This window comes from Amblyomma maculatum, chromosome 11 (assembly GCF_055883805.1).
Source record: "Amblyomma maculatum isolate TAMU_Amacu chromosome 11, ASM5588380v1, whole genome shotgun sequence".
In the NCBI taxonomy this organism is placed as follows: domain Eukaryota; kingdom Metazoa; phylum Arthropoda; class Arachnida; order Ixodida; family Ixodidae; genus Amblyomma; species Amblyomma maculatum.
In genome coordinates, this window is record NC_139354.1 from 11,496,949 (window position 1) to 11,557,896 (window position 60,948).

At 46.8% G+C, this 60,948-nt stretch overlaps 2 protein-coding genes, 1 long non-coding RNA gene and 2 other non-coding genes across 13 annotated transcripts in view; 3 read left to right on the forward strand and 2 right to left on the reverse strand.

The window, feature by feature from the left end:
- The window catches only part of LOC146172859 (ral GTPase-activating protein subunit beta), a 62,912-nt gene extending 45,468 nt beyond the window's left edge, over nucleotides 1-17,444 (forward strand). For 3 of the 9 annotated variants that reach the window (XM_084583146.1, XM_084583140.1, XM_084583145.1), the window contains 10 exons: nucleotides 339-463; nucleotides 871-1,041; nucleotides 1,233-1,305; nucleotides 1,418-1,585; nucleotides 2,949-3,087; nucleotides 5,660-5,815; nucleotides 8,654-8,902; nucleotides 9,728-9,854; nucleotides 13,603-13,719; nucleotides 15,274-17,444. In XM_084583146.1, coding sequence (XP_084439272.1) covers nucleotides 339-463; nucleotides 871-1,041; nucleotides 1,233-1,305; nucleotides 1,418-1,585; nucleotides 2,949-3,087; nucleotides 5,660-5,815; nucleotides 8,654-8,902; nucleotides 9,728-9,854; nucleotides 13,603-13,719; nucleotides 15,274-15,388 — 1,440 coding nt within the window. In that variant the 3' untranslated portion in view covers nucleotides 15,389-17,444. The remainder of the gene's footprint in view (nucleotides 1-338; nucleotides 464-870; nucleotides 1,042-1,232; nucleotides 1,306-1,417; nucleotides 1,586-2,948; nucleotides 3,088-5,659; nucleotides 5,816-8,653; nucleotides 8,903-9,727; nucleotides 9,855-13,602; nucleotides 13,720-15,273) is intronic. The other 6 variants (XM_084583137.1, XM_084583143.1, XM_084583141.1 and 3 more) reach the window with 5 other exon arrangements.
- A 751-nt stretch (nucleotides 17,445-18,195) lies between these two features.
- LOC146172860 (uncharacterized) lies at nucleotides 18,196-21,937 on the reverse strand. Its single transcript, XR_014701654.1, has 2 exons — nucleotides 21,688-21,937; nucleotides 18,196-20,612 (listed from the first exon to the last, which is right to left on the reverse strand). It is a non-coding gene; the product is annotated as an uncharacterized LOC146172860 (long non-coding RNA).
- Nucleotides 21,938-28,444: 6,507 nt separating this feature from the next.
- On the forward strand, nucleotides 28,445-54,949 carry LOC146172861 (polycystin-1-like protein 1). The gene is made up of 13 exons (XM_084583221.1): nucleotides 28,445-28,665; nucleotides 33,995-34,162; nucleotides 34,497-34,713; nucleotides 35,186-35,396; nucleotides 36,015-36,197; nucleotides 36,940-37,207; nucleotides 37,784-38,149; nucleotides 41,043-41,264; nucleotides 42,464-42,607; nucleotides 43,246-43,445; nucleotides 50,495-50,726; nucleotides 52,428-52,610; nucleotides 54,338-54,949. Exons 1-13 carry the CDS (start codon nucleotides 28,471-28,473, stop codon nucleotides 54,659-54,661), a joined length of 2,913 nt encoding a protein of 970 aa, XP_084439347.1. The 5' UTR covers nucleotides 28,445-28,470; the 3' UTR covers nucleotides 54,662-54,949.
- Nucleotides 45,262-45,476, reverse strand: LOC146172862 (small nucleolar RNA U3). The gene has a single exon (XR_014702413.1). It is a non-coding gene; the product is annotated as a small nucleolar RNA U3 (small nucleolar RNA).
- Nucleotides 45,782-45,855, forward strand: TRNAN-GUU (transfer RNA asparagine (anticodon GUU)). The gene has a single exon. It is a non-coding gene; the product is annotated as a tRNA-Asn (tRNA).
- Nucleotides 54,950-60,948: the final 5,999 nt, after the last annotated feature.

The window sequence follows — 60,948 nt, forward strand, 5'->3', positions numbered from 1 at the left end:
GACATAGGCTGATTATGAAAGCACAAGAAAAATGGCCACATATTGCCATTGGGATCCAACGACATGTGGCTGTCTTTCTTCCAATCTCTGATGATGGTGAAAGTAGATAGCTGTTATCAAATGTTGGCATGTTGAGATATTGACACTGTGCTAGCACACTGAGTTAACGTCTTGGAAAGCTGCTCAACGCAGCAATATGACGTACCCTGATGGATAGTTAACAAATGGCTGACCATTTGCTGTTCATTGTTTTGTTAGTTAAGTGTTGCACTTCTTGCCTAGCCTATCACTGCATTTGCTCGTTACCCCGAATGCTGGCTGCCATTATTTGAATGCAGTCCGGGTCTCGAAGTGCAGCCGTGAATCCAGGAAGGCCAATGCCCTGCTACGAGCCAGCAGTTCGGACACACCCGCCACCATCTTTTTTTCCTGAAAGCATAGCGGACATCCCCACTTGTGAGATGTGAGTCAGCTTCACAGTTGCTGGAGCTTTGCTGTCACTTCGCTCGTATTACTTTTTCATGTTCATCAGCAAACAAATGCAGGGGAAATGGGGCTTTGTTATGACATACATAAGACAAAGTGGCCTTCACTAAATTCTACTGTTCCAAGAGATTAAGATCTTTCGTGAATTTACGACTAGTGTCTCTAGTAGGACTGGCTACTCCTATTAGGAATACCCCTAAATCTTATTATCATTATTTTTTGTCAGTGCATTTAGCCAGCGCTCCAGGTCAGATGTCTCAAGGCAGCATCCTTGCGCAGACAGCATCTTTAGTGCACATAGTCAGGGCTTCTAATTAGCGTTCCAATCACTGCACCAGGGTCAAGGGCTTATCCTTGATGTCTTTCTCCCCGTCCTTGTATCAGAGACAAGAGCATTCCAGATCCGACATCACAGATGCTGACCCGTGATGAAGCCCAGATGCTGGGCTTCCTCGACCAGCAGGCCAAGGTAGAGAAAAGCATCTGCCGCCGTTGGGAAGAGGCCATGCAGGAACAGGATTTTCCAGACCCTGCCACTGACTGCAATACACCCAGGTTGGTTGTTAATAATAATAATAATAATAATAATAATAATAATAATAATAATAATAATAATAATAATAATAATAATAATAATAACGGGGTCAGCTTTCAGGGCACTGTAGTTGCAGCAATAGTTAGTGACGTTATCATTCTGTGTTCTGTTTTAGTTTCTTTTGGGAAAACCTTGTTTTCTCGCATTTCAGTGTTTGTCAAGAGTTCCAGACTGCCCGCCTGTTCTTGTCTCATCTAGGATTCCTCTGGGATGATGTCGGAAAGGTATTTCAGCCTTCCTCGCATTGGTGTTTCTTTGTCAAATGCTGCTACTCATGTGAACTGTTTATTTGGGCCTTAGAGTTAAAGCATTGGTGTTTTTTGTGCTACTGGCCAGGTGGTGACGGGAAACGGTCAACCTCTGATGGCACTGAACCAGAACCAGCCAGGTTTCTACAGTGCGCTCGAGAGCCTGGATCGCATCTCCTCGCGCACTAACGACACTGTGTTTGTTTTCTACGTCAAAGAGGGCCAGGTGACCCCACTCGAAATCCTGGGTAATGTGGTAAGTTTTCTCTGGTATCCGCAAGAGATTGGCCTTCTTAATGGACTCTATGCGCCTTATTCTGGTTTCGCGGTTTCTTCTTTCAAATGATGCCCTTGACGTTAGAGTGCATGGATCACTTCATGTTATTCACTTACGACAGCTGAGCGTGGATTTCTTTGCTGATACTGTTTCTGTTTCATCAGTCAGATGGTGGCTGTCCATAATCTTGGGGTTTAGATCACATGAGGAGTAAAAAAACAAAGAACAAGCGCAATAGGATCATTAATACATATATTTATTTCACTGCTGCAGTGACAGAAAAAGAGATATCAGCAGTTATTTTGCTGTTTTTTCTCATGCTTAATATATCTAAACACCAACTGCATGTTACAGCAATCATTGGTTGTTGGAATTGAAACGGTATCAAAAAGAAATTCACTTATAAAATTGTTCAGATCTATGCATACTACTATTGTCTTATGCATGATTTTAAAGAAGGAAACATGCAAGTCCTTTAAGAGATCAGCGTGGCTAGTTCTGTGCACTGCTCTTTCTCTCTGAGAGAGAAGAAAGAATTCAAGCTTTAATTTCAAAGTTTCAGCTGTGATGAGCAAGAAAGTCATGGAAGTCTTGTATTCAGTATTCATGGAAATGAAAGGGCTGATATATGCGCTGCACAAGCTCAACATATAGAAATTAAGAAAGGGCACGTTCCCTACAAAGAAGCAGTCAAATTAATGCAGTCTAAGCTGAGAGAGTGATGGCAGTCTAAATGGAATAGTGAAGAAAATAAAAAGTTACACCTAGTAAAGCCTGTCATACCTGAATGGAAGTCATGCACACACCAAGAACGATTCACTGAAGTCATTTTATGTCGCTTCCGTATTGGACATACTTACCTTACACATGGTTATATTCTTAGAAAAGAGGAAATACCAACAAGCGAGCTTTGCAGACAAGCAATCACAATTAATCATATTTTATGTTCGTGCACAAAGCTAGAAGAACTAAGAAAGAAGCATTTTCCAATATTTCATTCAGAATATATTCCTCTTCATTCTAGCTTACTCATAGGAGAAAATGCTCTTGTTAATATATCATGCGTTTTTATGTTCTTAAAAGGTGCCAACCTTCTTAACAAAGTATGAGATATTTAATCATATTTAATAGATCTGCTGCATAGACAGCAGATCTCACCATGTGCTTGGCGCCCTTAGATGCTTATGCGCCACAAAACACAACACCTAACAGGCTTAGATATATCACGCAACCTATGAAGTGAGCATTGTGACCAAGGGGTCACATGGGCCATTGGCCACATTCAGTGGGCTTTGAAGTTCTTCTGAGTTTGCGCAGCTTAGTGATATCACTTTTTCTGCAGACAAGCAGCCGACACGTGCATCCGCAGTTTCTCGAGTTCCTGCGATCACTGGGTTGGCCAGTCGACGTGGGAATGCATACCGGCTGGACTGGGAACGTGGCCACTTCATGGCGAGTTACCAGTGGCGACTTCAACATTGGTAAGAACATGCCATCATCATCTTCGTCAACTGGAGAAGCCCGGCTGATCCACTGAAGGATAGAAATCTGTTCTTTTGCAACTAACCCTCCCAGCTTGTTTCTGCAGAACCTCTACTCTCATCTCTCCAACTCATTCTCTTCTGCCCTCTGCTATGCTTGCATTTCCCAAGAATCCACTTTGTTAGCCTGAAGGGCCTTTGGACTCTATATTTCTATGTATAAGTCTGCTCCAGATATAACAGATGTGGTGGCCACTTTTCTATTTATGCAAAAAACAAGGCATTCATGTGCTGTGTGATGTCAGTGCACGTTTCCCCACGTGGTCAAAATACGGTGTCTGTCATAGCCTGAGTCGCTTTAAGATGTTAAACCCTACGAACTAAACTAAAATAACTAAGTCTACTCAAAATATGAATTGACACCCTGTCCCTCAAGCATGCAGTGCTGACCAAGAAAAAAGTGGACTCGAAATATAAGTTGACATGTACATCACCACCACACTGGTGGGTGGGAGAAAGGGATTTAGGGCAGGAGGTGTTCCCCTGCAAGGTTTGAGAAATTTTACATTAAAAAACTATGGTGAGTCACACTTTATAATAATGTGAAAAAAATCAAGCACATGGTTCAAATGGGGTTGCTTCCTTCAAGGATGATCCATAAATCCGTCCCTGCTGCTTCGCTTCTGTTTGCAGGATGGTAGATCAAAGCAAAAATGTGTAACGATGCAGCGACAAGGCCAGCATCTTGTGGCAAATAGAGGTCGAATGCAAGGATATGGTGTCCCATTTGCCTCCTCCCACTCGTGCATGTGGCCGGTTGACAAGCCGTACTGCCAATGGCCCTGTAGTTCCAGAACAACCGAGTGCAGTGTTATACTATCTAAACTGTCACCCAACCGTTCTTCATGCAGCGTTCTGGATGGTGTGCTATTTCACTTTACGTTTAGCATCCATCTGCTAATCAAGCTGGCGGACTAGTTTGCATATGGGCCTCCAATTGTATGCAATGTAGGTGTGCACTGACAAGTGAGACAGATACTGCATCTTCCTTGTCTCAAAAACCAAACCAACTAAGGACGTTTAATGCTTTGCCAAACTCCGTCTCTGAATGCCAGAAATTTGTGGAATGAAAAGGCAATGGTAAAGAAGTTTAAGCGTCCGCCTAATCTTTTTATATACACGGAGCTTTTGCATCCTGCCAGGAATGGCTCGGCCATAACTGTACCTCAGATACTGCAGATAGGTTAGCTCAGCATACTAAAAGCTGGCTTTGCACATACGTCGGTTCCACAAATAGGTCGACCATGCTGTTTCAGGTGGTCATTCTTGGAGAAAATTGTCGGCTTGTGCACAACAATTTCCAGTATCTTGTTTTTGCACAATGTTCTCTGCTAATGAGCATTTCTTTTTCATTATTTCAGCTAGGAGATCATAAACTTGATGTTGTTCCCTGACCCATTGTGCTCTCTTCCAGTCTCTTGACATCACCCTTATCATATTTCTTCTGATAGCTTAATGCATTGTCCTCATCTTCGTTTCAAGCCTTTACATTAGCTTCCAAATTTTTGCCCTGTATGTGAGTTCTTGCAAGATACAGCTGTTATATATTCCTCTTGCTTGGCTGGTATACTGATGCCAGGATTGTTTTGCCCTGATGTGCACAATTTGCAGACAGTCGTATCAGTTTTGGAGACTGGCATGATTGCTTCGCTTGGTTGATTGGTTGGTTGGATCACACTCAAATTTCACATAACTGTTGCATAGGATACTGTGCATCATTTTGTGCCGTGCTTATTTGTAGTGTTAGTTTTCTTGCGAAAGAAAAAAATTTGGCTTCGCACTGCATACAACAATGGAGTTTTTTTTTTCTTTTTTTCATCTCAAAGAAGGCAGCTGCTTTCTGCTGTTTGTGGGCACTTCATGATAATGCCTTGTAGCATCGTGCGCAAAAGTGGGGAGACCACGACTTCGGCGGCCGGAGCGGCTGCGGGGACGCACCGCGTCGCTGCTATCTCGCTCGACTCGCTCGCTTCGAGAGTGCCCGGCGTAACGCAAGACTTTCCCTCGCTCTCGGGCTGGCGCTTATCATGCCGCTCTAGAAGTTTGATAAGCATGATAAGCATGATGCAGTCATGATAAGCACCAGACCGAGAGCGAGGGGAAACTCTTGCATCACGACGGGTACTCTTGCAGCGAGCGAGCAGCACGAGATAGCAGCGACGCGATGCGTCCCTGTAGCCGCTCCGGCCGCTGAAGCCACGGTCTCCCCACTTTTGCACACGATAGTAAATAGCAGTTTGTTGTTAAGCATATTGTTTAGTTATAAGTAATGATCATGGAAGTAGGTTTGCAGCATCTTCTTGCTGTATGTGAACTATAAAACAATCACATTAGACATATTACGTAGTGACATGCCTTGTTGAGCATTGTGTGTTAGTAGGGCCAGTCTTCAGGTTATTAGCCTGTTACTATGTGGACTATCACAGACATGAAGGTGCTACTCGAGGTTAGGCTTTCAACTGTTAAGCTTCTTACAACTCCAGACTGCAATATAAGAGACTCCCTTCCACAGCGGACCTTCCAGCGGATCATGGAGGCAGCCTGTACAGTGGTCATCATCAGGTGCTCTACTGGTCTGACGTGATGTCCGAGCTGGTCTTTGTCGTTCCTTCACCAAAGAGCCTCCCTCGAGATGTTGCCTCTGGTGAAGTCACGTTAAGACCTAAAGGTGCGTCATTTGATTCAGGGAGCTTTAAACACTCGGGGCTCTGCACGCATTCAAGGGCATCATTATACTATTCATTGTGTGTTTATCAGCCGTTTTTGCTAGTTTATATAATTTTAGGGTTTTCATGATTAGGAGCAGTAAAAAAGTGCCCAGTTTGTTGATCACTTCTAATTAGAGCGTGAGTGACAGTGAGTATTGTGTCTCTCGAAAACCATTGCTAATGTTCATTGTTTCGTTGAAGCTTTCCAAACGTGCAGGTTGACTCAATGTGAAAAGTTGCACTTTTAGAGATTGATGTGACATTCCCATTTATCATTCGAGGTGATGTGGGCCATTGTTTTATTTATAAAGAGCACAGCACTAACTTTGTTTCCCGAATTTTTCTCGGAAAGAAGCTGTGGAGAGATGAACTCATGAGAAACCCCGCCGGGGTGGCGCAGTGGTTACAGCGTTCGACTACTGTTCCCAAGGATGCGGGATCATATCCCGGCCTCGGCGGTCGCTTTTCGAGGGAGGCGAAAAGCAAGGCGTCCGTGTGCTGTGCAATGTCAGTGCACGTTAAATAACCCCAGGTGGTCGAAATTTCTGGAGTCCTCCACTACGGCGTCTGTCTGATTCGCTTTGGGACGTTAATCCCCATAAACCATAAACCAATCATGAGGATACCATGAAATTTTCAGTTTGTTCTGCTGATGTGTAGTTTTCTATTTATGTGCCACCTTTTGTTATACCTCCAGCACTGTAAAATCTATGCAGTTGGATTTAACTGATTAACCAGAGAGAGCGAAAGAGATTGAAAACTTCTTTTGATGCTTGACTCATTCCTTTCGCTTTCTTGATTAGCTAGGTTAGCCTAACACAAACTACATTCATGGTTCTCATAGCTAGCAGTAGCAGTCAAGTTTCATTTCAGTGTGATATGCCAGCCCTTTGGAGAAGAATGTTTGGCTCCTGTGAGAGCCTTTATTGCAGGGGTGGAAGTGCTGCTCCAATTGCTTCATTTTGCTCCAAACTGCTTTCCTTGCTCCATCCTGCTCCAAAATGCAATATTGCTCCAAAACTACTCCAGACTGGCTGTTTTGATATCCTGCCATCAAATTTAGCAGAACACGGGAACAATGCCATTGCACCAGTAGCAAAGATATAACGAATCTTGCACTGGGCTTAATACAAATGAAATTTTTGTAAGAGAAGAAAGCATGGACCATAAAAAATATTTGTTCGCAAGTAAATTTAGTATGAGCCACTGGCGATTGCAGATAATTGAGAAAAAAAAAATGCACTGTGCATGTGACGTAGCAGTCCTCTCAGCCTATTGAATTGCTAGCGGAGAGAGAAGCGAGATCAGCAAGCGAAGCAGGTAGCGCAAACTACTGTGAGCCATTGGGAAGGAAACTTCTCCGACTGCAAAAACTGCATGAGTTATTCTAATAGTTCTGCAGGAAAACAAGCAGGTACTTCACCATCAAGCCTCTTTGTCAGTGACAAGCTTGCCAGGCCTATGGCAAACAAAACCATACTTGAAGCGTTATGGGTTGGTACGCCAAAGCTGTCAGTCACTAGGAAGCTTCTCAAGAGTGTTGGAAAGGCATACGGGGTCTATCGCCAAAATATTAAAAATGGGCCCCTGCATTGCTCAAGCAAAGAATGATGATGGCAGCAGGCAGTGAAGTATAAATTGCTGTAGGATGGAAAGGCTACTCTTCAATACCATCTGTCTATACCCCAAAATTGTTCCAAAATGCTCGAGCCTGCTTCCACTCCTGTAGACCTCTGCCATAATTTACAAATGGACAAGACGATTGAGGTCATGCTGCAGTAGTCTTTGATCCCACGATAGGCAAAAGGCATGGAAGTGGCATTAGCGCCAAGCTTGTCAAGGCGCATTATTGCGGTCTGAAGGCACCTTCTTGGCAGATGAAATATCCATGTTCTCAGGAATTTAGCAGCCCAGGCATAGGATCAAAAAGGATCATGTAATACCCCATATCTGGTGGCTTTGAGGTGTATTCTCAATAAATAAAATAAAATAGATATGTACAATATAGGGAGTGGAAATGTCATTCCCATTAATCTTAACTCCAAATTAATATCACTGCTGGAGCGCATTGAAGTGGTAGATTCGACATTTGAATCTATCAAGTCAAAATAGGTAAACGCGTTAGGTCAGACTAGATGCTCAGTTATGAAGCACACCAGCAAGTGTTACATTTGCTCCCAGTCTGTTCCACGTTTTTGCTAAGGTCGGCCTGTGTTATATTGTATATCTTTACATGCTTTGGCCATTTGTCATGTCAGAGATGAGTGCGAAGTTGGAAAGGCATTTAACTTGCATAAAAAAGAATCAGATTGGAGATTTTATATTTCAGAAAGAAAACTACAATTATCAAAGACGTTTGACCTTAGAAACATGCTCCAAAACGTAATTCTAATGCTCCAAAACTCGTTTCGTTGATCCAATTCTGCTCCAAAATGGCTTTACTACTGCTCCTAAAGCTTCTCCAAAACCCCTGTTGTTGTAAATGTTACTTTTTAGCACAGTAATGAAGGCATGATGAGTAAAGGTACAGGATGCAATATTTTCAGCTGCAGTTTGCAGTGACAGCTATTAAGCGCTGTACTTGCAGAAACTGATGTATTGCATTCATGGGTTCGACTACACTGCAAGCAAGCTAGTTATACAGTGTGGTAGAGCTATGGGTCTTGTTCAAAGTTAGAAGTATCGGAAGGTGAAACTCGGTAAACATGCTTGTATGTTTTATTCTTACACATAATGTCAACAATGAGGTAAATGGGTTGTTTCTCATTCTTTCCCCTCCCCCCCCCCCCCCCCCTCAGCAGCGGACAGCTTCCCTGAACGAACGACTACCATGTTAGGCCCGCCAACATACGACAGCACGGCTGGTGGTTCTGACGGCGCACCGGAGAAAGTGCAGCGTGCCATGTCCCTCAACATCGATGCCACTGACACGGTGACCAGGCCCGCCCGGTCGAGACCCGCACGTCTGCCCAACGTGACGCTGGCCGAACTTAAAGTCCTGGTTGTGTGGCTCGAGAGCTTCGAAGACCACGTTTGTTTTCCCTTGAGTGAGTGCTTTTTCAGGGTGCCCCATGTAGCAGTAGTTCACACTATGCTGCTGATAATGATTGTGATGATAGTTTATCATAAGATTTATCATTGCATCTTTTTCAAGGAAGAAAGTCGGAATCCTGGGATTTTTTCTCCTAGGGATCCTCAGGGACTAATGGAACTACATGGGAACTTTGCTCGCAAGTGCATGACTGTGTAGGGCAAGGATCTCGAGCCCATCTTGTCACGTGGGCCTCAGCGACCGGCTTTCCTTTCCTATGGGCCAGTGGTTGGATGGGGAGAGAGAAAAGGAGGAGGGGACTGACAAGAAGCAAAAGATGAAAAAAAAGCAACAAGCAATCATAAACAGCTGTACATTCAAATACACATAAGAAATAAAGTTAAGAAGTCAAAGGAACTGAAAAAATTGCTCTACTTTAATTGCTTGATTCACTTCCTCATCGAGAATCCCCCTCCCTCTCTCCATATGTTTTTTTTTTTTTTTTTTTGGCATATTTATAATTTTGAGGCCCTTATCATAAGAAGCTAGCTGTTGATCTAGGCAGGGATGAGAGGTTGTGAATGGTAATAACAGCGAGTTGGCGGGCTAGGTGGTTTTGCATGGTGAAGTGACACGTCCCGTGCGCTATTCCTTCACCTTGTAGATGATTTATTTGCAGTTATACTAGATCACTAGGACAAAAGGGAAACCCCGAGATGCATGCAACCTGTAGTTTAGATGGGCCTGCAGGCCAGATGTATTTTCAGTTTTCAGAGTCTCTGGAGTAACGTGTGTGCCATGGAGCTGAGAGCCAATCCCTGTTCTGTATCCCACTTTGCAGGCGAGCTGCTACCAGCTACCAACACTGGGCAGGAGACTCCGGCCGGGCGTGGAGATGTGTTTGTGATATTTGTCCATGCCTTGCAGAGTGGCCTGTTTCGCATCAAAGTGCAGAGTCGAGGAACGAAGTGAGTGCCCGTATTACGCTTCTCTTAATTCACTTTGAATGACTTCTAGGGCCCCTGGAAGGTGTGGTAAAGGAGGGCAGGCTACATGGGTGAATTAAAGAAAAAAAAAAAAAAGAAATCGTTTTGTAAATTTACTTTGGATCATACTTAGGAGAGCAGAAAGTTGGGCTAGTTAGCTGAAATGCATACTGAAAAAGTTTGCGCGTAGACACAAGGACAAGCCAGGAAAAACAAGGATGAGCACTAACTCACAACTAAAGTTTATTCTAGACGTATGCTTAGTTAAATAGGAAAAACCAACCGAGACAAAACAAGGCTGACTCTGTGAACATTACGTGTTACCCTGGATATCCCAGTGAGTTGGCCAAGAACCGAAATTCCCTATCAGAGAAGCGGACGGATGTCCGACTGACGCGCTTAACTCCACTGACACACATACGAAAGGCTTCCATAAGCTTGCGCGCGAGTTGATCCCTTGCCTGAATATAATTGTTGTCTTGTCGAATAGTAGTTTGCATTGGATCTTCGTTTTCTTATCGTTCATGCTACACGTGCGGCAGTTTTTAGTGAGGTTATCAAGGGAATCTCCCCCGAGTGATCTTCACTGTTCAACCAATCTTTCACTGACACATCGTCCGGTTTGGCTGATGTACAATGTGCCACAGGATAACGGCAGCTTGTAGGAAACTCCCCTGGCACAAGGAACAAATGGGGCTGTGTGCTTGATACTACACTCATTTTTGTAGCGTAAAGCTACACTACGCGGATCAGAGCCGAGTTTCGCATGAGTATGTGCTGCCAGTTATGCTCATGCGCGAGAGCCGCGTGACGTCATGAGAGGCGCAGGTGCATCGCCTCCTCTCCACAGCCGGTGCATGCTCCTCGCTGCCACCGCTGCCAGTGTGCACTCCTCTCTGACACATCACCTTTAGCCGGAGCCGTGTTTACGACAGTTGCGCCGCGTGCTACTGCGCATGCTTTATGCTACGTATATCTAGGCATAACAGAGCTAAGCCACTGCCAATTTTTTTCTTCCTTTTCTTTTGCCGCCTTGTTCCTTCTGGCTCTGCGCCTGCGAACAAATTGCTGCCAACTTTTGAGGGGTGGGAAACACCACCGTAATGTTGTAACGCCCTGCTACATTCTTTAGTCCATGTGCTAATCTATGCACGTATGGGATAACGCCAACACTTCGACGGTCTGGCCCCGCTAGGGTGGTGCAGTGGTTACGGCGCTCGACTACTGTTCCCAGGGATGCGGGATCAAATACCGGCCTCGGCGGCCGCTTTTCGATGGGGGCGAAAAGCAAGGCACTTGTGCGCTATGTGATGTCAGTGCACGTTAAAGAACACCAGGTGATCGAAATTTCCGGAGCCCTCCACTATGGCGTCTTTCAAGCTTGAGTCGCTTTGGGACGTTAAACCCCACAAACGAAACACAAACTTCTGCAGTCTGTTTCCCGGTGCTTAGGTCGCAGCCTTGCCTTGATTCGTCTCACCAGCCCTCCTACAAGCTTCCACGATTACATGCTGAGGCCTTTCTCTTTGTCTTGTTATATTTGTTTATAGTTTGTTATTAGCTTTCATAACTGCATGTCTAAAATGATGCCTAGAATTACAGTTGGCTATTGAGGTGCATTGTAACCAGGTTATTTGAAGTTGATACATGTAGTGCATGATGACTGAAATCAAGAAATAATAGACATACTATGTAGGCAGTGTGCTGCAGAGAACAGGTAACCTTACTTTTCACCTCCATCAAAAAGCAGCCTCTGTAACCACTGGGTCACCGCTGCAGGGTCGACAACCAGCAGCATTTTGCGACAGAGTGCACTGTTTGCTTGATTTTAACACGCACTAGTTATATTGGTCAGAAAAAGTAAAAGTGTATTGCCTTTGATTTCAACGGGCACCAGATTTCCGCACTTCATTAACGAAAGCAATATTCAGTGCTAACTGCAGTTGTCAATAATTCATGGCAACACACCGCGTAACGAGCTGAGGGCTGTCAAACCACTGTCACTCACATTCTCAGTTTGCAGAAAATTTCGCCCATTGTTCAGAAAAGGCTCTGGACACTAGGTAAAAGCAGAAGGCATTGGGGGCACACACTGTGAAATCCGCGTAGGGGAGTAGAGCAGAAAGGGGTGTTGTAGGGCGTCTGTTTTTTTTAAGATGTGTAAAGTCTTGAATATGGATCCAGCACACGCCTACTGTCTGCTAGTCAAACTGGCCGAACACTCGAACAGCCCCAATGGAGCTAAGGCTCATCACTTCACACAGGTGCACCTGTGACAGCTATTGCCATCGTAAGTCGCGTTGTGAAGAGCATCAATTAATTAATTACTGCTTTGCAATTAGAGCAGCCAACCTTTACAGCAACCACTTTAATTCGCAGCAAGTAAAATGATGCTACCGCCTTAGGTGCCCTTTCTGGCAGATGCCTATTCACCTTTGAAGCAGAAATCCACTCCTCTTCACAAGGTCTGTACATCGCCCGCTGGCTGTGAACTAATGTGCGTGGCATTTTAGATTATTTTTCAAAAACAAAAATTAATTAGTGATCAGTGAGAGTCATGCCGCACATAAGCGAGAGCATTACCTTTCTACAGCATGCTACATGATTATGCTATCGCCATTGTAAAGAAATTAAAAACATTAATGCTAGTTTTTTAATCATTTGCCATTAGCAAAAGGCACGCTCGCAATTTTTCGAAGCCATGAGACTTCAAGCGGGGGCTGCCAGAGTCCGGGTGTCTTATCACCTGCCAACTACCACCTGGCAGAGACATTCTTGGGATTTTTCGGTGCCGTGATGCTTCATACGGTTGATGGCGATGTCATTGGACAACTTGTGCTAACATGAGGTGGTACTAACACTCTCACGTTAAAAGCTGCATGTTGTTAGGATTGAGTAAATGCAGTAAATATAGTGAGAAAAATTATGAGGGCACTTCAGCTCTGGTTTTGAGGGTATGACGCAGTATTGTTTAACGCTTCCATCCGTGACTCCCCTTACAGTTCCTCTTTCCCGTACATGTAGTCATTGCTCGCTTAATTAACAGTGGCTTAATTTGTGTCCCTAATATCTCCCACATTCTTATTAGCATGCAGTCCTAAGCTGCCCTGTTATCCAGCTACTGGTTGTAAGCGACCACCCGACATAGATATTAATCCTAGCTTTAACCAAGCCATATGAAAATGCTTGCGTGACCTAGGAGTAGCATGCCTGACTCGCCATCCAAGAGCACTGTAAGGTTGATTCCTATTCCACCCTGCCACTTTAAACGAGCAACCCCAACCCGAATTGGCAACTCTTTCCAACTTTGTGATATCGTGTGATCTCGTTAAGCAATTCTCAATCGATTGAAGAATCAGTACTCAACCATGAAGCCTGCCAGCTACCGCATGCCAGAGCGTGATATTTCGCTCACAATGCAGAATTTTCTTCGGAACGGGGCCTTTAATGTTGTTGTGTTAAAAGGCAAGCGTAGCAGGTGGCAGCAGAGAGCCAGAAAGGTGGCTGAAATCAGATAGTTTGTGGAGGGTGGGTGGTCTCAGATAGCACAGCATCGAGCTGATTGGAGAATTGCGCTTGGGGGAAGCCCTTGCCTTGCGGCGGGCGTGATATATTCAACGTTAATGATACTAGCGTGCGAGGCAACAACACGAGACGCTGCTTTGGTGCATATAAGTTCTTATGTACCACAGTTGTGTGTACGGACATGCTGAGCGCTTCTTTCATGCAGGTCTCTGCAGGCATTGCCTCTTGTGGATGGTATGGTGGTCAGTCGCCGCGTCCTGGGTGTGCTCATACGGCAGACTGCACTCAACATCTGTCGGAGACGGCGACTCGAGGCAGAAATGTGAGGCTTCCTTCCTCTGAGAGTACCTTCTGAATAGCAGTCTATTTGTGGCCACTTGCGTTTCACTGTTAAAGAACGACTCATATTCGTCGTTGACCAAATTTGATACGTCCTTTTGAGATCCCACGCTTATTGTATGCACATCCGTCTTTAAGTATTTTTTATTTTAGTGCATAACTCCTGCGGCCGAAGTGCTATTGAAAGTTGGAGAGTATTCGCAAAAGCGTGTACCAATCTAGGCACTGTGAGCAGCCTTGCAAGCTGGTTGTTCTGTGTTTGCCAGCTTCTTGCCTTGAGTGGCTTAATAGAGGCCAAATAAATTCCAAGTTCCCTGTGCTTCATTATAAGATTATTTCTCATTTTGGTTTAAGTACGTATTTAAAGAAAATTGTTGCAGCTAGAGCTGTGAATTTTTTAAGTACAGGTGCCCACAAACTTTTGCAAAACACAAAAAGTCACCATAATGTCAAATTGCCACACAGTTTAGGCATGCGGCCACAGGAAAGGATGCTCCTCATAGTATTACTACGCTGTGCGGTCAACACTGTGTAGCGTTCTATACCTGTATCTGCTATGAGGAGGCAAGGCAATTTACATTTTTCATGAGAGAGAGAGAGAGAGAGGCAAGCTCCAATTTTAAGGGAATGAAGCAACAGCACCAGTGACTGCCATTTGGTTGCTTCTTTTGGAGATCCAAGTTGCATCTCATTTTTCTGCTAGTCTAATGAATAGTCTTTTACATATTTGAGCTTCCGTTATCCCACACATTCTCATTAGCATAGTTATAGCACATTATGTGAAAGACTAGCCGACATAGGTATAAATCCCTGCTTTTACCCAAGATGTGCGAATGTGTCTGTATGGCCTATGAGCAGCGTGTGTAAGTCAGATACTCACTGTACTTCTTCTAGGTAAAAGCATTTTGCTGGCCTAGTTCTTGGCTTTTCTGGGGTGAAATGCATTGGAAAAGGGCCTTATATAAAACAGTGTATATACGTTGTAGCAGCCCTAAAGAACTTGAAGAGAATAGTGGAAGAGGACAAAGACGTAAAAAGCTCTCGTGCCGGACGCACAGCCGTTGGCCAGCTGAGCGCTCTGCCTTCTCAATCTGCTCGCTCCGACAACAAACCCCCGCCGTAACAACATGTATATTACAGGTTGCAAGAACATGACATGCTTGACTGCTTAAAAGTGTGTATAGCGAAGTTTACGCTGTGTTAACAGTAACATCTTTAGTTGACAATAATAATGACAAAAACGAAGTGTGAATTTCACTATGTATACATGCTTCTGCTGCTGTTGCTTGGAACTTATTTTGCTCTTGCTTTGCTTGCTTTTGATAAAATGTGTCTTGGATTCTGTTTGAAGACATATGAGAATGTTGCAAATCTTAAAGGACAGCCTGTGTGAAGGAGCTTAATCAGTCATGCCTGTGATGGCTCAAGGATCGTAGTATAGGGCTCCCAGTTTAACCATATCGCGGCTGCAGTTTTTAGCGCGGGCTGCTGGACCAAATGCCATCATTGGTGCTTTGACCATCTTGTTCTGTGGCAGGTGCCCTCCACCCCATGTGAGGCGTCGCATGAAGATTCAGGAGATTGGCACCAAGTTCCAGAAGCCCCAGGGGCAGCCTGAACTCTACGAGCAGCTCTTCAAGAGCACCAACTGAGTGTCTGACTGGTCAGCTTGAGATCCATAGCCGACCTCGTTTGGTTATGGCACAGCTTTCTGAGAGTTTCAGTATTTCGATTATGTACAGTGTCTCCTGTGTTGTACGTCTGTGTAATGTAACGCATGGGTATAGTTTCATCATCTTGAAATGGTGCCGTGGCCTTTGACGCTGGAACGCATTTTCCGATTGTTAATTAGTACCACATGCTTTTACGCTGTTTTGAGCACCTGTGACGTGCGTGTAAATGGCGGCACACAATCAGTTTGGGTCTACAGCGGCGACATTGTAATTACGACAAAAGACGGTGGCTATTTGCAACAAACGATGCTGCTGTCAAACTGCACAGGAGCAGTCGTCACGTCATGCACCATTACCTAATGATGCTCCGTGACAGTTTTCTGCACGCTCACACGTACAATTATTTTATGCATCCATTCCTATTTGTAAAATAATGTTATGACATAAGGTGAAGGTGGTGCAGTGTATGGGTGTACGTGCTTATTTGTATCGTTTTTATTGGTGGTATGTCAGTAGTACATGAAACGTAGGAATGTTTGCTTTGTATGATACCACCACACGCAGTCTTGTGTGTTATGCACTTGGGATGGCGAGAACTCACTTTTGGTCAACCTCAGTGGAAGCTCCCCAAGTCTTGCAACAAGTTTTGAAACAGTCCAAGTTGGGAAATTTTGAACGGTAGTTATGCAAGCAGCAATGCTGCTAACTATATGTTTATAGAAACTTCTAAACTTTGTGTTGTTATGGCCTCTGCAGTGAAACTTTTTTCATTTGACAGCAGTTGGCATGTTACTGGTATACTACAGTAGACTCCCATGAAGACCAACTTTGTTGAGATATCTTAGATAAGATAAACAATGTGAGACTTATTTGATTGCATTCCCACAGGGCTCAAGGTAAAAATGATTTGATGAACAGTTCTGCATGTGCTTCAGTTCAGATGAACTTTGGCTCATGTCATGTATTGTGTCATAAGTTTTCTGTATGCAATCATCACCTTTTTGGAAGTAATTTGTTGATTATTTTCGCATAATAAATATTTGGGCACACCCAGCATGCTCGTATAGCTTTTTTTATGGTCACTTCTGTCGAGACGAACAGTTTCTTCAGTTTGTCTTAAAGAAAGTCTACTAACATTTATGTTTACTAACAAACTTTTGAAATCTTATTTATTTCAGGCTGTCAATGGGCTTAAAATCAAAATTTTGTTCCAGAAAAGAATCAGATAGCATTAACGACTCCATGTGATTATTAGCCTAATGAAGAACACCGAGGGGAGATTGCTTGATTGCGTAGTTCCAATTACGAATTGATGATCTTAGAACCTTTTGGCCTAAAATGTCAAACTAATGCCTTGTATAACTTGTTACTAAAGGTTATGTATAGGTGCTGCTTCTACAAGTGGCTGACGGTAACAGTAAGAACAGGAGCCTTCTCCAGTTCCTGCAAGACACTTCTTTGCACGAATTCATATAACATGCCTTATGGCAAATTTGCAAAATAAGAAAAAGTGCTTGACTGGATGTTTGTATGTGAAATCGTGTACAAACAGTGTATAGTACATGTAAGAATGAGTTCAGGAAATTGTTTTGGCATACTTGATGGTGTGATGTTGTCAGCAATTTAGTCTTTGAGTATGCCATCACGAACAAATGAAAATAAAGGTGGCAATAAAATAAGAATAAAGAACATGAAATGGGGGTTTGGTCTGAAAGGAGCTCAAGAGCAGTCATCACATTTGAATAAACATGTACAAATTTCATCGTTATTTCTCATCCATCAACAAAATACTGCACACATCTACATTCTTTATCATGTTACTACATTAGTGTTACATTTGTTGAATATGGTATTGTACATGTTCCAAATAATCATTTTGAGACCATACATACAGCACTATTTTTTGGAATTGTGTCGCCTTCGGGATGTTTTCTGTAACCTTTAATGTAAGTTGCCTAAATTTACAGTTCTGGATGCATCTTGTAGCAAATGCTGCATGAAATTAATATTACATAAAGGAGCATACGGAGATTTGAAAAGTGACTGAGTTTATTTTACAGTCTTGGAAATGTTTTTTGGCATCCAGTGCTCATGGATGACGTTTAAAGGGCATTTACTGCAAATAGGCACCATTAAGGTCGATGCTTTTGTTACAGTTACAAAAATGTTCTATGAAAAAAAAAAAAGCAACAACCATTTTTGTAATTCGCTTATTCCAAATAGTGTTGGTCCAATGTTTGGTTTGGTTTAGGGTGTTTAATATTCCAAACTGTGGTGGGTCTGTTGGTTCAAGGGAACCCCCCTAAGGCGTAGATTTTTAATAACAACATTTAACCTTTACCATCTGGTTAGTGCAGCTGTATGGCTATGAAGAGAAGCTCTGTCATAGCAACTTTGTAACTGAAGAAACCTTCGACCCTGGACCACGACAAATTTTTTTAGAAACTTTAAAATTTTTGAGGAAGACGAATAGCTTTCTTTTAAAGCCTTTCAACTGCTTGAGCAGATGCTAATCACTCCTTAATTACTCCAAATGGTGTAATATATGAATCAGTAATGTGGTTTACCCTTTCGAGACATTTTTCTTTCATTTTTATCACAGTTTCACAAATATTGAATAAGACAGACTTTTTGAGGAAAGGAATGATGTGTTTATAGTTCTGGATTACCGTATGCAGTTGCAGCTTGGCCACTACAAAGTTTTTTTTGGATTAACAGACCACTTCTCAAGATTACGAGCAATAGGCTAACAAGCAGTTTTCACAAACCAATTATCTTCCGTAAAATGACAGTTTTATAAAATAGCCTTTATTTGGTCGTTCTTCATGACAAGCATCATTATCACAAATGCTTTGGTTGCACAAAAAAAGTTTTGTATACAACTGACAAAACTACGACAAAGCTGCAGAAGTATGCACATAAAAATAGAATTTGAGAGCCAATGAAATATTGGCACAGAAAATATGTAAATTCATATATTTTTGTGGTAAAGTTGAGTAAAATTTGAATTACATGAAGTCAAAAATATAGTGATTTGTGTGCATATGTAAGCTCTTGAATAAAATGAGTAGGCTAGGGCAATGAAGTATCATTATTTTCCTTTGGCTAGAAATGACTAATGACAATGACTAAAACTTGTAACTGTGACTAATGATTCATAAACAAGTCATTCTATCAAGAATTTGGTTAGAAATGGCATAGCTCAAGACAAGAACTGTACAATCAAAACTTTCTGTATAAACATCATCTTTGTTGACCACAATATTTTCTCTCTGACCAGCAGAAACTTGCAACACAGTGGACTACAGTGGCGCTTCTGAGTAATAAAGCAAATTATTTTGGGCAATGATGGCAAAACAGCCCAACAGTTAAAAGTAAGCAACCACAATTCCATTTTATATGCCCTGAAATCATGGTTCTCATTCATAGTCACAAGTTACGCTAGAGGGTCACGAGGACAAACTGCCTGTGTAACTGTGATGACGTCAATTCCTGTCATGCATATCTGAAGCAAGACCATACCACTACTTGCTTCCAAAAGATGATCACGAGCAGCTTTTTGTTTTCTGACCTAACATGTTTGAATAGTGGGGCAACAAAAAAATAATTTTGTTTGTAAATCCAATTCTGTCAGCAATAAACAGCTCTTTTTCTGCAAAAAAAAAAAAAAGAAAAAAAAAACGCCATACAAATGATTACTACAAAACAGAATTGAGCAGTGTGGCCCTTAACACATCTCTAAATACACAAACTACACGGTAATAAAATCTATTAGCTTGGCGTGACTACACTACAGTGACCCACTTGGATTGGTTGCTTCACTACATAGCATAGGCCAGTGAATTCCCTGTGTGTTTCATGTATGTCTTTGTTCCTTATGCTCGTGCCAACTTTATAATATGAATGACCAACTCTCCCAAGTTTCTTTAATAGCTAAGAATAAACAATTATTGTGTGACATCATGGGCGTCATTTCTGGGAGTGAGGCTAGGTCGGGCTAACAGCTATTCATTCTGCTTTCTCAGCCCAAAAATGGCACAGCAGCTATGACGTTGGCGCAAGCTAGTATAGGTAAAACTGTTGCATATTGTATTTGTGATAAATCCACAGAACAAAAAAAATGAAGGTGTTAAGATGTTGCAACACCTTGGCAACAGCGGTAATTAGATTTAATGTGGATAAAACGGTAGCCAGGGTTTGCTCATCTAATGTAACCATAACTGCTATGGAAACATGTTCAGGGCTAACCATTTCCACCCAATTGAAATATATTGCTGTAAAATGATTTTGCTGCTGTTGTCACTTCCTGTAACCCTGTTTGATTTCGTGTAACAGCACAGTTTAGGTATGAGAAGGCATAAAACACAGCACAAAAGCGGCCAGTTTTTTCTTACCAGAGGCCTCATTGTCTGTTACACATTCAATGCATGCTAAGTAGATGCAAAAATTCTGCTACACATTGCATTCTGAACATCTATATGTAGTTCACTGGGGTTACGGCACACAGGGCAGTGTAGTTATTCATCGGCTCAAGGCACGCAGTGAAACTGGTAGAGGCACATTACTGGGCTTGGAATAGGTGATCTGCAGACATGAAACCATTGTGATCGGCTTCACCTGTAAATTTTTACATTATTAAAAAAAACAAACGTTATGTTCTCAGTACGAGAATGAACGACCTTCCAATGACTGCTTGCACAATAGCACCAATGCAGCTCACAGCAGAAATGGAAATCTTATGTTGCCCGCTTAATCTCCCTGCATGAGGTGAGCACATGACACTCTATACTACAAGCACCAGTGGCTCAACAACACCGTTTGACTTATCATCACTGCTTATTCTATCAGACTTTTTCCAGAAGGACACGCACACTGCGCACAGGAGGAAGGGGAACATGCTCTTCACCACACGTGACTTCGTGTCCGTCCGTGTGGTACACGCAAGCAACACCACAAATCCCTGAATGTAGAAGAGAATGGCCACAATGATAAATGCCAAAGCAGAGCCATTACTAAGCTTAAACCGTGCACTGTCTTGGGGTCCAGAAGTGTGAATATGCAGCAGGACGTCGCGGTTGGATAGTCTGAGGAGTGGCGTCAAGCAATAGAAACCACCGCCAAGGTAAAGGAACAGTGCAATCCAGGCCGCCCTTTGGTGGAACTGCATTGCCAGCAGCGTCTGGCAGCTGAACCCATGGGTCCTCTGTAGATGCAAATAAAAAAAAAAAAATTCCAGGCTGTTTTGCTACTGGGTCTAGATCTAAGTGGACTGATTTATGAGAACAGCTCTGCTTGCCCACTGAAAGCAACTAAAGGCTCTTGTAGCTTAAGCAGACCTTCAATGAAGGCCAATTCGTTTGACATAAGTAACTGTGTGCAGGGGTTGAATTAAAAGGTGTTAATTCATATTTGGCACTAGAACAAAACTAGTTGGCGTTTGTAAACTGCAGTAATTCATCAATGCCAGTAGTATTTTCTTTAGCAAATGGAGCACCAAAGCTTCAGATCGGCAATGATCTGTTCCGTTACTTCATACTGTGAACTCTTCCAAGCTTACACAAGAGAAGGCACATACGATACAATGATCATACTGTGCAAACAGAGAGCTGGTTAGGAAAAATAAAAGAGCAGGGAAATTGGTAAAAAACAGAAATTACAAACACAATTCGGAGTTGAAGAAAAGAAAAAGACGCCAATAAACAAAAATAGTTGCATACGACCTTTGGAATGGGTCAGTGTTAAAATTTTTCTGACACACAACAGTCCTGTTTGATAGAAAATGCGTAGGGTATTTATCTCGCTGCGCAACGGATCACGCTACTGAACCGTGATGTCAACAAACAGCGAGCTCGTAGAACGAAATGTAAAGGAAAACATAAGATAGCTCACCAGCCTGCGAGCTAGGGAGACCGAAGTTTCTTCGTAGACTAAAAATGTAGGCATTAAAAGCGATCACTGCGCATTTTGCGCGTAAAAACTATGCCGCACTTTACCTGCAAGAAAATATGCTAGAATAGACAACGGAACTGTTAAGAATTGATCATGAATGCGAATTAAAAGGGCACTTTCAGAGTGCATGATTTATCAGCGCTTTCGTGGAATCGTAGAGATCAAGTGGAAAGGGTCAGCTGATCCGTGATGCTTTGAGCTACAAACGAATAATTAAAAACAAATAGAACATATACTGCTTTGCTCAATGCAAGTTTTTGTTTTCTTTTTAACGAAGGAAAAACGTTACAACTGAATAGCATCCACACAGACCGACTGCGTTGGCTTACCCGTGCGAGAGCTGTCCAGCGGAGTTATCACTGTTTCAAGCGACTTTATCGCCGCTCTCAGACGCCGCTGACTTATCGGTCCGTTTTGCAATAGCAGAGCGCCATTGCTCGCTATAACTAATCGACTATCAGACACGCGTTCTAAAGAGGCACAGCGCGTGAGGAAGCCGCACTCGCCTGAAATCCCGCGCGCGCAGAAAGAACCGCACACCGCGACCTCCCCGATCTCGTCTGTGCGCGCGTGCGTGCACGCCCGACCGTTAAATAATTCCAACCTTATTTTAACGGTGGAAGACGGCTGCAGTGGTGGCGCTGTACGTAGTCGAGGGATAATGTCCCTGTATATGCTCATATGCAGGAACACTATCGGGGGATGCAGTGGGCCGGCGGGTGTTGTTGTGATTGTAGGAAGAAGGAAAAGAAAATGCACTGGCCTGCTACTGGCTCTGTAGCTGAGCCACCTCCGCTGCCTCGTGCAGACAGAAGAGATTGATTTTATAGGAAGGGAAAAGCACGGTAACTGTCTCACTTGTTGTCTGTGGACACCTCAACCGCGCCGTAAGGGAAGGGAGAAAGGTGGGAGTGAAAGTGGAAAGAGAGAAAGCGGAGCCGTAGTGGAGGGCTACGGAGTAATTTCGACCACCTGGGGATCCTTAACGTGCGCTGACACCGGCGACTCCTCTGATGGGGATGGGGCAGGTAGGTCACCGCCGCGCTTGCGGCGGGGGCTAGCCTGCCACCGAATTTCTATCTGTTGTAGGCCGTCATTTCACCCGCCACCGCTTCGGTGGTGGACGACGGCTGTTGTTGCGGCGCGCGCGTCTTTCTTTCCCTCTTCCTTTTCTTCTCTAATTTCTTTTCTGTCTGCACGAGGCAGCGGAGGTGGCTCAGCTACAGAGCCAGTAGCAGGCCCGTGCATTTTCTTTACCGCGCAACACGTCTACAGAAAAGCTCATGGCGCTTGGATTGCAAAACACATTCGAAGAACTACGCGAGGCGCAGCTTGAGTCGCAAAAACTCAGGCTGCTGCAGACAACGACTGGAAGAGCGCTTTTACAGAGACTCGGATACTGTGAGCAGATGCGAGAAATAGCGAGGACGGTAACGATCCCCGACGAACTTCGCAAGTCCCTCAAGGTAGCTCCAATCCCGAGAAACATGGACCCTAACCTCCACCAAGGTAGAAGAGAAGCAAGGGCCAATTTTATTCAAAAAACATACGCTCCTGAAGACACGACTGTGTATGCAGACGCGTCCTCGAGAGGAGGACAGAACAAAATTGCAGTGGCCACGGTGGTCAATTCGTCTCTACGCGAAGTGACCAGCGCCTCTATCCGACACTGCACAGCAGCAGAGGCCGAGGAAGTAGCCATTTCTCTAGCGGTGGCGGAGGGCTATAGAGCTGGGCGGTCGCTAACGATACTCACGGACTCTCAAACAGCCTGTCGAAATTTCATGAATGGTAGGATTGGTCGTCACGCGCTTCGTATACTCCTCGAAGCGAGCGACAGATTTAAAAACCACGAAGAAAACAAGACCAGACACAAAATTATATGGGTACCGGGGCACATGGGGGTGGCAGGGAACCAAGAGGCTGACAGGATAGCTCGAGCATACACTACTTTCCGAGCATCCGACGGGTCCGCGGAACTTTTGCCAGCACCCAAGGCATACTCGGCCATACTAGAAAACTATAGAGGAAGAAGAATGCGATATCCCCCACCGCACAGTTCTCTCACCAGAGAGGAAACTGTCATATGGAGACAATTACAGACGGGTTCATACCGAAACCTACACATACTAAACAAAATGCGCCCTACCTTATACGCTGACAGATGTCCGTGGTGCTATGAAAAACCAACACTGTATCACATCACATGGGCATGTCAAAACATAGATGTGGTCCCCAAAATTCGAAACCCGAGTGCGGAGCAATGGGAGACTCTGCTGTCCAGCGACCGCTGCGAAGACCAGAAAGGTCTGGTACAGCGAGCCCAACGGGCGGCAGCAGCCAGCGGAGCCCTGGACTGAGGGCAACCGACCATTGTAAAAAGTGGACGAAGTCGACGGAGATGACTCTTGTGGATACAACAAGCAGACATCTCTGAAGACGTCCAAAAACCGCCAAATAATATAGGACTAAATAAAGTTTTTCCTCCTCCTCCTCCTCCTCCTTCCTACAGCCACAACAACAACACGCTGACATCGCACAGCACACGGACGCTTCTTCGTTTCGCCTCCATCGAAACGCAGTAGCCGAGGTCGGGTTCGAACCAGGGAACTCCGGCACAGTGGTCGGGCATCTTACCACTGCACCACCCCGGCGGGTATCTACCCTATCGATTTTATTTCTTACGGGTGCACATCAGATATCCAGGGAATAAATGGCGGTTATACCGCAGCCTGCACCTACATATATTTTACTTCCTATTTTTTAGTAAAGCACCACCCCTTACTTCTTTTACTCTATCTGCGCGGTGCACCAAACGAAATGATTACAGCCCCGCCAAGGTGGCGCAGTGGTTACGGCGCTCAACAACTGCTCCCAAGGACGCGCGATCGAATCGCGGCCTCGGCGGCCGCTTTTCGTTGGGGGCGAAACGCAAGGCGCCCGTGTGCTGTGCGATGCCAGTGCAGGTTAAAGAACCCCAAGTGGTTAAAAATTCCGGAGTCCTCCACTACGGCGTCTCTCATAGCCTTAAACCTCACAAACCCAACCCGAAATGATTACAGAATGAATACAAAGATGGAGCCTTCAAATTTTTGTTCAGCACATACGTCAGTTATATGTAACATTTACTAAAGAAAGAAAAGTATAAGATTGGGGCTATGCAAAGCTAAAGATCACTTCTTTTGGCTTTGTCTCAATACCTGCATCAATTGCATCTTCTAAGCTTCAAACGTTTCAATCTTTGCTGCTTTTCTGCCCTCTCACTGTTTAGTGGCCACCTATGCGCCGATTGTTTTTCATTCTCTAAAGCGGACTTGAGGCATATCCCTCCCTTGTAATAAGGGTTCGTTCTTATTCATTTATTGTTTTGTGTCTGCTTTTAGCCGCATCGCTCGCCGCTCATGTCGTCAGGTGTGGTTTTAATTTTTCAAGGCATCTGTTTAAAGCAGGCGACGCGCTGCAGTCGGTCGAACATGATTTTTTTTTTTTTTTCTGCTGGTCTGCCTGCGAAAAAGACTATGTATTCAACATTCGGCGTGTTGTCGACGGTAATAAGTTTGAGAAATATACGCACCGGAAGCATAGTTTCAAGCGCTCTCGTCGCGACAAGCAAAATAAAACACGCACGAAACCGACAACGACGTACGACCGGCCGCAGCATTGCCGAGTGAGCAACGCCGGCGGCGCGGACGCCGACCGCATCCCGAAAGAATTACAGCAAATTAAGCCATCAACTCCCACTGCTTCGCCGAAAAATCCGCCAAGGACATTTGAATCCAGCTCCGTTTTACAGCCAGATGCCAACTGAAACAGCCATGCAATATATCTAATATCATAATCAAAAATAATATAAACTGCTTATGAAAATAAGTATACAAACTAAAGAATTCACTCAGTTCAATTTCGCAGTGCTGCCGAAATGCGCGAATAGAAAGAGAACACCAGATGTATATTTTTTCAGGCTTGCATGCTGCTTTTGGGAAGTTTTCTTTTAGCTTTGTATAGTTAGACTTGATTGTTTAGCAACGTCAGGTCCTAGATCGGTGAAGATATGGGTCGTTTGGTGCAACACGATGAGAAAGATCACATGGTAGCCCGTACTCTGTGAACACTGTAACTGAATTTATTTAACTAATTACAACTTTTTTACGTTACGACCAGGGCAGTCGCTACGATACTGAACGATCGGGAACGTCATGCTAAAGTTCGCCTACAATGAGACCCTGTCCTGCCTGACCGAATGAACTTGCGTTGCGCTACTAGTAGCGGTTCCTCGTTCTTCGGAGCACAGCTAGCGCAAAGCTTGACTCGGTCCGAGCTCTCCCCTACGACTCTCCACCAAGAGCCCTTTCAAACTCTCCCCCATTTTGGCGCGAAAACACTCACGTAAGTTCACCCAGCATCCTGGGGATCCCGCACTGGCCAAACGGGAGAGTTTTCTTTAATTAAACAGACCACTGACACGTTCGTGCTCCCGGTCGAGTTTATTTGCTCGCGAGCTCGTGCATCAGGAATTCGTTCAAGCTATTCCCGTCAAAGAAATATGGAAGGCCCAATCTCCTAAACAGCAATAAAATAACAGAGGATAACTGAAACGGCACGTACAATAGCCATTCTCGCAGTACAGACTCAGATACAGCTTCCTTCAGCTGACAATCGCCAAATTGTGAGAAACCGAGGGCTCGCATGTGTTCTTAACTGGCGTTGCACTCCCAAAGCTTTCGATGTTCTACATTTTACAACCGCCCAAGAGCAGGCTACTCCGAAAAGGGCCATACGTATCCTGCGAACAATAAACGGGCAGCGCGACACACAGGCCTCGTCGCTGAGCGCGAGCTGCCAACACTCTTTTTACTGTATACAGTCCGACGTCCCTCTGTGAGTCGCATTTGCCCCATGTAGTTTCTGCATGGCCGGGCGACGGGTGGGAGCAACACGGAGAACCGTTTAGAAAAAGTGTCAAGGCGAAGATCAAATACAGCCTCCGAGTGTGCATATTACACGACTCACTGCCAGGTGGCCTGCAAACTGTGTTCTCATGCCATTCATGCAATAGTAATGTATTCAAGTGCAACTCATGTCAATAAACTAACAGGCCTGTATTGTAACATCGGTGGCAACGTAGGCAACGAACATCGCTGATTTGCAGCGAAAACTCCCATACTAAGGCTCAATCGCCCGTAAGCATAACAATATTGGTTTTAACCAGCAGGTCAATCGTTCCGAATCAGCACTCATGGTGTGCACTAACTTCGAAATTGCGTATCGGCTTTGTTATGTGCGCTACGCAGGCTCCACCTGATAGCGCAGGAAAACATTGCTACAGTCGAAGAAGCAGTGACAAAATAAGAAGAACATGCTAGCTTCTCGCCGGTTACATCCAGCCTTCTCGCAAAGTAAATAGCAAGAAACACAAAAAATGCCCTCTAAATAAATGATTTCAATAACGAGGTGATTTCTTTTTAAGTTCTTTATTTTTGTAGTAATAGCCTGCGGAAATTTTCATGTATACGTACCGCTACACCTTGCCCGATCCCCCACGAGGGCACGTGCCATGTTTCAAAACTCAAAGACGAAGACGTAGATCGACGCGCGCTGGTTGGTCTTGACGAATTCTGCAGCTCAGTCAAGGCTTTCCTTCTCCAAAGGTCCTTCCTGTGCCGTTCTCTTCGAACAGAACTGAAATCCGACGAGCATATTGGTGAGTACACGACGTTTCTTATGACAGTCGCAAATCAGGCAGTATAGCAAAGCGAACGTTCTTATATGGCACACCTCAAGGCTTAGCCAAGAGGAAACCAAGAGGAAAATAAGAGGAAAATGCCGCGATGGAAGCCATGGTCTCAATTTCCTTACCCCTTGCCGCAGCATTGCCGTTGTAAATATTTCATTGCAATCTAAAATATCTAGTTTATGTTCTATTCAGTCATGCTGCCTGATTCTTCAGTTACGGCAGTGGCCAAAATTAAAATGTGTGCTCGGACGATGCCTTTACTGGGTTCCCTGTTGACGCATACAGAAAACAATATCTTTGTGGATAATGGATGTACAAGTCTCGTAGTTTTCAGATCCTATCTGACATGGTCGTGATGACGTTCGGCTCTTGATCGCAAGGGTGAGAAATCTAACTTGAATATTCAAGTTAGATTCAAGCAGTTGCATATATTCAAGATATTCAAGCAGTTGCATATAGATGGAAGCCAAATTATTTTGACACGCTTTAAACCTAGCTAGGTGATCAAAATTTACCAGAAGTCCGGCAGAACGATTCCCCTCGTGGTTTTGTGCGTTGCTGTGCTTGTCAACGGACTCAACTTAAAAGAAAAAAAAAGAAATTCTACCAACTTATATGAGATGAAAAAAAAATGAAAGTGCATGCTTGTCGTGCGTAATGCTTTTTATTACAAATCGAATAAACACAGCGTAGAGAATGATGTGGCAGCTAGGCACTTTGTAAAAAACATTTAACTGCCTAATGTATTAACTATAGATAGTAGTATACTTCATGCGAGGGATAAATTATTGGGCGCTCACTAATGGACACTCCTGCTGCGCACAAGTCAACTGAACATACATCTGTCACGCACCTGTTACTAATAGTAATAGATAAATGCTCATTGCAGTGCGTCTTTGGAAATCTCGCAAGCAATAAGCTTAGCTAGACGGCCATCGCAACTGTGCCTTACCGCAGTTGGCATCCAAAGCTCCCGATAAGGGACCACTAAAGGTCATGGTAGTGTTTGTTCATGTCTTCTGGATAGTAATTAAGGAGCAATGTGGTGTTCGCCATGCCACAGAAAAAAAAAGAAAATGGTTGCAGGTCGCATCGACCTCTTGAGTGATCATTTATGCACGCCATGTCGTGTGACCGATGGCAATGGGTCTAGTGATTCCGCACTGCAACGACCTCGACGCTTATGATTGCGACCATAAGACCTGGCAGAGGCGGAGGAGAGGTTTTGCGCAGCAAGTAATTTCTAAAAAATTGAGGCGCTTGACGACCTCTTTTCGCACGCTACTTTAGAAAAAGTTTTACTACACAGTTCATCTGCAACCTGATGAATTGCCGACTTTCGCCACGTCGTGAGAAGCTCTGGAGAAACAGCGAGACGATGATGCTGATGTTGCTGCCACTGCTGTCCTTGCTGGCCGGAGTGGCGCGAGCGGCAGAGCCTCTGCGATGCATCGTGCAGCCGTTGCGGGGCTCGGTGCTGGATACCAGTTTCCTGCTCGGCTGCACGGGTGGAGAAGAAAGTGCCACGCTGAGCGTCTACCTCGCTGACGACAGCACCGAGGAGCCCTACCGGGTACCACTTAGCATATTGTAGAACTCATAAGCTTGCCACCACCGACCAAGAATCTTGCCCAATCTTTCTTGTTGGTGCCGTTGCTTTTACACCAGAAAATCGTCAGAGTGGATTCGAACACGGGTACTCTGGTTCAGTATATAGCCAAACGTCTTAACCACCGAATCAGCGCGGCTACGAGGTGGGCATTTGACCTCAAAAAGTGCAACCTCACCTCAACCTCATTAAAAATTTCCTGACCTCACTCAACCTCAACCTCACGCTTTGAGGTTGAGGTTTGACCAGGTGACCTCACCTCAATTTTTCTAATGCCACCGCCGACCTCACTCAACCTCACCTCAAACTCAAACTGTGAGTTTGAGGTCGGTCGCTGGACCTCAAAAAAAAAAAAAAAAAAAAAAAAAAAAAAAAAAAAAAAGGTTTTTCACTTGAGTAACACTAACTAGAAACCGTCATGGCACAAGTCCTGTGCGGTGACACGCCCGAATGACGACATAAATTTTAAACAACATTGAATACGATGAGGCTTACTTATAAAGTAAAAAGAATTTAAATGAACGTTTGCCAGCGGGGCTACTGATTCATAGCAGGCTGACCTAATAACGGCAGTATAATTGGTCAGTTTCAACTCTTCAAATTTTACTTTTATTTGTTTTGATATGGTGACTTTTGACCTAATTCCCGCTGTAATGCTTATGTGTCCTTGGTGCTGCTGAATGCGAACTCCCGAAGGTCTGCAGTGAAACGTCGCACATATCTGTGACCGTCAAATAGTGTTTTCTTATGACAAGCAAGTCATAATTTCTTGGTGAAGACATTTTCCTGCGGTTTGAAATCGATTCGGATGACAAAATCACAAACAATCTAATGTTTCTTCAGTGTAACGTCTCTGTTACAAAAAAAAAAAAAAAGTAGATCGACCACTTGCGTATATATAGAAGTTGTAGAACATTCTTTTATCAAACTGACTTCTGACGTGGGACTTATCACAAGAGGCGGACAGAACAAAATGTTGCCATATGCAGAGACGCTTAGTTACGAAAAGGTAAAGCGTGCTTGACTTTTGACATTGCGCTACTTTCGATAATCCTGACGAGTGGGTTGTGCTGTATAGAACAAACGCCGTGACAAATTATTGGAAAGATTACCCTCCCTTCTACTTATAATAACTAACGGTGAATTTGCAGCCCCAAAACATTCCTTTTATCATTGATGTAAGTTAAAGAAATAATACATTGGATTAGGGATAATTCGCACAATACCTTGAGATGCCGAGAGAAGCTCAAAAGCTGGTTTCCTTGTCCACACAGTTTCTTGTCGCAGTGCTTCCAAGTTTACAGTGCTTTTCGTTTCTTTTTGCTTGGCTATTGTAATGGAAATGGCCTTCGATGTCCTCGTCAATTCGACAACTGCGTGCGCAAACATCATCGTTGGTATATTTAGATTTTTTCGCTATATCTGCCATAACCACACCTGCCATAACCGCAACCATGTCATGCACCCTCGACGCCGAACGCAACAATGCGATAGACCTCGAAGAAGGGCAGACCTCAGCTGGAAAGGGCGGAAACTTCCGTCATAAATTACAGCAAGTCGCCGACCACGGCTTGGCTGCGTGTCTTCGCTTGAAAAAGACGGCCACGGTAAATGGCGAAGAAGACAGCATGTCGTTTAGATGCTACCTTTTTTTTTTTTTTTTTTTTCGATTTCGGGCGCTCACCGACGCCGTTTGGGGGCGACTTCCAGGCAGACGTTCCAGGAACGATTGGTGTCGATGAGAACGTGGGGCTAAGACACCAGCTTCTAGTCGCGACGAGAGAACCACGCCCACTGGGAGAAGGAAGCGCGAACACTTAACCCATGCTACGGGAGTTGTTTCGCTTTTCTTCGACTGCACAATATTCGTCAAGAGAGGAAGTCTAGCGGTTGGTGAGCAGGGTGGCAACGCGTCTACAGGGAGGAAGAGCAGAGTTTGAACACTGACTAGCGTTTCCCTCCTGCGAAACAATGAGATGCCTGCATGGTCGACAAGCGACAGAAGTCCGCGCAGCCGCCGCGGCGTTCCGAGAAGCGAGAAGGGCCTGTCTTTATATTTCTTTAGACCAACAGGAATGCGCCAGTCGGAGGTATAGCGCACAACCAAAAGCTAAAGAAGCAAAAAAAAAAAAGAAAAGAAAAGAATGTTGCGAGAGGAAGAATCTGAGAATTGTCTTTTCTGATTTTTTTTTCTTAGAAAGAGGGGGGGGGGGGGGGGAGGGTGACGGCTGGTCGTACCGCAGAAAAGCGACCGGTTGTGAGTAAACGCGGGTGCACAAACGCGAGAGGGGGCACTGGTAAGTGACCACACAAAACGAAAACAAGAAGTGAGGAAAAATAGGGGTGGTGCAAGTTGTGGTTTCTACGTGGTCATAGGCCACCAACCACCGCGGGTTCGAGCGTCGCGCGAGCCGAAGCCCCGATCAGCCGTCACCACGCGCACACTGAAACTGCAGCGCGCACTCAACCTCCAAAGGAAGGAGAGCACTGCGCTGCAAGGACACCAACCTCCAAGTTCACAAAGGAGACGTTTATTGAAACGCCATCCTCCAGCGGCACACACACACACACACCCACGCACACACATACACATATTTACAAACGCACATACGCATATTTACAAACGCACATACACACACATACGCAGTCACCGTGTCAAGGGAGCGCGCGAGGAGCAAGGCTCCCCTGCGCGCACAAGTGACACGGAGTGCGCGCCGCAAGCACGCAAGGGCGTGCTGTGATCTCTCTCGCAGTGACCAAAGGGTTCCTTTGAGAGAGAGTGGGCAACCACCGCAAGGTACGCCTGTCGCGGATCGTTGGATCACGATCGACAGGCTCGAGTTGCGCTCTCAGGTACGACCCGGAGCAGACGAACTCGAGTACACACTGGTCTGCGCGGACAAAGGCCGGCAGACAAGAACAGTTGCGTACGCACCTTGCGATGTCTCGGAGGAGTCTCTCTCTGAGCTCCGCTCGGACAGTCGCGCGAGCGCGGCTGTCGAAGCGGTGCCGTATTCCCGCCAAAAGGCGCCAATGAGAACCACCACTGGAACGCCAGGGCGGAGCTGTGGCCCGAACGACAGTGACAAGTCGTTCGAGCCCCTCTCCGCCGCCTCAGGCGGGAGAAAGGGAACGGGGAGAACAACTGGGAAGCGGGCGGCGGCCGCACAAAGGGCAGCCGCAGCAAGCCCGAATCCCACAAAGTCTACTGAAAAACTAAAGAGGAGACGCAGATCTTCACTCGCGCATTCACACGCTCGAGCACCGCGCACACAACTCGCTCTCTCGCCCACACTGCCACTGTCCTTGTAACCCTCGGCCCCGTTGACAGAAACGCACTTAAATATACCTAAAACTCACAAACTCCCAGAGGCGCGCGTATGTGCAGTGGCTTACTTTCCAAGAAATGCCGAGGGGTTCCCGGGTCCGCGCTTTGTCCGCTTGAGATCGGACACCGGCTGCGGAGCCGAAAGAGCAGAAGCCAGCTTCTGCATCCTTGTTCTTTCCAGATGCCTCTCTGAAACCTCCTCTCTCGTGCCATCCTCCCCAAGCAATTCCTTGGTTGCTGGATCTTGCGCTTCCCTCGTTTATACTAGTCTAGCTTTTTTTTCCCCCGAGAAGTCGACATACCCACGTAGGTCTGGAAATCCTTCGAGTTTGCGCAGACTTTCTTCACTTCCCAAACTCGCTCGTAATGGTGGCGGGATCTTGTTTCACCTTCTTTCGAGTCTGCAGCCGTCGTCCAACCCCAGTCGTTTTCCGCGCTGCGCTTTACACCCCCCCCCCCCCCCTCCATCCTTTTTTTTTTCGTGTCGAACGCAAACGCACAGACGCAAACTGTTCGTTACGTGCGCGTTGGTAGTCAAAAGAGTGTACACGACAGGCATTATGAAAGGTGTTTTTCCGGCTATTTTATCGCTGTGGGAAACAATAATTTCGACCTCACAAGCCGACCTCACTAAGTTACGACCTCACTCAACCTCAAACTCACGCATGAGGTTGAGGTCTTATTTGTTGACCTCACTCAAAAATATTTCAGGTGTTGCCGACCTCACCTCAACCTCACCTCACTCCGTGAGGTTTAGGCCATTTTGAGGTTGAGGTTGACCTCATGAGGTCGAAACCTCATGAGGTTGCCCACCTCTGGCTACTACTACAACTACTGCGGCGGGTGCTTTCGCTCGTCATAAGCAGATTTAAGCAGAGTTAAAGCATGGCCTCCGAGATCACCTCCGCGCGCACGTTTAAACGCGCGCGAGGGTGATCTCGGAGGCCATGGTTAAAGCTCCGCACTTTGACGCGGTGGCTCCCAGATGGCGCCACAAGTGGGGTTAAACTAGGTTAAACCCGTGGCTTCCGCGATCTTCCTTTTCTTCCCCACCCGATACCCAAATAAATATCCCACCTGCCAACAACACCGACCTATACTCTATATCATTCTGTTTGGGCCTGCCAAAAACCATCCGGTGGTGTTCCATCACTCCCTCCTATTGGGAAAAGGCCTTGTCCCGCACAGAGCCGACTGACCAGCGCCGGCTGGTCGAGTGGACCGAGTGAATAGCTGTGACCAACGGGGCTATAGATTAAGTGATTGCAATTGTTCCTAAGACCGCTCTGACCAGTAAAAGCCCGCAAGACCAGTGACAGCTGCTCGACGTTGTGCGCCACACGAAGCTCTGGTCTGTTGGTTCCACTCGGGAATTCGAGGAAAATAGAAAATAAAAGTTTTTATTCCTCCTTCTCCGCGATCAAACAAGCCGTTGCACCGGAGCTGATCGCGGAGGCCACAGTTAAACCTTTGCCATTTTACGCGGCCGCCGCGCATGCAGCTGAAACTGCCACACACCAGGCCCATAGCAACAGTAAGTTTGTATAATGTATCACGTAAAAACCAGCAATTACACGGATTTAAAACAAGAAAAACAAAATACTCGCGCCTTAGCACTGTAATCGGTTCAACACAGGAAACCCTTGCCGAATATTCACTGGTTCATTCCTCCGCTTAATTTTATCGTCATTGGTAGTTGGCGTCTGTGAAGCCTCGTTGATGTAGCAAATTCCTGAAGCGGCTTCGTTATCAAGAACTATAAAACGACCAATGACAAATTTAGATTCAAACCAATTGATCGAGGAAGCGTAAAAAATTACAGCTTCTGGTTATAATTATTTTGAGTGTTTCTTTTCGTGTTTTGATCTAGCAGGATGGCCCGACGAAACACCAATTTTTCCGTTAATCCGGGGAAAAGAAGGGAGGGTGATTGAGATACCCCACTTCACGCGTACCGCGTCGCAGGGTCGCTTGGTTCATGTACTCCCAGGACCAGGCGCGTACCGCGTCAAGCTGCCCATGGGCGACCCCGAGCGCAGGTACGCGGTGCAGTTACGCGTGCAAGGCGCAGCTTCGCCGCTCGAGAACGTCATCGTCGCGCCACCGCAGCGCTGTGAACCACTGGCACAGCTGGTAAATAACTGCACGCCATTACTTCATGTTTCTCTAGCCAGATGGCGGAAGTGAATCCAACTTTTTTTCTTTTTTATTCTTTCTTTTTTTTGTGCATGTCTTGAGCCTTTGCGATTCTCACCCATTGCACATGATAAGGCCACAGGGTCGCCACCGACATTTTGATTTCCTGAAAGGGTTACAAGACACCACTATTCTTAAGACATATCTTCTGCTAAATGTGTTGAAGTGTTATAAAACAAAAATGGCCCAATTCTTTAGAATCGGCGGGCTGCATGACAATGCGCTATTTGTTTCGGTCATTTGATCTGTGGCATCAAATCGTCGGTCTCAGGTGGCGACCACTGTTGGGGAGGCGCCTGGCGGAAGTTTTGTGCACCCGACGTTGTCCTTGGTAATTGTCGCAGCAAGTTATGCGGCCGCTTGCGGGCAGTCGCCGAGCGCCACAGCGGCGCTGCTGTTGCCACTTCTTCAGAGGGTGCGGTTGCGCACAGCGCTCCAGCTCGAGCACGGCGCCGAGGCCTTGAGATCCATAGGCTTCGCTCTGCCAGGTGAGCGGGGCACAAGCGAAGAAAGCGAGAGAGAGAGAGAGAGAGAGAGAGAGAGAGCTGTTTGAGTAGCAAGTGAAACCAGGGGTTGCTTGCCATCGCAAATGACTCATGCATGCATTTCACCATGATGGAGAAATAAAGATTTTTTTTTTTCTTCTTCTTCTTCTTCTTCTTCTTCTTCTTCTTCTTCTTCTTCTTCTTCTTCTTCTTCTTCTTCTTCTTCTTCTTCTTCTTCTTCTTCTTTATTATTATTATTATTATTATTATTATTATTATTATTATTATTATTATTATTATTATTATTACCTGAGCAATAGGAGCCTATGCCCTCGCTAACAATGGCGATAATTATCCTGGTTGGGCGAGAAGGGTTAGACAGCCTGGTTGCTTTTGGCAAGCGCGGTATTTGTTTCGGCTTGCCTAATGTGGGTACTGAGTGTCTACCGATATGCGACACCATTTTTCTATCCAGGCCTCGCTCCCGGCACGCAGCTTGGCGTCTCTCGACTGGCCTCTCGTTGGGCGGACGCCCTGCGCTCGCGGGGTCTTTTGTCGGCGCCGCAGGAGCCCAGGTTGGCTGCTTCAGTAGCTCTGCTTCGAGCTGTGGCTACGCTTCACCGTAGCGTGATACAGGACAGCGGCCTGTCGACTTGCCATCACGGTCCTTCGAGAACTGTGCCCAGGTGAGCAACTCACGACCCCTGCTTGATAGTTAGACCACTTCTTCAGCGCAGGAGCTGTGGGTAAAGAGCGGTGCCATCGTGACGGGTCTGTATTCCGAGTTTGCGTCGTTTTCAAAGTGCCGTTATCTCCCTGACCTGGAGTCATCTGACTAGTGGAAACGCCAGAACCGGAAGTGATAGTGACATCCGATTTCGGTGTTTCCACCAATCAGATGACTCGAGGTCAGGGAGATAACGCGTTATCTCCCTCGCGTCGTTTGCAAACTTGGAATAAAGACCTAGGCTTCGCCTCGCCCTGGTATAAACCCGAGTGCACGTGTCCTTTGCTTCCTTGCTCAATTTCGCATCGGCAGTAATGATGTTTAAATAGGCAAAGGGCTGGCCACCCCGCAGTGACGCACGACTGGGAATCTAGGAACATATCCTCACTGTGCTCGTCATATTTTTTTCTAATAGAGAAGCATCCAGCAGCTCGCATTTTGACGTAAGCCATCGCTCTCCATAAATGATGCCACATCGTGATGGATTTGTTAACAGTGAGACCAAATGGATCCATTTACGAAGAGAGGGGTGTCATTGGAATAGAGCGCCTACAGAAGGCGGCGTTACTCGACGCAGGGCGCTCCTGTCGACTCTGGACGAAGTGCAACGCTCCCTGGCACCGTCAGTAGAGGACTCACTGTCGCTCCAGCTGCCTGGCTACGTGGTCTGCGTTCGCGGTATTCAGCCGCGTCAGCGTGTCACCACGCTTGGACTTAGCAGCGCGAGCCTCGTCAACATGGAGCCAGCCGCACCGGCCAGGTAGAATCGCGGGCGTATCTGGCTGTAAGCGTGAAATACATGGTGACGGACGCATTCTGGGGTTAAAGAACCCCAGGTGGTCGAAATTTCCGGAGTCCTCCACTACGGCGTCTCTCATAGCCTGAGTTGCTTTGGGACGTTAAACCCCACAAACCAACCAACCAGCATTAACCTCCACCACCCTTTACAGCGCTGCTCCACCGAATTTATGCTGATAGGGCACCAATCGCGTTTTAAACTTTTGTTAGCAGTAAACGTAAAGAAATAAAAAAAAATGTCCCGCGTGGTGCACTATGGGAAGCCCTTGGTGCAACTACTTAAGAAATGCTTACCCATCATATGCGCCATTAAACCCAACCCAACACTATAGAATCATCGATGAACGCAATTGCTACTAGGTGACAGATTAGGGCACCTTTCCACCGTTCGGCTGCTCTTGCCTTTTTAAAAACGAGTTCCAGAAGCTCAGGCATTCCACCGAAGTTATCTCTTTATGTAGCTGTACACATTTCGCCTTTATTAAGCCGCGAGTTCCTCCGTTAATGATGACACAGGGACTAAAATAACGAGTGACGTGACCAATTTGTCGCATTCCGCAGAGGTCACGCGTTTTTAGAGAACGGATAATGGGGTCTTGCTACGCGGTGACCGGGTCATTTGATGGGGACGAAGGTTACGAGTCTTTGGGAGAGAGTTGACAAAAACGGGCTATTATATGCTGTGAATGTGCCGTCTTTCGCAGGTGTCTGGTGATGGACGTGAGCCCATTCCCATGCGCCAACGACGCGCTGCTGAACACGCAGTTCGTGATGGTGAAAAGGGCCGATGGTCGCTCCGAGGCTTCGGTCGAGCTCTTTCTGAGGAAGCTGCATCCCGAGAGGCGGGAGGGGAGTCGCGCCTACGCATCTCGCGGCATGGTCACGCTGCATAAAGTAGACGTGCCGTCCGCAGCCGCCGGCTTCGACCTGCTCGTCCACATCGAGCCTGAGCAACCAATCGACCTGTTGCAGGTGGGTCTGCGGGATGCGTTTGGAAAGCGTGGTAAATTTAAGAAATTGTTCAAACTGCTCCATGGAGAGATCAGCAGGTATGAGCTTTCGATCACGTTTTTTTTTTGGTAGGTTTTTCCACCAGGTAATAAAACACGCTATTTTAATTGTGGTGGATACGATGGACGTTTAGCGAGGCATGAGCCCAATTAGACGCTATAGCATTTGCCATAGCGCCAGCGCCCAGTACACGTGGCCCGAGTCCTAACATCACTATGATTTTTAAATTTGTTAACCGCCACTGTTCGCGTTCTGTTCCCTAATCAATCGCAGGCCTTCATCATGCTTGGACTAGGCGGACTTTCAAATGAACCGGTCAGGCGGCGGCTCAATCTCCATACGAGGACGAATTTTGAACTACAGTTTAGTTTCTCGGAAACACGTGCAGCTTTCTTTTGTGGCGCTTGCGTTCACTCTAATTAGCAATTACTCTCTTCAAATCTGCCAAACCATTGGGCATTCTCCTAAAATAAAACTGGACAGTTTTCCTTCCTCTGAAGAAGGAACCATGCCTGCTTGAATGCTCCATGCGCTCAGGTGACGTTCAGCGCCGGTCGCGAGCCCACCGAGGCCGAGCTCCTTCGGAGCCCCGGTCCAGAATGGCACGCTAACCGGACCTTAGCTCCAAGATTGGCGCTGGGTGGCATGCCGCTATTCGTAGCCGTGCGCCTCAAGCTTGAGTGGGGCGTGGGTGCTTTGCGTCCTGCCGACCCTCGCCGGGTGCGCTACCGACTATGGACGGCGCTGGTGGCGTGCCGGAGCTGGCACCGTCCCTCGTGGTCAGGCCGCGGCTGCTCGGCCGCCATCGACTCGTCGGATGACAGACTGCACTGCCGCTGCTCGCACCTCTCGTGGTTCTCTGGAGCACACTGGGTGGCTCCCAACGAGATCTCCTGGCGCAAGGTGATTGCGTCGTCCAACCGTGCTCACTGTAACACAGTGAAGTCTCCGAGGTTCCAGTCTAATACATTGTCAGCTTAAAAAGAAAATTATGAAGAAGTTTAATCTTCGCCTTATAAGAGCAGACGCTAGAGCACCTTTGACACGGCCTTTTTATTCCGCAAATTTTAGGCATTGATCGAGGCTGCCACATGATTTCTAAAGAAATGTATAATTGGTTTTTTTCTGGAGGAAAGGGAGGTGCAGTATCTGTCGCACTTTTCGATGGACACCTACACTTAAGTTAACGGCATTCAATCGGAGGTAGACATGGGGTAAGTTCGAAGCCTTATCGCAAAGTACTCTCCAATTTGACGAGCAGATGGATGCTGAGTGGGAAGCGGATTGGTATGACAGCATCTAGCTAAACGCTGCACAACGAACGGTTGCATGACAACTTTGATCTGTAATCACGTGCATATTTTTTTCGGGCACGTTTTTCTCCACCCTGGGTTACGGCAACGGCGATGCGTTTTCGAGCGGACTATAACTCTATACGCTTCACATAGTATGTCTATTTTTGGGAAAATGTACCTCCTATCCCCTCCTATATAATCAATCCCACACTGCTCAAGCCAGGACCTGGCTGCCATGTCTTCGCAAGCTCCCTAACCTCATCTGTTTGCCGCCGGCCATATATGCGTTTGCGTTCTTTCGGAATTAATTGTAACCATGCCGACCATGCATCCTGCTCAGTCTGCTCTCCAATCATATATGATCCGTTCTCGATTATGTTTAACGTGACCCCCTGTCGCTGCCGGCCATATGCGTGTGCGTTACTTTGGAATGAAATTTTACTCTAACCGACCACCCTCCTCTATCCGCTCTCCGATCATATATGATCCGTTCTCGATTATGTTTAACGTGATTTCCTGTCGCTGCCGGCCGTATCGTTTGCGTTCCTTTGGAATTAACTGTTACTCTAACCGAGCATCCTGTGCACTATCTGCTCTCCGATCATATGACCCGCTCTAGATTATGTTAAAGCGATAGCATTAAAGGATCCGTTCTTCGCTTTGGCAAGTAGCAACTGCCGAGCCCTGGTTCATTGATGGGTCGTGTTACGTAAAGAAAATAGTGCCTTCACCTGGTGGCCAAGAACGCGCGGCCAGCGCGTAGCCGCTCGAAAATGAAAATAAGACCGCGCCGGGCTGTGGCGCATGTAGCCACGGCTGGCTTTTCGGTTTCAGCCTAGATCTGCGAGTTTAAAGGCAAGAGCGACTGCAAAATTCAAGGGACTCGGATAGGGCGGCCGACCACCAATTTTTATTTCAATAAAGGGTGTTTTAATCATCATCATCATCGGCTGTCTAGTTCCTCTTTTCCTGAGGCTTATAGCCCTACAAAACCATATGCTGTCCCAATGTTTGGAGGAGCGTGTTGCTCATTTGAGGAGAGAGGGTAGGTTAGATTGTTTGTTTGATTTATGGGGTTAAGCGACTCAGGCTATGAGAGACACCGTAGAAGAGGGCTACGGAAATTTTGACCACCTGGGGTTCTTTAACGCGCACTGACATCGCACAGCACACGGACGCCTTGCTTTTCGCCTCCATCGAAAAGCGGCCGCCGCGGCCGGGATTCGATTCCGCATCATTGGGAACAGTAGTCGAGCGCGCTAACCACTGCACCACCACGGCGGGGTTGAGTGTGTTAGGAATCAAACCTCCAAGACTCTTAAACGCCGAGTCAGGCACGCTGCTTCTATGTCATACAGGCACGTTCGTACGGCTTAGTTAAAGCGGGCATTTATGCCGGATGGCTGCTTACAACCGGTAGCAGGATAAAATGGTAGCTTAGGACTGTACTGAGAACGAGTGACGTCTTAGAAGCACAAATTAAGGGATGGGGGTTTAGGCGATCAGAGACTACGTGACGCGAACGAGGAACCGCAATGGGAAGCCGTAGATATGGGAGCCATTAGCGCTAACGCGTCTGACCCGAAGCTTAAGTGTCCCCCATAATTTTTTTTTTCTTTTTGATGTGACCGATAATGTAGAGATATCAAATCAAGTTTGCTTTCAATGTTCTTTTCCTTGCAATTTTAATGGCCGGTGAGGCGAGAAGTTGTCGTGCAGCTTGACCGGTAAAACAGCCATTTAGGCAGTGCTGTCACAGAAAGGCAGATTAGAATGCCTAGAATGCTGGAGACCGAACACTCGGAGAATTGAATAGGATACAGAAGGGTTGAAACGGCCATGGTCACACAATTTATAAATTCTGATTTGTTTTATTTTGAATTGTCCTTCCTCTTTCTATAATGTTCTCTATATCCCAAGGGCAGAATAAATAAATAAACTATGCTGCCTGCCCTCTAGCTCTTCGTGAGCTACTAGTTTCTCAAGACGTACGACCATTAACCCATAATTGTTTTCTCTCCATAGTGCTGATTTCTATTTGGCTTTTACATCCCATATCTACGCTAGACAGTTATAACGCAGCTTGCCTTAATGGATTGCGTTCCGTATCGTCCCGCCTTCACTGATATGTGGAATCGTCACAGCGAATACATCAGTGCAAGTACGTGCACCTGAAGTGGTGGATGAATTTTTGAGTATTTGATGAGTATTTAAAGCAAGGTTTTGCGATAAATCGTAAGGGTGGACCATTCCCATCAATTTGCCCTTAACAGTATCATGCAATAGTTCACATTTCGCTTGAAGTTAAAAGCAATGCTTAAGAAGGAAAGTTCACTTGAGCCAAATCATTATCCACCTGCCACAGATCAATCCATCAATCCATGGATACAGAGTCGACGCTAAGTCGCTATTGTTATAAACAAATGAAGAGAGGTTGAAATACGCGCGGGCACTTCCACTGAGCCATCACTGCAGTGTACTACTCATGTGCGCATGCGCAGGTATCACGTGGCGTGCGCGAACGCCACCTGTTGGTGAGTAGCTGCGTGCTGGCCCTGTGGCTCTTATACGGTGCTGTACTGCTGTGGGCGCATCGAGCCGACCAGCGGGACGAGGTGTACAACACGGTGACCGACCTGCAGCAGAACCTACCCACCGACCAGCAGCCGTACATCGTCACCATCATCACGGGCTTCCGCCGAAACGCGGGCACCACCAGCAAGGCGCGCATCCACTTTCGCCTCCTCGCATTGCGCGCAGGATTTATAGGAAAACACTGGAACCAGCTAGTGGAGGACACTAAATGATGCGATAACATTTGCGTTGTTACCAGAGCTATCGCGTGCGACACCTATGCGGTAACCGCAGCCTTATATGGTGCCTTGTATTGATTACCCTTTTCACATCGTAGCAAGAATCGGTGCCCTTGGTTCCCTGAGCGAATGATGTAGAAACTGTGAAACGAATCACTTCGACGATTATTTGCGTTTAAAGTCATATCGATGGTACGCACCGCGCTTCTCAAAATTTCATAGAGCGCACATAACGAGGTTGCCGAAGCCGGGGTTTCAAGTCACGGTAATTTATAGCTTTTACACTGACCGGGAAGCTTTTCCAGAACTTTCACGTAAGGACAGAAGCGGGCACAACGAGATGCGCTAGCGTTGATTAGAGGGCAGCGTGTCGGTAAGCGTCAGTATAATAAAATTAAATCAGATTGGAATGGAGTTGAGCAGCGGAGAATAATCGCCTACTTTCCAAAGAGAAAATACATTCATCATATAGACAGGTTTCTGCAGCTACAGCCGGAATGCCGTAGCGAAAAAAGAGATACGACGACGCCACAGTTACATTTTCTCACACTTAAAGCGCCGTACGTGAAATTCATTAGCACGAATTGTTTTACGCACAATGTCAAAACCTGCAGCAGTAGTTATTATTGGTTATGTAGCCACCTGTAGCAAAGGACGAGCTCTGTCACTTTGCTTGGACGATGCAGCTGCATCACTTCGATCGCTTTTGAGGCGTCACACAAGCTAATTAAATTCTCACAAAATATTCGCGAAATGTTTTGCAGGGAAATACGACTTACGTAACGTTGCTAATTAAATGAATAATGCAGTAGCAGCGTCTAAACGTGTACGTTCGAGATAGCGCTGGTTAAACAGGAGTGAAGGGCAAACCACGCACGAGGTTAAGGCACGGCATTGATTGTCTTTCCAGCCTCCCCTTCGCTTTGTCTGCGGCACGGTTTTCTATCATAAATATGCTAATATGTTTTAAACACTTGCCGCTACTTTACGGGGAGACGTGCGTCCACTCACTCAACATGGTGTTGTGCTTCATGGCGCAGAAGCGACTAAAACTATCGTGCACCAAAAACAGTCGCGATCAACTTGTGGTCCTTGGATCGCGAGCGCAGGTATGGCTCCAGCTGATGGGCTCGGAGGGCTCTTCGCGCACATTCTTGCTTAAGGACGAGAACGTGAACCCAGGAACCCTGCAGCGCAAGTCCGAGGACTACTTTCTGGCCACCACCGAACGTGCACTGGGAGAGATCACAGAGGTGACCGGGGCTCATTTTTATGCGCTTTTTTTCTTGCACTGAATCTGACTTCGCGCTAAACATTTGGCGCTTAACGTGAGCACTGCTCCCCAACTTAGTTTTGAAAAGGGCATATCTTAATGAATTACGGTACGGCATGACATTCCGTCGTCTTCTACTTTTAGCCGAGTTTTCACACATGCGACAGTTTTTGTTTTGTTTTTCTCTAAGATGGGGGGGGGGGGGGGGGGGGGAAGGTTGCCGAGTGCGAGTAGTAGGTGGCGCCTGTTGAGTTAAGCTGACCTTCCTCCTGCTTCCTCTGCCTTGCCGCTGCCTCATGCGGAGAGAGAGAGCTGAAGGAAAGAGTGAAAAGGACACATATTTGTCGCCACGCCAATCGCCTTCCATCAAAGCGGCATGCGCGACTACGCGTGCACTCCTGAGACAAGGGGCTTCCGCCACAATTGGCAAAGACCCCTAAGTTTCCAGCTCCAAAAGGCAAGAGGCCACCCCACACGGTAACGGTAACACGGTTAAACCGCTATTCAGTACCGACTTGGGAGGAAACGGACTCTCTTCCGTTTCCTCCGTTAAAAATAGAGGAAGTCTATATACTTCTTTCAGGACGGACCGAGATGCGGCGTCGCGTGACTTCTCAGGTGGTGTTTACACTGGAGGCACGCGGCACCCGACCGCCCTGGTTCCTGCACACGGTGGTGGTGCAAGACATGCTCGAGGACCTGGTATGGGTGTTCTTCGTCGAGCAGTGGCTGCACCCTGGCGGTGAGCAGGAGCCGAGCAGCTTCCGCTTCCGGCCAGCGGACGGGCAGCAGCAGGCAGACTTCTGGACGCTATTCAGGTGACGCGACGCCGTTGAAATTTTTTTGCTCTCACCTGACGGGGCTGGGATGGCTAATATGTCGCAAGAGGTTAGTTGGGATATTCCTGGAGACGTTTGCACTGGCAAATGCCTTTGGTGTCTTACCGCATCGCCACCGCATCGCCACCGCTATCTATACGAAGGAAGCCTCACAGGTCAATTTTCGAAGATGATAACTGACATGACGTAATTAATCGATGCGAGTGAACAGTGAATCAAAGAATTAAGGACTGCTGAGACCTCAAGCAGACCCTTGCTGAGCTACATAACACCACTGAACTAAAGAATGAAGGAAGAGTGCATTGCACTAAGACAGGAAAATATAAGAATCTAATCGCTCAACTGAATAATGCCGATGACCGGATCGCGGACCTGTAACGGTATAATCGACTAAACAATTTCGCTATCGAGGGACTGCCAGCCACAGTCAAGGACAATTCAGTTGAGATGGCTATGAAGATTGCGCAGGTGTTAACGTCACTGTAACTGAACCCGACATCCACGTGTCGCCCAGTGTCCCGACAAGGAAGGGCAATGAGGCCAACATGATAATCCGATTTTGGCTCTCGAGCCAAGCGTGATGCGTATCTGGGTGCTGCAAAGAAAATGATGATCATTGGATTCACAGGACCTGAACAAAATGTAAACGAGCATCTCACACCTGAAAGGAAACGCTTGCTGGGGGGCTGCAGTATAGAAAAAGAATGATCAGTTTAAGTATGTGTGGATCAAAAATGCACAATCCCAAATGCACCCTAATTGACTGACTTAATTAACTATTTTAGTTCTTAGTACTTTCAAATTGCGCGCCGATCCCTTCCTATGCCCTTTTTTGTCTCGACTTCAGGTTGCATGACGTCACCTTAATTGACTGATTTAATTAACTATTTAGTATTTGATACATCTTCACGTCACCGTAATTGACTGACTTAATGAACTATTTTAGTATTTGATACATTCAAATGTGGTGCCAAGCCATTGGCCAATGAGACCATTTCCGCTTTTGCTTTTACATTTTTTTGCCTGTAATTAATTATTTAATTAACTTATTGGCCTAATTAAATTTTCGGACACAACATGACGTCACCGTCTATCGACTGACACCACTCCTTAACCTCTAACACTTCTCAACTACAACTGCTGCGGAGACGATTCTGCTGACGCAGTCTGCGGACAGAAATCTGTGAATATAGCGAAGTAATGTTTTCACTATAAAGGGAGCTTACACGAAGACTGGATAGCCCGGCACGTTGTCGTAGCTGGCAACAGACAATCGCAGCGCAGCTCGCGAGTCCTTAGTCGTTTTCTACCGTTCACCAAGCAAGCACTCGGCTTCTCGTGCGCTGCCCCTGTGTGGATGTCGCCATATTTCCTGTGCTGTGCCCAGTAGATCGGGCGCGCTATGAAGAAAAGGCAAGGCAGTCCGCGGCGTGAACCCGTTCACGGATTTGTGACTGCTTGTCGACATTAAAGAATTTCTAGTCCTGAGCACTAGTGCGTTCCCGGATCGACGGCGATCTCTCCTACTCGTGCAGGTGTATTTCTGGAATCCAGAACAACGCGCAGTCGGTCTGTTCGATAGCGCTGGTACAGTGCTCTAGCGCCGGCATACATGGTACGCGTATTTTACGAGACCATGCAAACGCGGCCGCGCTGCAGTGCATTGCTGCGTCCTTCGCTGATAGCGACAACTTGGCGAATACATTCGTCGCTCCTAACATTAAATAAATGCACGACCATTCCAACCGAGCAGGTCTCGAAATGTTTGTTTTTCGATTTCTTGAAAGTACACTCAACCACTCAGACTGGGTCTTCGCCCTCCCACCAGGCTGTTAGGCCTGAGGGAACGGTCATCAATGGCAGGAACCGGGTTGAGGAACCCAAGTTCCACAGCCGGCTTCGCGCTCAGGCGAAGACCCTCGACTCCTCATCGTGGATGAGTGTGTTCCGAAATCGCGACTTGCGAATCGGCGATCATCCTATAGAAATGATCCTATGAAGAATGATCTTGTTGAAGCACTCCTCACGATCTCAAGCCATTCCTTTTGGCCGCGTACCTGGTGCAGATTGAAAGTAGGAAAACTGTTCCGAAATTATTATTTTCGCGTCATTCATACGCATTCTCCTTCAGAAAATAAATTTGTACAGCTAAATCACGTTGGAGTGCTATTTGAAACAACTAATACTTATTTACGCAATCAAAATAAACCTCTAAAGGGGCACTCAATGCAAACAAAAAAAATGCCCTCCAACCAACTAGAACAATTCTTAAGCTTAGTGATAAATAGGGATTTTTAAAAACCTGACTACGCTCCGCCTCCGTGGCGCAAACGGCTAGCGCGTTCGGCTGTTAACCGAAAGGTTGGAGGTTCGAGCCCTCCCGGGGGCGTAAGTTTTTTTTTCTTTTATATATATTATTTATTTTTGTTTCTTTTATTTTATACTACTGTTCGAACATCCGTGTGGTGCTAGCGCGTTCTGTTAACCGTAAGGTTGTAGGTTCGAGCCTTCCCGGTGTGCTGGCCGATACAAAGCACAAATAGAAACATTCACAAGTGGTCGAAATTATTCTGGAGTCCTCCAATACGGATGCAACGCCACGGGGACTCAATCGTTAAGCGATAGCGTTTCATACACACGGATGATGTTTTTCACTTTTTTTTTCATTCATTGTGGATTTTCGCGTTATAACGATCAACAATGCCGACACCGGCACAGGTGCTGCCATCTAGCGACCGCCGCAGCGTTCCCGCCACGTTTGAGGGTGGTCTGAGGGTAGCTAAACCGAGGAGCGGCAAGTGAAATATTAGAAGGCTGCGTGGCCGCTGCGTTACTTATCGTTGCCGCCGATTATGTCGACACACACACACACACACACACACACACACACACACACACACACACACACACACACACACACACACACACACACACACACACACACACACACACACACACACACACACACACACACACACACACACACACACACACACACACACACACACACACACACGCACACGCACACGCACACGCACACGCACACGCACACGCACACACACACACACACACACACACAATTTTAAAAAAGGGTGAAGGGTGCTGCCATATTGAGGAGATGGGCTGCTCTCGTAGCACAGAAAAGTGTTGACGACTTCCTCCCCTTAACAGCCCAGTCAAATCGGTTTCTCCAAGTGTCATTACAAATTCATACTCGGTGCCAAGGCAGGATATCGCTCACAGCGTGTTACATTTTTCTGCAAAAGAATTTCGCATAGCCTTTGCGCGTAAAAAACCTGCGAGAGTGTTGCTCTTGGTTTGGTTATTGCGCCAATTCATTCCAGTTTTTACTCCTTCATGCATACAAGCTGTCCAGATATTTTCTATGTATACGCCCTGATATCCAATTAGAAAACGCTGCCGCGCTTCAGAGGTGCCAGACTTTTTAGTTCAAACGCGAAATTTAATGCTTTACACATTTGATTCATCGATGAATCGAATATCGTGAACAATGTTCGGGCTTCAGTTATAGAGGTGCATAGCCAGAATACGCTTTGCAAAACGTAAGATGCAGATGTCTACGTGGCAGCAGCTGCTTAGTTATCTGCATTCGTCTAGCGCAAGTTCTCATGATTGCTGCACTGATGGCGATTACCTCCATAGTTACTTTTTTAAACTAGTGCGAGATTTGTTTTCTCTCTGGCTTATATGACCTGCATAGAAAATGTTTTCCTGATAAATTTGGGTCACGCGGGTTTTATTTCCTCCCATCGATATCGCTGAATAATGGAGCTTTTTTTTTTCGTTTAGGCTTCATGTCGCACCATCAAAACATTGTTGTGGGATAGGCATTTCAACGTTGAACCATTGGCCACTATTCACAGAGCAATATCGTTTGTAGCGAGCCTTATCGCGCTTAGAGTAGATGTGATATTCGCTATTTCAGCTATCATAGCAAGTATGAGCGCGCACACGTGTCTTGGAACTTTATGTTGCCTAAAAATATCTAGCCTTATAAATGCATGTATGACATTTTCTGCATGCCAGTGATACTGGGTACACTTAGCTACTTCACTGAATTGTACTGGCAAGTAATGTTTGTTGTTTTGCAATATCTGCAAAAAAAAAAAAAAAAGCCATGCATCACAACTTCACGATGATAACATCTATGTTATTTCAGGTGTCAATTCGCCGAATTTCCGATGTATTCGGACTTTGCAAAATATGTTTGGCAACCATAAAAATAGAACCGTCATTCATCAATACACAGCCTGCATGTGTTCATTACCTTTTTAGAAAAGGATCTCGCCAAGAATGTTGCTAGTATCGAGCATTGTAGACAATGCTGTGCCGATCGTTTTTGCTTTCAAGACACTTCAGAAGCAAAGCAAGCCACTGAAACCTTGTAATCTCGTTGCTTTAAAGTCCATTGCAGCGCAGGTATTATTAGGCCCCGATCCTATATTAAAAAAAAAAGAAGAATATTAAGCTCCTTCATGTACTCGTTATCGAACACAGGGCCGGCCCTACCTCATTCGGCGCCCTGAGACTCTAATATCGTCTATGATAGGAATAGTGTTGTCATTGACTCGTAAAACATCATAGCTCTTGCAAGGGGGAGTGTTTCTTTTCCTTTTTTGAGATGACATAAAGAGCCTCTGATTTTTCTGCCGAACATTTTAATCCAGTCGGCTTGTGGTATTTCTCTATTATATCTATGGCCCTCTGAAGTGTGCTTTCAATTTGTCGATCACTACCCCTGTTCACCTACAGCGTCAACGCATATAGGTCCACATATATGGTCTGATGCAGGTTTGTGATTCCATCCAGCTGCTCTGCGAGCCCAATCATTGCTACATTTAACAGAGTCGGAGAGAGCATGGATCCTGCGGCGTCCCTCTATTCCCCAATTCAATGTTTTCGAGTGAATGTCAAAAAAAAAACAAAAAAAAAACTGATTGATTTGTAGGAAGGGAAAGGCGCGGTAACTGTCTCACTTGTTTTCTGTGTACACCTCAACCGCGCCGTAGGTGTGAGTGAAAGTAGAAAGCGAGAAAGAGGAGCCGTAGTGGAGGGCTACCGAGTAATTTCGACCACCTGGGGATCTCTAACGTGCGCTGACATCGCACAGCACACGGACGCCTCTTCGTTTTGCCTCCATCGAAACGCAGCCGCCGAGGTCGGGTTCGAACCCGGGTACTCCGGCACAGTGGTCGGGCGTCTTACCACTGCACCACCCCGGCGGGGCCGAGTGAATGTCCACCCAGGTGGTTGCAGTTCGATTTGAGAGGAAGTCCCTTACGTAGTTATGTCTTGACCCCCCCCCACCCCCCCTCTCTCTCTCTCTCTCTCTCTCGAGGAATTACCTCGGCGGCTGCGTTTCGATGGAGGCGAAACGAAGTGGCGTACCCGTGGGCTGTGCGATGTCAGCGCACGTTAAAGATCCCCAGGTGGTCCAAATTACTCCGTAGCCCTCCACTGCGGCTCCTCTTTATCTCTTTCCACTTTCACTCCCACCTTCCCTTCTTCCCTTACGGCGCAGTTGAGGTGCCCACAGAAAACAAGTGAGACAGTTACCGCGCCTTTCCCTTCCTATAAATCAATCAATTGGTTGGTTGGTTTGTAGGGTTTAACGTCCCAAAGCAACTCAGGCTATGAGAGACGCCGTAGTGGAGGACTCCGGAAATTTCGACCACCTGGGGTTCTTTAACGTGCACTGACATCGCACAGCACACGGGCGCCTTGCTTTTCGCCTCCATCGAAAAGCTGCCGCCGAGGCCGGGATTCGATCCCGCGTCCTTGGGAACAGTAGTCGAGCGCCATAACCACTGCGCCACCCCGGCGGGGTAAATCAATCAATTAGTCCATGCATCTTCGGGGAATTTCAACACATGGACATTTATAATAATAATTATTGGTTCACAGGATGAGAAAGGCGCAGTATCTTTCACACTTGCTCTGTGGACACCTGAGCCGTACCATAAGAAGGGAGAAAGGTGAGAGTGAAAGTGGAAAGAGAGAAAGGGAGGGCTGCGGAGTAATTTCGACCACCTCCTGGCTCTACGGTGCTGGGACAGTCACCAGCCCCGTAGGGCCAGCCAGCCACCGAATTTTATCTGGTGTAGGTCGTCATTGCACCCGCCACTGCTTGTTGTTGTTGGTGGACGACGGATGTTGATGCGGCGCGCGTCTTTCCCTCCCTCTTCTTTTTCCTTCTCTATTTTCTCTTCTGTTCGTACGAGACAGCGGAGGTTGTTGTTGTTGTTGCGACTGTAGGAAGAAGGAAAAGAAAATGCACGGGCCTGCTACTGGCTCTGTACTTGAGCCACCTCCGCTGCCTCGTGCAGACAGAAGAGAAAATAGAGAAGAAATAAAAGGAAGAGAGAGAGAAAGACGCGCGTCGCAACAACAGCCGTCGTCCACCACCGAAACGGTGGCGGGTGCAATGACGGCCTACAACAGATAAAAATTCCGTGGCAGGCCAGGCCCCGCCGCAAGCGGCGGCGACCCACCTGTCCCAGCCCCATATGGGGAGCACTCTGCAGCACAGCTGTATGGCTCAGCTACAGAGCCAGTAGCAGGCCTTGCATTTTCTTTTTCTTCTTCCTACAGCCACAACAACAACAAAAACAATATTTAGTTGCCGCTGCATCCTGGACAGCACAGAAGCCAGGAACACAAGCACGCGAACTGGACTGCTCCGTCGTGCCAGCAGACAGCAGCTTACGATAAGTCAACGCGGCGGCGGTAACCGCGCGGGTGGCTGAGCCTGTCGTAACGTGGCCTGACATCAGCCTGGAGAGCTGAGGCTTTCAGGTGACACAGCACACGAACGCCAGTGTGTTTCGTGAAGAAAGAGAGAAAGAGGTGCTAGCCTTCATCAAAACGCGGCCGCCGCGGTCGGTTTCGAACGCGTGTACTTCAGTTCACTAGCCGAGCGTCTGAACCACTGAGCCACCGCGGTGTGTATCGCAATTAGTTTCCTCTACCAACACTGTAACCTCTCTTGATCCTCTCTCTGTATAAAGGCGGCGTCTGCAGCGCCACTTCTTCACGGGCCACACGTGGTTCAACGTGATCGCACGGTATCGCAGCTCCAAGTTTACGCGCGCCCAGCGGGTCACGTGCGCGCTATTTGTCATCTTGTCGGCCATGATGTTTAATGTCATGTACCACGACGTGGACACCAGCTCGGACTCGGAGCACCTCAGCTTCTTCGAAGTGCCTGTGCACTTGAACGACTTCCTGCTGGGCCTCCAGGTATACGAGCGAATTATGTCTGTCCACGTCAGCCATTGCCTTTATACGCCGTTTTATACATCAGGTGCAACGCAGCGAAAGCTACGCAAATAGTCCGCAATAAAAAAAAAAAAAAAGGAGGCGTACCACTACGCGCTCGTTTTCTGACCGAGTGGTTCCTGCTGAAAGGGGCTCTATTCCGAGCATACACGTTTGCAATAACTTGTTTCGCATGCCTAAACATCTTCGCAGTGCGGATCGCATAGCAAAAATGCGCACCGAAGAACGATTGATTTGATTTGATTTTCTCAAAAAGAGATGCGGAGCGTGGAGAGCACAGCCAGCGCCATATAGTGGCACAGCTGGCAAGGTTGCGGGGAAGCGAGAACGCGACACGAACGAAAACGACATAAGAAACATACAAATTTACCGAATGCGATACTTTCTCCCTAAAAAAGGTGCTCTTAATGAAGTTGATGCCACATGTAATATGTATTAAGCTTGAAGACAAAATAACTATGATTTCTTCTCGTCAAGAGCAGGCCCTATTTTTCATAGCGGATGCGGAGAGCGCAAACAAGAGCTGTAGCTTTGACAGTGTTGCACTTGATGTATGAAACGGAGTATAGGTATCTTTAGCTTAGCTAAAGTGTACCTCACCTTTACCGATAAGTGCCTGCCGCCTCCTAGCGCTGAGCGTAAGCAGATCAGCTAGTGAACGCCATGTTCGCCATGGCGCCATGGCGTCATGTTCAGGATAGTGCCGACTTACTGTTCAGTAATGCCGAAATTCGGGCTAGTTGGTAGCGATGCACGACGGACAAAAGCGCTCTTGTACATCCTGCTCTTCTCTGTGTTTCGTGTTTTATGTGCGCTGTTTTAGATGGGCCGACTGACGGTACGCGGTGCGCGACAAGGGGTTGCGGGGACAATACGCGCTAAAGCTTTTTTGTTATCACGTCAGCTTGCTGACCTTCACTACAGGACAAACGACCCTAGGCGGTTCTCCAAACTTTCTTTACTCGCGCCAGCTGCGGCAGCTATATCCCTGCATATTTCCTAATGTCAGGACCCAGTCCTAATTGCTCTGCTGTCCACTGCTGCATCTTGTTTCTCTGATAATCATTTCGGTATCATAAAGTACCATCGATAATTTGTCTCCCCTTCTTGGCAAGTTAAGAACAAAGTTAATACTAGTGACACCATTAAAACAAAACATTATTTTTGTAAAGCTTCCGAGAAGTTAAGACGTCCGTGTCCTCGTTCTCAGATGTATGAATTAAGACAATGAAAAGAGCCAGGCTTGACTGAACAGATCTTTCTATCTTATTTTTTAACTACGTGCTAGAGGGGAAAATAAAGCGGCGCTGAAGAGAATAATAATCACGGAGAGGAAATATTATATCAATACTTTCGAAGTTTGATACTGACTCCTGTTTCAATTACATGTTTTGCTCACATTTTGTTACAGCTGTATGATGTATGGGGGGGGGGGGGGGGGGGGGGGGCTGAGTTCCTCTCGTCGCATCCAGACATTAGAGTGTTGTGCTAAATTTTCTCAGATGTAACATCTTAAACGATGTTCCACGAACAGCATTTGCAGGCGCTCAGAAAGGCTTCGGAACGAGGACGCCACAAAGAGGCTTCACTTCTCTGTTTCTAAGTAAGCGCGACCTTTCATTGTAGGCTGCAATGTCTAGCTAATACTTGCGGCTGGCGCAGGTGAGCCTGGTGACGGTTCCGTTGGGCGTGTTCGTCATCTTCGTGTTCAGCAACTGCCGGCCGCGGCCCATGAGCGCGGCACCGGAGCGCCGGAAGCCCCGCATCTCGCTCTTCAGTTACCTGGACAACCTGTCGCATAATTATTCGGAGTCGCGAAGCGAGCACCGCACACAAATGCTGCAGGTAGGCGGGCATTCTCACATTTAGAGACTCCCTATTACAGAGGTTGCTGGAATTTGACAGAAACGTGGCACCATCTGTCGCCCTCGGGGTGGTCTGCGTATGCGCACTGCTGTTCGCGCGGTAGCGGTAAGCGAAAGCTTCACTACGCTATGTATCAGCCAAGGTCAACCTAGCAGGCGGCTTGACCTTCAGTGAGCCAGAGGTCACAGTGTTTCGATACGGATTAACCATAAGGTGCCATTATAAACGGTGTACTACCACTTGACCTTTGACATTGACCTTTGATGACAGATACAGCATCATATGTTCCCTCGCAGTTTACGGTTCCCTAGACACCATAGTACTGGTAATTTAATCGTTGCAAAACCATGTCTGCCCACGCCTAAATCTAAGCCTAACAAAAGCAAAACGAAGAAAAACGACGCTTTCCCTTCGCTTAACCTGGTTTAGCAGCGTTAAACATCAGCCATTTCTTTTTTTTTGCTGTCCATATGTCAACAAACAGAATGCGGATACTAAACTGCACCAATCCGATCGGCTTGATATCTTAACCGCATCGATGGCCCGACCATCGTCAGAATTCTTCACCGAGTGTGGCGTTAGTCGGCGTTGTCTAAGTGCGTTGTGTACAAAGATCGTGGGCGTAGCGTTCAGCTTACCGGGAGTAAGCAGTGCTGCGTAGTAGTAGGGAATGAGCGCTCACCGAGAAGAGGCAATACTAGGTCTGTGCACAAGCTTTGTGCACACACATAGTACAAGCTTTGCATAAAGCTTATGCCCAGACCGACTTATCGGCAACGCCTGTACGCTGGAATGAAGAGAATCGAATTAAACTGTAACCAACACTTTGGAATAAATGCGGGGTGGGGTCACGTCTGTGTCCGCGGAGAAGCGACAGATGGTCCGGACCCCAATGATAAATTTGCAAGTTAGTTAAAATGGGATAACGTGTAGTTTAGCTGGAACAGCCGAGTTCATGCTAACGTCCGTGAAAAAGAGAATAAAAAACGATGAGTTGAAATAGCGAGGTTATAAATCCACAGAGTAAAAGCTAGCCAGCGCAGCATATTACGGAAGGCTTAATAACATGAACACACAACCACACGACGGAATTCAACGAAATTCTTTAGTAAACATTGGTTGCATGTTTAGCTATACGTTCTTTAGCTTCCCATTCTGTCAATGAACTTCGTAATTGTCGGCTTCGGGATGCAGGATATGGAAGGGGGGGGGGGGGAGAGAGAGATTTTGCATGGTGTCCGGAACTCTAATCTACTTACCTAACTTCGAAGTTTCATGCGGATCGAATAGCAAATTTTCCAGATTATTATGAAGTATATATATATCTTCGAGTATGTGTCATTAGCAGTTTTCGTACTTCTGTTCAGTGATCATCAGACTAAACATTAACAGAGGCTTAGCTCGGTTATGCCAGTGGCAGAGTTCCGAGAAGTACTGGTTTGGCTCATGGTTTAGGTCAAAGGTCTGGCCAAGATCAAATGTTGGTAATTTATCAGTTATTTGTCATAGGTTAAACTGTATACCGGCATTTAGTTTGAATTTCCCGCGCATAGCGACGTGGTTGTGACGTTGCAAAACAGCTTAGCCAATCACACACGACGACACACACAATTCTGATGCTCGGCTTGGATGATCCGACATAGCATTGTACTTCTCAGCGCACCAGAAACCCCTCACCATAGCGTGCAGTTCATTCCATTACTCAGGAGTACGCCCGGCTGGTTCGCGAGGGACGCCGGGGCCTGCTGCCCTGGTGGTTCCAACTGGTCGGCTGGGTGGTGGCGATCGCTGGCTCGCTCGTGTGCTCGGTGGTGATCTGCCTTTACGGCTTCTCGTACGGCGACAAGCGTTCCAAGGAGTGGCTCTTTCGCTCCCTAACGGGTCTGCTGCACAACGAAATCATTCTGGAGCCACTCAAGGTCATCCTCATCTCAGCCTGCCTCGCCCGACTCATACCGAGGCCGCCCGAGGTGGACGACTACAGCCTGCGCAACACACTCACGGAGCTGCCTGACGACTTGAGGCCGTGATGCCACTGCGCAGTCACTGTTGGGCGAGAGGGGTTTAGTGTTGTGAGCCTCTGAATGTTGATTCCAGACATGGCGGCCATTTGTGGTTGGACAAGAAAATGAAGATACTCTTTTTTAGACTGCGGTGCTTTGTGAGCTTCCTACACTCCTGCACTTATTCCCATTAGGTGATGGGCACTGAATGATACCGAGATATAAGCGCGTGATGCTCCGTTTGCTCATCCACCTCTGCCGCGAATATATAGAGATATGTATATAACTGACTTCTCATGAAAAATTCTAAATAAAAATCGGTTAATAGGAAAGGAAAGGCGCACTGTCTTTCACACATCATTGGACCCCTGAATCGCACGGAAAGGGGAGGAGGTGGTGATTGTTGTTATGGCTGTAGGAATAAAGAAACGAAAAGGCACGGGCCTGCTACTCGCTCTCTAGCTGAGCCACCTCCGCTGCCTCGTGCGGACAGAAGAAAAAAAAAATAGAGAAGAAAGAAAAATAAGAGAAAGACGCGCCGCAACAACAGCCTTCGTCCACCACCGAAGCGGTGGCGGGTGCATTGACGGCGTACAATGGATAAAAATTCGGTGACTGGCTAGCCCCCGCCGCAAGCGGCGTTGACCTACCGTCCCTGCTCCGTAGGGCCAGGAACTGCCACCCTTCACCACCCTCTCTCCGCCCGGAGGAGGTGGTGAAGGGTGGCTGGTCCTGGCCCTGGTGGAGCTGGGATAGGTAGGTCACCGCCGTTTGCGGCGGGGGCTAGCCTGCCACGGAATTTTTATCTGCCGTCATTGCACCCGCCACCGCTTCGGTGGTGGACAACGGCTGTTATATAAATTGGTTCACAGGAAGGGAAAGGCGCAGTAACTGTCACACTTGCTCTGTGGACACCCGAACCGCGCCGAAGGGAAGGGAGGAAGGTGGGAATGAAAGTGGAAAGAGAGAAAGAGGAGCCGTAGTGGAGGGCTACGGAGTAATTTCGACCACCTGGGGATCTTTAACGTGCGCTGACATCGCACAGCACACGGACGCCACTTCGTTTCGCCTCCATCGAAACGCAGCCGCCGAGGCCGGGATTCGATCCCGGGAACTCCGGCACAGTAGTCGGGCGTCTTACCACTGCACCACCCCGGCGGGGCACGGCTGTTGCGGCGCGCGTCTTTCTCGCCGTCTTCTTTTTCTTCTCTATTTTCTCTTCTGAACGCACGAGGCAGCGGAGGTGGCTCAGCTAGAGAGCCAGTAGCAGGCCCGTGCCTTTTCTTTTCTTTCTTCCTACAGCCACAACAACGAAAAGGGAACTTTAGGTGGGTGTGAATGGGAGGAGAGGGAGAGGAGAGAGAGAAAGAGAGAGAGGTGACGGAGTGCCGCAGTGGAGGGCTTCAGAATAATTCATATAACCTGAGGATCTTCAGAATGCACTGACATCGCACAGAATACGCACACATTTGTGTTTCGCCTCCATCGAAACCTGGCCGCCGCGGCCGGGTTTGAAGTCGGGTTCTCCAGATCAGTATAGCCGAGCGCCTTAATCACTGAACCACTGCCGCGGCTCTTCTTATGCTTCTCCTAAAGATGCAGGTGCAATTTTTTTCCTAATTTGAGTACGCAGCTGGGGCCTTCATTACTATGCTGACGGCAGTTTCTTCAGCCTTACTCCACAGGCGGAAATTTTGCCGTTTTGGTGACAGTGAAAATATTCGAAGAGCTTCATTGCTTTCTTGTGAACTATGTACGCAGTGTTCTGCGCTTAAATTCTCATGGTTGACTTTAACACACGAAGTGCCAATCACGCTTGTTTTCGATGCGTTTATGTTGAATGGACGTGAAGGGTGCTTTTTTTTTTTTTTCTGTGACAACCGATAAACGCGCATCATACGCTTGTTTACTTACGTACTTTGTGTTTTTGACATAAAATAAAATTTTTAAGTGTGGAAAGCTTTTATGCTGCACTGAAAAGTAAGCAGTTCGAAATTCATCTCGCAATCTACGCTTGTGCTCAGCTCATTACGCCTTGAATGAAAACGGGTTCACGGAACGAAGTTTCTCTCAAAAGTCAGGGTCTTTCTTCCTTTCGTTCTGTAATTTTATTGCCTTTAATTATGTCACTAAATTATGTCACAAAATTCCAAGCCTAGGGTCCATCGCTTGTATCGGTCGGCTGAAAGATTTTAGCCACAGCAACACCATCTTCACTATCCCTGGTGCTATTGGTGTTCTGATCCAATAACTTAGCTTACAAAAGCGCAGAAACACGGACAACAGAGATAATAAGGATACAATTAAGAGGCGCTCACTTCAACTTCTTAGCTCCAAGAAGGAAAGTACACATGGCAAAACAAAATAGTACGTATGAATAAAAATACAATCCTACAAAATAAAAAAAAAATAAAAACATCCATCTGTGTTTCTGTGCTCTTATTTGCTATGTATCCCTACGAACCTGCCCAGATATCTGCGTTTACCATAGGTTATCCTCTCCATCCTGGCGCATTCTACAAAATTTGGTCGCTGTACGATAATCTATTCACGCGCAACACGGCTTTAAAATATGCCGTTTTCATGGCTTAGGTTGTGAGTATTTCTGTTGGCAACACTTAGTTTCTGACATCAAAAACAGTGTGCCGGCGTTACTGGCCACTTCCCGCGTGATAATGAAATTGTGAGGCTTATATCGAACTACCTCAGACATTTTATGCAGTGAGTCAGGATTTCCATAATTGATTTTCACCATCCAACACACGTACGAGTGCTTTACTAATACCGAGTGTGACGTCACCATTTTATCAACTGGAACCTTAGGCGAAGGATAGCAAGATATAACAAAGAGATTGAAGATTACGCAGTAAAACTTTGCGAACAAAACTGGTGTAGTAGGTGTGACGAGATGGAAGGGAACATGAGCCTTTCTAATACGTGGAGCCTACTCAGACACCTACTTGATCCTGACAATTCGAAAACTCAATCGGGCATAAGACTGACGAAAGCCAGACACGCGTTCGAGGGCACGGACGGGAAACTCATGGCGAAACTAATTAACATGTACGTAGGCGACACACAAACCTTACCCCTGCCGGATTACGAAGGACCCTTAAACGAGGCCCTAGACGCGCCGATCACGGAGGCGGAGGTTCGCGCCGAAATATTAGGCCTAAAAACAAAATCGGCTCCCGGCCCAGACGGAATCACAAACAAGGTTCTCCGAAATTTGGACGATAATTCCATCCGCGCGCTAACCAAATACATGAGAATCGTATCGGACAGAGGCCGCCTCCCACAACAGTGGAAGACGGCAAACGTAATTTTGATACCGAAGCCAGGCAAACCCCCTAAACTAGAGAACTTACGACCAATCTCTCTAACATCCTGTATAGGGAAATTGATGGAGCGGGTAGTCCAAACGCGAGTAACGCGTTTCATGGAGCTTAACGACCTGTGGCCGCACGAAATGGTTGGGTTCCGGCCCGGCCTGTGCACACAGGACGTAATGCTCCGCTTGAGACACGATATCATAGAAAGCGAAACCAGGGACGCGAGGGTACTACTAGGTCTAGACCTGACAAAGGCGTTCGATAACGTAAAACACGCGGCAATTCTTTCTGGCCTCCAAGAATTGGGAGTCGGAAAGAAAACGTACGACTACGTAAAAGACTTCCTGTCGGGTAGAACGATAAAGTTTCAGGACGTTGAATCCTCCACCGTCAAACTAGGAAGCAGGGGTACGCCACAGGGTTCGGTGCTGTCCCCGTTCCTCTTTAACGTTGCCATGCGAAACCTCCCGGCAGAACTGAGGAAAGTGGAAAACTTGAAATTCAGCATGTACGCGGACGACGTCAACCTGTGGGTTACCCAGGGGAGTGACGCGAGCATCGAGGAGCGCTTGCAAGCGGCGGCGGACACCGTGGTGTCCTACGCGGCCGAAAGGGGCCTCTCGTGCTCTCCACAAAAATCGGAACTGTTTATCTACAACCCGAAGGCGCTCAGGTGTAAACGCCAGATAAACATCAGCGTAACAGTAGACGGCCAAATAGTGCCAAAAGTCGAACAAATTAGGATCTTGGGGCTGTTTCTACAAGCAGATGGGTACAACGATACAACGGTAAAGAAACTGAACGCGTACGCCACGCAAGTCACGGGTCTGTTCAGGAGAATCGCACTAAAGGGTCGGGGCCTTAAGGAACGAAGCCTCCTGAAACTAATGCAGGCTTACATCACTAGCGGCATATGTTACGCCACACCATTCCTAAACATTAGATCAGACGAAAAGCAGAGAATAGACACACTCATCAGACGATGCGCGAAGAGGGCTCTGGGACTACCCATCTCGACCTCGACTGAACGCCTCCTCGAAATGGGGGTGCACAACAATTGGACGGAACTAGCGGAGGCTGTGCGCATGGCGCAACTAGAAAGATTAAGCAGAACCACCACGGGCAGAACCATCCTCGGCTGGTTGGGACTGCAGTCAGATAGAGGAACAAGCCACAAAGTAGACATTCCACGAGAGTGTCGCGAATATATAATAGTGCCCCCCCTACCTAAAAACATGCACCCTACGTACAACATGGAGAGGAGACAAAAGAGGGCCGAGACGCTCGCAAAGAAAGCGGGGAAAATGAAGCCGGGGGAGGTCGCCTACGTGGACGCGGCTAGCGGGAAGTCGGGGGCGGCGGTGGCTGTGGTCGTCAACGGCCGCGGCGTGCCCGCCGCCGCCGCGTCCGTTAGAAGCCGAAATGTAGACACGGCTGAAGAAGTTGCAATAGCGCTCGCTTGCATTGGAACGGAAGCCAGCATAGTTATTAGTGACAGCAAAACAGCTGTCTGGAACTTTGGAAAAGGGAGGGTCTCGACGGAGGCAGCCAAAATTTTAGAGAAAGAAAAACTTGAAAGAAAGATTCGAATTATTTGGACCCCCGCGCACGAGTCCGCCCTTGGCAACGAGGCGGCGCACGAGCTAGCCCGAGCTCTCTACTTCCGGGCAGCCGTAGAGCCGCCTGATTGCGATGGGATGGACGAGAGGCTGCAAACTTATAAGGAAATTTTAGAACACTACAGACTTAGCAGAAGGTCCCTGCCACCACCGGACCGAACGCTAACTAACAAGGAGGCCGTCGCTTGGCGGCGCCTGCAAGCTGGGAATTTCCCAAGTCCCGTCTGGCTTTTCCACACGCAAGTGGAGGAAAAGGCGGACGATAAATGCGAAACCTGCGGAGAAAGGGGTACTCTTGATCACATAATCTGGCAATGCCTTGATTCCCCTCAGTTCAGTTCAGGCGTTCAGTCGTGTCCGACTCTTCGTGACCCTATGGACCATGTCACGCCACGCTTTCCGGTCTCTCACTATCTTCTTAACATCACATAGCTTCATCTGCAATGCCTCGAGAATGCCATCTAACCATCGCGTTCGCTGCCTACCCCTTCTCCGGCGACCCTCAACCTTTCCCAACATCAAATCTTTCTCCAGCGACTCCTCTCTTCTCATCAGATGACCAAAGTAGCTGAGCTTTAACTTTAGAATTTGACCCTCCAATGAGCAGTCAGGGTTTATGGTCGACAATATCGACTGATTTGATCTTCTGGCAGTCCAAGGAACTCTTAAGAGTCTTCGCCAGCACCACAATTCAAACGCGTCAATTCTTCGGCGGTCAGCCTTTTTCACAGTCCAACTCTCGCATCCATACATCACAACTGGAAAGACCATAGCACGGGTTATACGGATCTTGGTTGGCAGACTAATGTCTCTGCTCTTTACTAGGCGGTCAAGGCTAACCATTGCTCTCTTTCCCAGAAGCAGGCGTCTCCTAATTTCATGGCTGCAGTCTCCTTCCGAGGTAATCTTGGCTCCCAAGAACAGAAAATCTGTCACAGCTTCCACTTCTTGTCCATTGATGCTCCAGGACTTGATAGGGCAAGACGCCATGATCTTCGTCTTTTTAATGTTCAGTTTAAGCCCAAACTTCTCACTCTCTTCTTGTACGCGCATCAGAAGTCTCTTGAGTTCCACTTCACTTTCTGCCATTAAAGTGGTATCATACGCATATCTAAGGTTGTTGATACGTTTTCCAGCAATCTTCACTCCAGCTGATGACTCGTCCAGACCAGCCTTCCTCATGATGCACTCTGCATATAGGTTAAATAGGCAGGGCGACAGTATGCAGCCTTGCCTCACCCCTTTCTCAATCGGAAACCAATCAGTAAGACCATGCCCAGTTCTGACTGTGGCCTCTTGCCCTTCATAAAGGTTCCTGAGGAGACAGATGAGGTGAATTGGAACTCCCATCTCTTGGAGAGCT

Bases quoted from the DNA above. Each gene is read 5' to 3' on its own strand.
- LOC146172861 (XM_084583221.1), top strand. From the start codon at position 28,471: ATGATGCTGATGTTGCTGCCACTGCTGTCCTTGCTGGCCGGAGTGGCG. The intron at 35,397-36,014 runs GTGAGCAACTCA...TACTCGACGCAG, and splicing joins CCTTCGAGAACTGTGCCCAG to GGCGCTCCTGTCGACTCTGG. The intron at 42,608-43,245 runs GTGACCGGGGCT...GTGACTTCTCAG, and splicing joins CACTGGGAGAGATCACAGAG to GTGGTGTTTACACTGGAGGC.